Raw genomic sequence first — 64874 nt, forward strand, 5'->3', positions numbered from 1 at the left:
ACCATTGTATGACCGCTGTCCCGTACCGCTGAGAGGGGTTATAAAAGACGAAGGGTCCGGGTACCTGCTCCCGGATTCCGAGGGTAAATCCTAAAACCCGCAGGGTTGGATCCCGAGACAAAGACGACGTAAACCCGTGACCGTCCTAAAAGGGGGAGAGCTAGAAAATGTACATATATGGCTTTCGTTCTCATGGCCAGGAAAATCTCACACATATATATACGGCCGTCGTCTCCCGGGTCAGGAAACGTCCACAAGTATATATATACGTGTATAGTAGGGAAAAGGTTAAGAATTTACTAAAATTAGTGGTCAAAAATGACTTGGGCAACCTTTAAAACCCATGGATCGACACCTTTGTTGGTAACCTATTTCCTATTCTTATTGACTGTGACCTTACTGTGTCAATGGTCTTAATTTTCGTGAATAAAAGTGTTATTTCCGGTTTCCTCATGTCCGAAAACCGTAACCGTGTCAGTTAATGGAACCACATTGTTGATTTCGTGACCTCCGAAAGGTTAAAATAACAAATTTACTAAATTGATTGTTTAAGGCCCAACTTGGTGAAAGCGATTCATTATTAAAATTAAAAAGAAGAACTCTGACAGTCTGCGTACTATTTGCTGTCGTCTGAAGTGTCAGATGATCGGTCCCCAACTCCCCCATCCCCTCCTCCGTGCTTCTTCTTCATGTGGTCCAGGTAGTAATCCTTTTTCACCGTTTTCAAGTTGCACTGCTTGCAGCTGAACGTCTCGCGATTGCCCGAGTGCAGCTTGCGGTGCGTGCTCAGGTTGCTCGCCGTATTGAAGGCCTTCCCGCAAACCTCACACGCAAAAGGCTTCAGATCCGTGTGCGTTATCTCGTGCGCCTTCAGGATCGAATTCAGGCGAAACGCCTTTGAACACAGGTGGCACTTAAACGGTCTCTCCTCCGCCCCGGATCTGTGGTCGTTGCGCACGTGGATCGTGAGGCACGCCTTCGTCTTGTACCGCTTGTCGCACTGAGCGCACGAAATCCCCTTGCCGCTCGTGTGCGTTTCCATGTGCTGTTGGAGGGAGGCCTTGGACTTGAAGGTCTTTGCGCACGTGTCGCAGCTGAAGGGCCGTTCTCCGGCGTGAACCCCCCTCATGTGATGGCCCAGGTTGGACGAGATCGAGAAACGCTTGCCGCACACCCGGCATTCGTGTGGTTTGACCCTGGTGTGGGATCGGGTGTGGAGTCGGAGGTCACTCTTCGTCTTGAACGCCTTGGGACACGAGGCACACTGGAACGCCCTCTCCCCCGTGTGGACCCGCACGTGACTGTCCCTCAGCATCTCCAGCGTGAACTCCTGTCAAAAAAAATATCCACAAGAATACTTGATTACACGACACTCCGTAAATTGGGGCGACACCAAAATGGTGAGACTGTTACGCAGAGCTGCATACTACAGCTGTAAAGTACACTCGCGTTAATACTAACAACGTTATTACGAATTCCTCGTTATTACGAGGTTCTCGTTATTTCGAAGTGGCTACTTATGACGGTGATTGGAACAATACAAATCGGAATTGATAATTTGGTAGAGAAATAGGGCAATCATCACGTGACGGTTCCTCAGCCTCTCCAGCATAAACTCCTGTAGAATAAAAATCCACAAGAATACTTGATTACACGACACTCCGTAAATTGGGACGACACGAAAATGGTGAGACTGTTACGCAGAGCTGCATACTACAGCTGTACAGTAGACTCTCATTACTAATATAAACGCTATAACGAATGCCTCGTTATTACAAAATCCTCGTTATTACGAAGTCGCTTCTAATGATGAAAGGAAAGAAAAAAAAACATTTCAAGATACAGAAATAATATGCCATGCCAACAATTAGTGGGACCGTGTCGTAAAGGAGGCAGTGGAAATCAGACTTGAGAAGAGAAAAATGAACAGAGATGCCGGCTTCCAACTGAGCAATGCGTGGGAACCAGCCCTGAAAATAAACTGCAGGGGGAGAGGACACGCATTGGCCCGACCGTCGACCAATCAGAGCCCACCTGAACCCAATGCGAAGGTATATAACAAGGACACAACTTGGCTAATCCATTCACCCTGAAGACGATGGCAGACTTAGCCTTCGAAACGTCGGTGCAGTAAAACCCTTGGGCCCGGCTGGAAACCCCAGAACTCTTCCTCCAGTATAATTAGGAATTGATCACTTGGTAGAGGAATAGGGCATTGTTGGAGGATCGTCTGTCGTACAAGGGTGTTCAAATTTACAAGGGATAGAAGATATGGTGTGTTATGAAGGAAATCGTTGGTCCCTACATAGGTTTATCAACTTACGAACAATGTCTGGGAACGCATCTAGTTCGTATCTCGAAGAATTATTGCATTCGGGATGTTATCAACCCTCGATTGCATCATTTCATCATTGCATCATCACGGTCCCAGTAATTGTTGGCATGGCATATAATTTCTGAATCTTGAAATTATATGCCCTCTCGACCCTTTCCTATTGTCCGTGTGGGGATTACCGCGGCCCATTCCGGCTCTCAGTGTCCCACTCAGGGAAGGTGCTCATGGTCACTTATTTGTTTATAAGGTGGAATAACTAAAAACGTTTATGTTGCATTTTTTGAAAATCAATGCGAGTTATTACATTCTGTATGTTCTGCTGATTGGTTCCAAATTTTAAACGGAATTCTAGCGTTCATATTAACGGAGTTGATCATCACCTAGAACAAGTTTTGGAGACGCTAAGGTTAGATGTTTAATTGTTATTTTTATAACTTACTAGCAAGGAGCGATATTGTAATGATTTACATCTAAAAATATACGTTACTCTGTTAGCTACATTCTAAGTGTACATTTGCGGTGAAATTCGATAGAATATCCGATTTAACTTCTATGAAAAAAAGCCCTCATAATGTAATAAAATTTGATTCTCTCAGTTCTTTGTCGTGAGCCAAAATTACAGCGGCTATTTTTAATAACCTCTTACCAACCTTTGAATACAAAGGTATTATAAACGAATTTTGCTATAAATACTGATTAATGCATATCCTAAAAATTCGTAAATTTAATGTACCAATAGGGAATGTTTTACGTAGACACATGTTGTGAGAATCATTCCATACCATTGCAAGAATAAGAACTGCTCTACCCAGGTAATTACTCTCACATTGTAAGTACTCTCATTGGTGTAAGTATTCTCCTACTGAAATATGTACGTGGAAGATGATAACCTCACTCTTCTCTGAAAAGCTCATTTGGCTATGATATAGTGCTGTTTTGCTGAAAACCCTAAAAATAACCGTAGAACTTCGTTTAAAAGTTCTACAGGCATTGCAAAATGAAAGGAATACATTGATGAACTGACATTTAATGCAACAGTAACAATTAAAAAAATTAAAATTGCACTGGCAACAATAAACTGACCGCAAAAGTACGCCGGGATGGGCTGCCTTCGGGGAAAAGGGTCGAGGATTATATTTGCCCAGTTGCCTAGGAAAGGGTCCGGGACCCCGCTACGAAAGGCCATTAAGGGGAGGAAGCAACTACCTGGTCAGTCCCAAGCCGAAAAAAAAACTCCCTACGGGGCGAAAAAGAAAATCTCAAACCCTTCGTAGAGCCAAAAGCAACTTCCCGCGAAGGAGCTCGGCGCGAAAAGGTTAAGGGTCATAAAGCTCCGAATTCATGATTTAATTTATTATTACTAGCCATTAACATTCTTGCATTCATTCCACATATCTTTCTTCGACCGTGATTTATCCAAATGCATTTCTCAATTCTTATGACGTGATGAATAATAAAATGCTGCCATTTAACAGGAATGTCTGACTATGCAAAACTGCAGCCAATGAGAAGCCCCAATTTTCCCCACCCCGAGCTCCTCACCATTTGTTGCCTCTGGAGTGTCCACTGCGCACAAATTTCACGAGTGGGCAATTGTTGCTATTGCACGAGTTATCATGATGAAGAAATGAGTCTTATCCAAATCCCACTTTATCTAAAGCAGTATTGCACGACGTCAATGCTACGGAGTACGTGCGTATTTGACTACTGCTACGGGAGGTGACGATGCTCTAGATCTCCACGCGAAGCTTAGCTTAAAAATACTTGATCTCGGCACGAAAGCAGACGACATTAAACAAATTTTTAAAGTGAATTTCAACTGTAAAATATAAAATCTTCTTGTAATTACATCGTAATCTCATAATCTTTCGTATTATTATTCGAGATATCAATCGATATAACAATCGATATGGCTTTATTCCAGAAGCGAATGTGTACTGCTGTTGCCGTAATTTAAGGTTAATATAATTTTGTCCAATTTTTATGATGTTTTAAAACAACCCGTTGACATACTCAGGGTTGTTGCTATATTCTCCGAGTATGCTGTGACAAAAAAGAAATGACTTGTCTTCGCTTTTCCTCTTTCTATAAATACATATAGGATAAATCACGGGAGAGAGACACCGTTTTCATGTAATTGTCTTCGGGAAATCTATGAAACATTGTGATTTTCATTCACATGGTATTGTTTTTCAATGTAGCACCCATTTTCTTTATTTCCAAGGTGAAAAGAGTTCAGAAAGGCGATCCTACAAGAACTACCGATAGTAATTGTAATTATGACGACTTTTCCACAGATTGCAATTACCCCGACTCCTATTATTTACATTCCTCGTTAGCACGTTTTCCTGGTTAGTACGTTCATTTTTTGTGGTCCCTTCAGAAACGTACTAAACAAGTTCCACTGTATATTTAATAACTTAAGGCTAAGTAAGGTGGATAATAAAATGACTAATATTGTTACAATGCAAAGTAACTAAACGAGGTAGCGTAAACAAACAAAGGTGCTCAATCGGTGTGAAACTACGATATGGTGACAGCGTTGTCGAGCTGGTGGTGAGCAATTGTATATAAATTAATTTTTCAAATTAGGTTGAAATTAACAGAGCAAAAGCTCTCACAAGTTAACCTCTTTTTATTCATCACAAATGATACAGTTATAAAGCTTTACTGTATTTCCTGAGAAAGTATTTAAATTCCCCAGACACCCAAGAGTCAATATAACAGCCATCCTTCATATCACAGGATTATTCCATTTTTAGTAAATTTCATGCATTGTACAGCTATTTTGATCGATTTAACATTACTTTTCATTTTTATGAATGACAAATTTAGCCATTAAAACTTGTTTTTGTCGAGTTTATCTAACTAATGAAAGCAGTGTTTCGAAGCGCAGATTCCTCCTTAAATGTCAGTTTTCACACACGTCAGATAACCTGTACTTTATTTTGGCCTCCCCAATGCCTCGATTGGCATTTTTTGAGGAGGTATAAAAAAGTATACAGTAAAACCTCTTTACATCGCAATGGAGGGGACCAAAATTTGGGCAATTTGACGTATGGAAGTTCTCTATAGAGAGGTTTTAGTGATGGGCACCATTTTATCATATCCTTCACATATGAAAAGCCCTAATGTCTTTCAAACCATTACAGTGAGTCCTCATTCTACGTCACCCCGTTTAACATCATTTCGCGATAACGTCACGAAAATTTTACGACCGTGATTCGTTTATCGTCCCTTCGCTTCGCGATAACGTCACGTATTTTAAATTTCGCGCGAGAAAAAAGGCGAAGTGGCAGGCGTTACAGGTTGTTTGTTTCGTGGGCGGTAATACGGTTAGTCTATTCAAAGTGTAAAACCGTGTGTTTATTCTAAATTAGGATTACGGTTTTGGCAAATTTTAGCATCAGAGACATTTCCACGAAAATGTCCAAGAGAACAATGTTCAAAATAATTTTGGTTCCTGTTACTGCGACGATGCTTCAGCGATGATGATGCCCAGGCGACGCCCGCCCGCCTCAATTCGCAATTAAAACCATCTCTTCGATTTCATAATCCCAGTTTGCCCGCCCTCGCTCATTTCCACCATTTTGATTTCGCTCCTGACCGGTCCGAAAAGAAATTCTCGTAGCGAGGGTAGGGCCTATGGACCGGAGCACCGGATCCCCGGTCTGAAGCGTCTGGTAGCATTCATTAGACTGGCGAAGCCGAAAAGCAAATGCGGGAAGATACAAAAATGGAGAAGGAATTAAGTCACTGCTGCTATTGTCGTCGATGAAGACAGGAACTCGTATTTATGCCATAGCTTGGCATTCCCATCGTGAAAAATGCCCCAGATATGATAAGCTAAAATTTTTTCGCATAGGAATTGTGAGGTCTAGGAACCGATACTCAATTTTTACATTGTTTTTATGGGATATTATGCTTCGATTAACGTCATCTTGTTTAACATCAAATTTTTCAGGAACGGTAGGTGACGTTAAACGAGGACTCACTGTATATTTATGAGTTTAAAAAGACATGCATGCACCAATGAACATATACATATTTATTATTGAATAATTACAGAAAGCGAGTGCTATCTCATGATTTTAACCATGATTCGAGTGAAAACGATGTGATCTCTTTTCATTCAACAGTCACTTAAAATGATTAGTATAGTTGGATGCGTTTTTCCTTATTTACTGTTAGGCATGCTCTCATATTGAACAAAATGGCCACAACTAATGATTAACGTGAAAATTACAGCATAATAAGGTATATAAGAAAAAAAGAGTGAAGCATTTATTGCTGAAAATATCATTCCAGAGGGGTTAGGTGGAAGAGGGGACTTTTTAGTCTCAACCTCGCACAAATAAAGGCATTTTATTATTATTATTCCATGTACGTAATCACGGAGTGCTGCATTAATGGTCTCTAGTTGTCTCAGTACGATTTGCGGAGGTAGTTAACGTGTCTCGGGGGTGTTTCCTTGGTAGTGGAGGATTTTACGAGATAAAGAGGTTCACCACAGAGAGGTTTGCCTATAAATTTGCATGTAAATCCGACGGGACTGTACAGGACTCGAACTTCATCTGAGAAAATGCATGGCAGTACGTTTCTTGCTGAATTTGTCAAACTCATACCGTTTACTCAGTGGATGGTATTAACATAAAGACAACAGACAAAGTGAAATACCTGGGAGTTACAATAACCTCTAACCTCACGTGGGGAACACCTATAAAGAATATTTGCGGCACAGCCCTGAAGAAATTAGGATTCGTCAAGCGTATTGTGGGAAGATTTTCGGATGAGAAAGTGAAAGAAAGGTGCTATTTTGCTCTCGTCTGACCGCACCTTGAATATGCAGTGAGCTTATGGGATCCGGTGCAGAAAGACTTAATCCACGAACTGAATAAAATACAAAGGAAGGCTGCGCATTTCGTCAAAAACTGCTACGGGCGTACAGACAGTGTTATTCAGATGTTAAGCGAATTAGGCTGGGAGCCGTTGGAGACTCGGAGGCTGCGCGCTAGGCTTAGATTGCTTGAACAATTGAGAATGGATATCTTTAAGAGCGATACAGAGAACATAATATTAGAGCCACACTACATTTCCAGATCCGATAGAAGCGATAAATTAAGAGAGATGTTTTGCCCAACGGATAGATATGGGAATTTGTTTTTCCCCCGAACCATAAAGGACTTCAATAAACGCTACTACCAACCTCGTTAGAGTACAGGCGGTCCCTGAGTTTCGTACACAATGTGTTCCCAAAAGCTTGTACGAAAGTCGAATGTACGAAAGTCGAACCAATGACTTCCATATTAATTAGAGGTTACGTTCCAAAAGAGCGGAATATACTTACTAAAACCTTTTTTTTCTCAGAATTCATTTCAATTGACTTAATTTTAATAATATGTTAATAAAACTCCTCAAATCATCTAATTTCTTTCGAAAATATGCAGAAAATGCAAATAAAAGTTTAAAAAACAAGAACTCCGTTGGCTATCGAGTGAAACTTACTTACTTATCGAGTGAAGTAAAGTGTGGAATAAAACGTAGTTATTTTATTTCATTCAAGTTTGAATTACTCTAATTTATAGGAAATATACAATTAGAAGAAGTAAAAAATTTACAATATGCTGACATTTCAATAACATGATAAAATTCTCAAAAAGATGATGCGATGAGTCCAAGAGACTCACCTTGCCCGCATTAGGGTTAAGATATCCAAGACATTGAAGATATTTTCTAGTTATCCAGAAGATATTTTGTGCTATGTGGGCTGGTGATGTGTCAAATAGTACCTTAGTAATACATGATCATCTCGAATACGTACTCCAGGAATAATACGATATCGTATTACTCACAATAAGCAGAAATAAGAACATTTGAATCCCAGCGCCGCCAGATTTATTAATAGAAGCACAAATAGTAATTAATAAACACGGACAACTTTGCTAATCTTACAACAAAACAGAGTAGCCAGAGGCAAATACGTACTGAATGAATTAATAATTTAGCAAATAGTTTGAACTATCACTAATCAAAACTGAATAGTTGTCAACTAATAAAATAAAATGTGTGACTCCTTTCGTTCGTATTAGGGTTAATGAACAAGCATTGCGCTTACCTTTGGGCAATGGGGACACTTGTACGTGACTCCACTGTGTAGCTTCATGTGGATACGCAGGGCATTCATCGTGTTGTACTCCTTCCCGCAGTCTGCGCACTTGAAGTCGCGCAGGTCTTCGTGCGTTGCGCGGTGACACTTGAGGTGGTCCGCCCGCTTGAACTTCTGCGCGCAAACATCGCAGCTGAAATTCCTCTCCTCCGAGTGAACGGACAGCACGTGGCCACGCAAGTAGTCCTTGCGCGAGAACCGTTCCTGACAATGGGCACACGCAAAGGGCCTCAATCCCTTGTGGACAGCATCAACGTGCATCCGCATCGTACGCTTGCGGGTAAACCTTTGAAGCAAGCGAAACATCAAATGAGTTAGGGCATTAACGAAAGAGACTTAATACAGGGTGGTTTCCTATAATGTATTTTTTATTGCCTAGATCGAAAGATTATTACTCCTACAGTACTCATTTCATGATCTTAGATTTTTAAATGATGATATCTATTTTTCGCGATTAAATGAAAAGTGAAAATTTTCAAGCGCACGAAAACGCAAAGGCTAAGTATGAATGCTGGGAAAAGACCGTGTGAAATCATTCATATTCAGGCTGCTGCCATGCAAGGCCACCTTGGTGCAAGGCTATGAGCATCGATACGACGCAGGCTGCTAGCAGGTAGCAGAGTACACTGCTAGCAGGTAGTGTATGGCTTAAATACCCTATCAAACCCTATACCCTATCAAACCCTATTAAATACCCTATTTGTTTGATAGGGTATTAATACCCTATCAAACAAAGGAAACTTTCCGACCTTAGCCAGTTTTAATAGGAGATTATTAAGAGACGTTTCCCTGAGCTCTGTGCCTCATGCATGCATTGGTAACCTCAGACGATGTAAAACTCCTATTCACTCGTGTAGAAACTAGGTCCCTGTGACGTCACGTGGAGTGGATTCGCATGGGTGCCAATCTGGCCTTTTTCTAATGAGGTTAAAATTGACCATTTAACATTCGTCCAAACTGGGATTTCTAAAACCAAATAATTTGTACATTATGAATGCACTAATGGTGGGAAACGAAGCGAAATCAATGCCTTTCGTTTTCTTTGATGAAGGAAACTGCCCTATTAACTTCTTTTCCGTTCTTTTCTCGATAACCCATGATTCTGCTCCATAAATAAGGATAGGTCTTGTTATGGTCTTATAAATTCTCAGTTTGGTTCCGATGGATAACATATTTGATGTTAGCAGTTTGTCATGGTCAATAGCAAAGGAGAAAATGAGTCCTATCGATATAAATTCATATCGATATATGTATTTTCATTAGGAATCGTTACCCTCCAAAATTATTTACATGTGTGCATTGAGCTTTTCTTTCTTACCAAATTATTAAAATTTATATTCTCGTAACTAAATAAATAAGTCAGAAAAAGGGCTGTGTATCGAATGCACACTTGGATCGATAATAACTTCGGCTGTAATAATTGTGACCTCTGTGATAAGGATAAAATTCTTAAATTTCATATAAAGAAAGTATCAGCGCTCATTGCCTCGCCCCAAGGTCACCTAACTTGCAGCAGCGGGAACCAGAACGACGTCACATGGAGATTTCCCGGCATTCACGCTTACCCGTTGCGTTTTCGCGCGCTTGACAATTTTCACTTTTCATTTAATCGCGAAAAACAGATAAGGTCATTTGAAAATCTGAAAGTGTGAAATACGTACTCCAGGAGTAATAATCTTTGTATTTAGGCAATAAAAAAATAATAGGAAACCACCCTAATGTTAGAGAGGTCATTCTGGAACCTTTGTAAGTGAGATACCTCTTAGAGCAAGAAAAAAGTGACGGTCCCTTGAACTATGAATTATCAAGGTTTGACTGTAGATGGTTTAACACATTTAACTTCGACATTCGACAAAAAAAGACATTCATTCAGCGTCGCCGGAGGCTGTGAAAAATATTTTAAACTAAATTGTTATAACTCTTAAAAATGATAATAAATTAACTAAACTCACTGATTTATTAATCAAATTAATATTTCAAAAAACTGGTGTTGCATTGTAAATATTCTTTAGTCTTCTTTCTACCATTACAAAGTTTTTTATGCCAAGAGAGTTCGCCTAATTGGGGCAGCCGCTTAGTTGGGGCAAAGTGCACAAGTTCCAATATGTCCCAATTAACCGGAATCTACTGTATTATCTAAATAAACAATTACATTAGAGAACTTAGGTAGGACTTGCACATATGCATTTAATCCATGTAGGTGGCGGAGGATGTTATCAGGAAGTGTTAATCGTCGTTGAGAATAAGGCACCTGAATGGGATCCCCTTTGGAGTGCATGGATGATCGCATCTGTTCACCTCGAGAACGTCTTCGACTCCCAACATCTTCACGAATGTCTTACACAATGATTGTTATACCCTTTTTCTGAACTGACGGCGGGTGACGATGCTTTGGATATCTCTACGCGATGCTTGAGGCAAAAATACTCGGATCTCGGAACAAGTAATAGAAAGCAGACTACATTAAACTAATTTTTTAAAGAGAATTCCAACTTTAGAATATAAAAATCTGCTTGTAATAAACTTTAACACTAGAACCGCCGAACTTTCCAAGCCCACCAAAACTGTGGCGTGGGATGTTTTTGTCCCATTGACAAAATACGTTGATCCTCTCATGTTTAAGTATAATTGACGGCTTTTTTGTGGCTTGTGTGAACAAAGCACGTGTTCAGGTAATGTTTAAAACGTTTTATTAAGTACAACTAGGAATACAGTAAACTTATTCTGAAGCGTGTTGGTTGCTAGCTCAGACCTGCAGACGTGCCGGGCAGAGGTGACGCGGCCGGCGCAGTGCACAGATTATTCCCTTCTGCGCTTCTAACTGGCAGAATAACGATATCTGTGCATCGATCCACTTCGTAATAAACTGTAATTACGCTGAATACAAAATAAGTGTAAAAAAAACTGAAATTGTATGTTTTCCCCACATGGAACAAAAAAGTCCCATCCTGCGGTTCAAGGTAAATCGTCGTTTTTCTCGCAAACCAAACATCACACAATATTTTCGATACAGTTCGAAAGAGCATAAAAAAAGAGTAAAATCCAGTTACTTTCAAAGGGATCAAACCAGTAGTGCATGAATGGGAAACATTTGCAAAGGGCGATGGGACAAAAAAGTGCCGTCCGCGGTTCTAATGTTAATAAATAAATAAAAAGAAAGGAAAGTGACTTGGAGAGACCTCTTACCGTTTTCCGCACTCTTCGCATTCGAAGGGACTCTCCTTTGCGCCTTTTGCATGCACATGCTTCGCGTGGAGCCTCACCTCGCATGCCGTGCTGAACTTGCGTCCACACTCGGAGCACGCAAAGTTGCGCAGGTTGAGGTGTAACCGCATGATGTGCGATTTGAGGTTAGCTTTCTGCTTGAAGACCCTCTTGCAGTGATCGCAAATGAACCTCAGGTGCGTCTTGTATACGTGCTTGGTCAAATCCTTGCGGCTAGAGAACACGCAGTCACAATCTGCGCAAGGGAAGCTGCCAACACCTCCTGGGCCACCTGCTGAATGAATAGATTGTCATTTGTTAGTAACAAAAAAACTGTTGGATTTTAACAGTTACTGTTGGATTTTAACGGTTACTGTTGTATTTTCCACTGTTACTGTTAGATTTTAACAGTTACTGTTGGATTTTAACAATTACTATTGGATTGCCTACAATTACTGTTGAATTTTAACAATTACTGATGAATTTTAACAATTACTGTTGGATTTTAACAGTTACTGTTGGATTTTAACAATTGCCATAGGACTTTCTACAGTTACTGCTGAATTTTAATAGTTACAGTTGGATTTTAATAGTTACTGTTAGATTTTAACAGTTACTGTTGGATTTTAACAATTACTGTTGGATTGTCTACAGTTACTGTTGAATTTTAAAAGTTACTGTTGGATTTTCTACAGTTCCTGTTGAATTTTAACAATTACTGTTTAATTTTAACAGTTACTGTTGGATTTTAACAATTACTGTTGGAATGTCTACAGCTACTGTTGGATTTCAACAAATTCTGTTGGACTTCAGCCGTTACTGCTGGGTTTCATCAGTCACTTTTGGATTTTCCACATTTACTGTTGGATTCAACAGTTGCCCCACTTAACTGTAGAAATTTTCAACAGTTTTTAAACAGTTTTTTCGCTAAGGGTAATTAGGGATGCGTTGAATCTGCAATTTTCACGAATACAATCCAAAATCAAGTCTTTGAGGGATTTGAATCAAGTCTTTGACTCCATATTCACAGAATTCTTAAAATTTTAAAAATTCACTGGGAGCATGAATGTACAAGGGCATATTGAAAATCAAGTTAAATCGAAACTAGAAGCTTTTACGTGGCGGAAGGGCTCCATATTAATAATGAAAAACACTTTGTTACTTCCACAAAATTCACAGAGATTCCATTTTATTACCGGTTTCAGCTATTACACCATTTTCAAATACCTAAAATAAAATTTTATACATTTAGTGAGTCCTCGTCTATTTGTCACTTACCATTCCTGAAAAATGTGACGATAAACGAAATGACGTTAATCGAAGCATAATATCCCATAAGAAACAATGTAAAAAGTGAATATCGGCTCCTAGAACGCACAATTCCTACGCGAAAAAAATGGTAGCCTTTCATATCTGGGGCATTTTTTACGGTGGGAATGCCGAACTATTGCATAAATACGAGTTCCTGTCTTCATCGATGGCAATAGCAGCGGTGACGTAAATCCTTCTCCATTTTTGTATCTTCCCGCATTTGCTTTTTGGCTTCGCTATGGTGGTCGCCCGGGCGAGCGTCGCCTGGGCATCATCATCGCTGAAACATCGTCGCAGTTAAAGGAACCAAAATTATTTTGAGCTCGGCGAAAAAAGTGACGACAAAAACTCAGAGTTCTACTCGGAAAAATTCCTTGAAATCACTTTTTAGGTTCCTAAAAACCATTATGTCAAGTAAAATCTTGCGTACCTACCTAAGAATTTATTCTGCAGAAATTTTTGCTAAAACCGTAATCGCAATTAAGAATAAGCACACCGTTTTACACTTTATTTAGACTGACTGTATTACCACACACAAAACGAACAACCTGCAATGCCCGCCGCTTCGCCTTTTTTTTCGCGCGAAATTTAAAAGACTTGACGTTATCGCGAAGCGAAGGTGCGATACACGAGTGACGGTATCAAAATTTTCGTGACGTTATCGCGAAGTAACGTTAAACGGGGTGACATAGAACGAGGACTTACTGTATGTAGCTATGAAGAGATTAGTGGATAGGAGAGAGAAATGGAGAGCTGCGTCAAGCCAATCTAAGGATTGTTGACTAATGATGATGATGATAATAACATATTGTTTGTTGTAGGTAAATTATGAACACTGCAAGACATATTAGTGAAAGTTTGGATTATCCGTGATTTTCCGATTATCCGTCTCTCCCCACCATTAGCCCGGATAATCCAGAGTTTACTGTAGTTTTATCTGCACAGTAAAACCTCTTTACAACGTAATGGAAGGACCAAAGTTTGGGCAACTTGATGTATGGAGGTTCACTATAGAGAGGTTTTAGTTATAGGCACCATTTTTTCATATCCTTTGAATATGAATATATGAAAGGCACTACTGTCTTTGAAACCATTATATTTATGTGATTAAACACACATGCATGCATCAGTGAACGTATGCATACATATATATTGTGACGGGTGGTCACGATATTTTTTTCTTTTCGTCCCATGTCAGCGCGCCTCACGCGGCTACGATCTTCCCCGTGGAAGATTACGTGGATCGGGCGAAGTGACTCTGACCTTCATGTAGTATAAGACGGTAAAATACCATGGTTTTAGTTCCCATTCAATTGTACCCATAGGATGTAAGGCGATCACGCCACTTGTGCAGTGACGTGATTGGCTAAAATTCAAAGTGAGTGACGTGTGTCAGCTTTCCGTAACGGAAAAATCGGGAATAGCGAGGTTACGTGGTAGGAGGAGAAGTGGGGATGAAGTCAGTTGGTGAACGGACACGGTACTGGTCTGTTGGTCAAGAGGGAGACAAGCCTGTCTCGAGGTACCAGCAGAGAGAGAGCACATAATTGGGAGCTGGCAGTCAATGCTCAGCTGTGAGAGGGAAGGAGACCCAAGAAAGGCAACGGCTGTGATTGCAGAGGTGTGTGACGGAGAGCGACCGGGGGAAGTGGAGCAGTTTCTGATTCCGGAGCACGGATAAAGGTGCCGGCCCAGGCGTTTGAGAAGGCGACATCTGTGCCGAAAGTGAGGCCGTCGCTGCGCTTGTGGGCCGTTTTCATCCGGAGCAGCCAAAAAGCTCCCCGAATCGCTGGCGACGGAGTCGTCGGGAACCACAGACTGCCATGCCCATAAGTATCAATCTCCAGTAATTATTCCCGTATTATCACATTCCCAAGTGCTTCAAGCAGTACCAAGAGGGTAAAGATTACCACTCTAAAGTCCGTCTACTTCATCCAAATACCGGTGATTCATGTAAAGACCAATCAAGTCACTTTCGCAAGAGTTCATGCGAGACTGCAAAAAGTCAATAACTGCACCGAGTTTTTAAATAGTTAATTGAACAGAAAAGGACTATTGATTGCACGTCTTACGCCCGTAAATAAGGGCAATTTAATGTATCATAATTTCCCGTCTTTCCAGGAGGCAGACGAGGAACATGTAATGGCTTTTCAATTCTTATTTCTTTGTGTCATCAAGGGTATTTCATCTTTTTGCTTGTGTTCATTCATCCATCATTAGTTTGTAGATTAGGCTTAGTATTGTTCAAGGGTGATTTTTCATCAGTGCGTTGATGGTTTTTCGTTGTTTTCGCCAAAGTCTCAATAATAAATGGTGATTTTTGTGCATAATGTAAAAGGTCAGTGTTCATTCGTCGGATCCTCAAACCCTTGTCCGTGCGTGAGTCAAACAACCAGTGTCCGCATTGTCATATTGTCCACCCGTATTAACAATTATTTAATCCTGGGAGTTTGGAACGTCCTTGCTTCTACCGGCAAAGCTAGTTCGTGGGCCGCGGTTTTGGGTGGCGCCCTAATAAACGATCTAAGATCGTATTCTTCTGCAATATTTTTCCCAAAATCACATTCTACCGAAACCAGATTTCGGAGTGGCGAGCTGTCGGGGAAGGAAAGAAGGAGAGGGTAACACTCGGGGGCGTGAGGGCTGAGACGGGTCGACGGGCTGGCAGGGAAACGGGCCTGTTCCGTCACAATATATTTGAATAATTAAAGAAAGCGAGTGCTATCGCTTGATTTTTACCATGATTCGAGAGAAAACGATGTGATCTCTCTCAATTCAACAGTCAATTAAAATGATTTGGACAGTTGGATGTGTTTTTTCTTATTTACTGTTAGATATGGTCTCATATTGAACAAAATGGCCACAACTACTGATTAACGTGAAAATTACAGCATAATAAGGTATATAAGAAAAAAGAGTGAAACATTTATCGCTGAAAATATCATTCCATGCACGTAATCACGGCTGCATTAATTTGTTGTCTTGGCATGATTTGTGGAGGTAGTTAGGCCGTCTCGGAGGTATCTCCTCGGTATGATAAGTGGAGGTTTTACTGTATTTGTTAACATTGTACAAGATTCAATATGTATTTTTTGTATTTGGGTGCTATTTTTGTCTCTATATGTGCTGCCCCCTTGTGGATGTATCTGTAAGCGGTGTTTGTGGCGCCTCCATGCGGTGGCATCAGTGCATTAAGTGCAGTTCAGTTTGTGGTGTAAAATCTGACGTGTGCAGTTGTTGTTTCAAGCGTTCCTTAAGATTCCCTGCAATTGGCGCAGTATTCAAAAAGTTGATTTTATATAAGAGGCATTAAATTCAACAGTATTTTGTTGGGATGGTACTGGGACCACACAAAGACGTTTCACTGTACCCAAAAACAAAAAGGAGTTCATAAGTGACATTCCAGCGTTCAGAGTGCAGTAGACTCAAAAGTTAGATACATACGTGTGGTTTTTTTGAAACCAGGCCTTACATGGAGTATTAATAATATGAGTAAAACCATGTTATCGCCGCTAAAAAGATCCCTTACTGGCTAATAAAGCTCTCATTGAGTCTGGGAAGCACTCTAAAATAACAGAATAACTGCATAAATAATAATATATTGTTTGTTTTACATAAATTAAGAACATTACAAGACATTTAAGTGAAAGATGGGGTTATCTATGTTTTCAAATTATTTGCGCTGTCTCTCCCCATCTTTAGATAATATATGTATATTATCCATGCATCTATTTGTTGCCCTACATAGTCCTAAATTTCTTAAGTCTGATGACGACCTAAACTCGCCATTGTGTGATTTGGCATCAGAAGTTCATGACAAGATAGACTCGTCATTGCAGTGCAAGGGCAGCTATAATTTTGTTATAATGAATACTTCATTATTCCGAATATTTCGTTATACTGGCGTTCGTTATAAAGACATTTCACTGTACCAAAAAAAAAAAAAAAAAAAAGGAGTTCATGAGTGACATTCCAGCGTTCTGAGTTCAGAGTGCAGTAGACTCAAAGATACCTTTTGATTTCTGGTTGGTAGGCCTCGCCACTCCAGTTTTTCTCCGACCAGTCCCCTCATCAATCCTCCCCTCCCCTCCCAACGGAGACTTCTCGCGTTTCCTCTTCGCTCCACGCTGCGCCTCTTCCTTAGATGGCAGCACTGCTTTGCCGCCTGCACCCGCATCGCCTTTAGAACGAGATCGCAACGCTATGCTGGGAGAGGGAGTGGCCGCGTAAGCGTCTGCGAACGAAAAGAAAACGGACATCACGCTCAACAATTTCATTCACACACTCAATCACAAGTATTTCACCCTGTCGCATTTACTCGACCAACTTAGAATTACAACCCATTTCAGCAATGAAAAAACTTTGGGACTTTCACCATTTGTTTAAAAAAATTACTCCAGCTATCAAGCCATTAGTACAAGTACATAAACATAGTTGCGAATTGTCTGTATGTTAACGGCGGTTTGCAACGAGTGAATCTTTTGTATTTCTTTTAATTTTTTCTTTTCTTTTATGAATGTAATGTCACGCTGAACTTGTATAAGTTGTACAATAATCTTCTCAAACATATTCTTGGATCAAACATATTGTTGCAGAAAATTGAGTTTAAAATTGTGTTAAATCAGAGTGTTATACCATTCTGTCATTTATCTTTTTAGAAAATATTTTTTGTGTGACACTATTGTCATAATAAATTGTCGCCTTAATTTCTTGTAATAATTAGTCAGTTATATATCGCAGTATGATATTTTTCCTTTCGTTAATATTGTTTTGCCGAATGGTCTGTAAGTTAATGGCGGTCTGCAATGAGTGAATCTTTTGTATTTCTTTTCATTTTTTCTTTTCTTTTATGAATGCAATGTCATGCTGAACTTGTAAAAGTTGTACAATAATTTTCTCATGGGCCACGAGGCCCACAAAATAAACGGATTTATTATTATTATTATTATTATAAATACCAATGAAAAATAAAATGCGGACAGGTTAATATGCATATACGCTTGGGTGGACGTTGACAGCAGCAGAGAAGTCAAGAGTGGAAGCAACCGGAATATGGTGATAATGAAGAATGAAGGCAATATAAGCGGTAGGTGCGAGATTAATGAATTGAGAAAATTTAAAGATAAATGTTTCAAAATGGTGAGTTTTAAGGATTTCTGAGGGATATTTTATTAATCCTTACACTATTCAATTAGTAATATCAATCCAATTGAGTAAAATGAATTCAACTTAAAAATTTCTCTGAGCTCTGGGGGAGGTTTTATCCCCCAAAATCCCCCCCCCCTTGCTGCGCCACTGACAAATGGAGCATGTTTCTCTAGGAAAGCGAGGCTTCGACGTTGACAGCAGCAGATAAGTCCAGAGTGGAAGCATTTGAAATGCGGTGCTACCGAAGAATGATGAAGATAAAATGGATTGACAGTGTAAGTAACGAGAAAGTGCTAAGAAGAGTGGGACAAAAGAGAAGCCTCCTAAAAACCTTAAGTAGAAGACCTTAGTTGGTGGCATTATGAGACATGCCTGATGAAGACATTCGTTTAAGGACAGATGAAAGGGAAGAAAGGCAAGGGACGGCCCCGAATGAGTTACGTAGGACAGGTTATTATAAAGGATACGTAAAAGAAAAGAAATATTTAGCTATTCAATAATATTCAATAGTGCATCTATTCATCGGATACTACTTACTTGAATGAATTCATAATGATACTACTTACTTGAATCGGATACTACTTACTTGAACAGAACAATGAATAGGAAAGGGAAGTTGGAAAATGTGAAGAAAGAAATGGTGAGACACAACATCAGTATTCTAGGATTAAGTGAAGTAAGATGGGAAGGAGAAGGAGAATTTGATTCAGGAGATTATAAGATTATTTATAAGGGAGGGGAATCTAAGGAAAATGGAGTCGGGTTGATATACAGAAAGAATTTGGAGAGGAATATAACTAAAGTTATGCCAGTAAGCGATAGAGTAGTGGCTATCAAGATACTGAGTGAGCCAGTAGATACATTAATTATCCAAGTGTACTTGCCAACATCAGATGCAGAAGAAGAAGAGATTGAACGGATATATGAGCAAATAGAGGAAATATATGAAGAAAATGGAAAAGGCAAAGTAAGAACTATAATGATGGGAGATTGGAACAGTGTAGTGGGGAATGGAAGAAGGACGAATGTAGTTGGAGATTATGGACTTGGAAGTAGAAATGAAAGAGGAGAAAAATTGATAAATTTTTGTGAGCGCTTGGAGTTATGGATTGCAAATACTTGGTTTAAAAATCATAAAAGAAGGTTGTACACGTGGAAAGCACCTGGAGATATTTCAAGATATCAGATAGATTTTATTATTGTCAATCAAAGGTTTAAGAATAGTGTTAAAATGGCAAAAACCTACCCAGGAGCAGATGCTGACTCTGACCACAATCTTCTAGTTACTGATATAAGAACACGATTGAAGCTTGTTAAGAAAGGGAGGTTGATAAGGAAATGGGATGTAATAAAGCTGAAAAATGAGAAGAATGAAGCATATAATAAAAATGTTGAGAAAAAATTGGAAGATGTAAGACAAAGTAATGAGGTATCAGAGGAATGGAATAACATTAGGGATGTAATATGGGAAGTCTTAGAAGAGGAAGTTGGTGTTGTACAAAAGGAAAGAAATAGGAAGGAATGGATCACTCAGAGCATGATAGATAAAATGGAGGAAAGGAGAAAGTGGAAAAATGTTCACACTGAAGAAGGAAAAGGGCAATATAGGAAACTTAACAATGAACTACGAAGATTAACTGATGAGGCAAGAGAGGAGTGGATGGAGAGAGAATGCGAAAAGATGGAAGTCCTAGAAGAACAAGGGAGATTGGAAGAAATGTATAAAACAGCTAAAAAGTTCACAAAAAGAGAGCCAAAGAAAATAAGTAAACAAGGAATGTTAAATAAATACGGAAAGATAACAACAGGTGTTGAGGAAAACAAAAACATATGGAAAGAATATGTGAAAGAACTATATGATAGTAAAGACGATCATTCTGAGATGGAGCTGGAAGAGGAATGGGATTGTGAAGAGGTGAATAGAGGACCAAACATACTGAGAAGAGAAGTGGAAAAGGCAATCAAGGATCTCAAGGAAAGGAAAGCAATGGGATGCGATAGAATACCATCAGAAGCATTAAAGAACCTAGGTAACAGTGCAATGAGTCGACTAACAAATTTAATCAATAGGATATATGATACCGGGAGCTGGCCTGATGATCTACTTAAAACTATTCTAATACCAATACCAAAGAAATGTAATGCCAAAGAATGTAAAGACTATAGGACAATTAGTCTTATATGCCATGTTACCAAAGTAATTACAAGGATTATATTAAAAAGAATCGAAGGAAGAATTAAAGAAAATATGGGAGAAGATCAATTTGGATTTAGAAAGGGTAAAGGGACTCGTGATGCAATAGGATGCTTGAGGATGATAGGAGAAAGAATGATGGAAGTGAATAGAGATTTGTACATTTGCTTTATTGATTGGGAAAAGGCATTTGATAAGGTTAATTGGAATGTGTTATTGAAAATTTTGAAAGACATTGGCATTGATTGGAAAGATAGGAGATTAATAAAGGAGATGTATTGTAGGCAGGTAGTAGTTATAAAAATTGGAGATGATGAAACAGAAGAAATTGGCATAGGAAGAGGAGTGAGGCAAGGGTGCTGCCTTTCTCCAGAGCTCTTCAATGTTTATGCAGAAAAAATGATGGAGAAAGCTTTAGAAAAAGCTAGAGGAGTTGTAATAGGAGGAGAAAGAATAAAAACAATTAAATATGCAGATGATCAGGCAGTGCTGGCAGAAAGTGAAGAAGATTTACAACAAGTGATGGATGATATAATGGATGTGGGGAGGGAATTTGGAATGAACTTAAACATAAATAAAACCAAGGTGATGAGAATCAGCAGAAAAGAAGGTTGTGTTTGTATATCCTTAGAAGGAAATATCATACAGCAAGTACAGACTTTCCAATATTTGGGAAGTCTGGTAAGATGGAATGGAAGTTGTACTGAGGAAATAAGAAGAAGGATATCAATAGGTAAAGGAGCGTATGGAAAGGTAAAAGCATTGTTAACAGCAAAAAGAATTCCAATAGAGATGAGGAAGAGGTTTATGAAATGTTTTGTGTGGAGTGTAGTGTTGTACGGATGTGAATCATGGACTGTTAAAAAGAAGGAGGAGAGATATTTAGAAAGTTTTGAAATGTGGGTATGGAGACGAATGTTGAAAGTGAAGTGGACTGACAGAGTGAAGAATGAGGAAGTTCTAAGAAGAATAGGCGAGGAAAGAAAATTAATACATATGATTCATAAGAGGAAGGCAAGTTGGTTAGGGCATATATTAAGAAGGAATTGTTTGGAACGGAGAATAATAGAAGGGAAGATAGAAGGAAAGAGAGGAAGAGGAAGAAGGAGGATGGGAATGTTGGATGATATAAGAAGAGGAAGAAAATACAAAGACCTAAAGGAGGATGCTCAGGATAGAGAAAGATGGAGAGAAGTCCAGTGGAAACCTGTCTAAGGACAGTAATCACTGATGATGATGATGACTACTTACTATACTACACAGTTCATGAGTCCACTGCCATCATTCATTGAAATTCTTTCACGGCTCATTTACGGTTGAGTGGAAACCATGAAATACGTTATATGGAAAATTTCGTTATACGGGACGGAAAATAATTTCGATATAATGAATGCCTCATTATACTGAATAATTCGTTATACTGGAGTTCGTTATAAAGACATTTCACTATACCCAAATAAAAAAAGGAGTTCATTAGTGACATTCCAGGGTTCTGAGTTCAGAGACCATCATTCTTTGGTTGTACACACCGGTGGCTGAAGCGACACTGTTTTCCCCTCCAGTTGAGTCTGCGGGCTGAGTCTCTTCATCGGAGGCATCCCGTTGCGAAGAACTTTCATCCGCTGACTGAAAACAAAACAAACAACTAAGAGAAAGAACCTTTAGGCCCGTATTCTTGGTCGACCCTGTATGGCCAACCGACCCTGGATACGTCATCAGCCCCTTACATAAACTGATCTCGCCCTGCTTAAGTCACATCAAGCCCTACATTTGGCCGTTTTCGGAACTAAATGGGCCCTACTTGATGTAGGCTACCCGAACCAGCCCTACACCCAACAAAAACATGTCGGCCAAAGTTCATCCACTGATCACTTCGGCTGAAGAATCCACGTTACAATGGATATTACAGGAGACGAGCTCACACAAACCATTTTAAAGTGTACAGTTACACAATAGGGTAGTTTCCTTCATCAAAGAAAACGAAAGGCATTGATTGCGATTCGTTACCCACCATTAGTGCATTCATAATATACAAATTATTTCATTTTAGAAATACCAGTTCAGACGAATGGCAATGGTCCATTTCTATCCTCATTTGAAAAGGGCCAGATTGGCACCCATGCGATTCCACTACACGTGACGTTACAGGGACCTAGTTTCTACACGAGAGGATAGGAGTTATACAATGTCTGAGGTTACCAATGCATGCATGAGGCACAGAGCTCAGGGAAACATGTCTTAATAATCACCGATCGATCAAGGTCACCTCAAAAGGCGGGAGGGGGAACCAGAAATGCGTCGCATGGACTTTTTCCCATCATTCCTACTTACGCGTCGCGTTTTCGTGCGCTTGCAATTTTTCACTTTTCATTTAATCGCGAAAAATAGATATCGTCATTTAAAAATCTAAAAGCGTGAAATACGTATTCCAGGAGTAATAATCTTTTGATTTAGGCAATAAAAAAATAATAGGAAACCACCCTATTGAAAGGTACTACCACATTATACCCATCCAGTGAAATAAATAATAAAATTGGCAAAAGTATAATAAGTTAAATATATTGGTATACATCACCTTGTTTCTGTGGATATATACATTAATATTTTTCACCTTTCGCACTTGGTACGCTTTTGAGAAACCAATATCGTTTACGTACAACCATAAAAAACATATGTTGACGTAGACTTTCCCGGGGTGGTGCAGCATGCGTAGCAAGGTTTCCGGGTTAACCTCCGCATCGTTTCATCTTCATGACGACAGTGGATGTTATCGCCATTTCGATAGCTTCTCTTATGAGTCGGGGAAAGTAATGCTTTTCTCTGTCGATAATTTTTGCACTTTCAAAGTCCACATTCTGTGTTGGTCCTTCCCACTTTCAACAGGGAGGACAGCTACTCGCTCTCAAACACTTGGAAGAGATACTTACCCAAACGGACCAATCAGAACGCTCCTAGCCCAAACCCAGGTCTATATAAGACGGGCAAAAACCTGCATCAATTACTTTGTACCTGAAGACACTAGCTGCAAAGCCGGTGAAACTGTTGTCTTGAAGATGAATCGACGCGGAGGTCAACCCGAAAAACTTGCTACGCATAGAAAACACAGTTTCATGACAAGATGAGTCTACTTTTGGCTTGATATGAGAGTATTTGCAGTGATAATTAATGTACCGACACGACATGGCAGACAGCACCGATTGTTTGTTTACCTTGAACCGTTGCCCTAACAATGCACCCAAAAATTATTGGACGTCTTTTTTTTAGTTTCATAGTTAGGTCTCATTACGCAACCAGAATGGAAAACTGGTGCTATGCCATCATCTACATCATTTCAGAGAACTTGACTGTTTTTAACGGGAAAAAACATCTTTAAATGCATGCCTAATATCTTTAGAGATATTTTAAACTATAAATGTTCATATAAATAAGGTTTTCTAACAAGGAGACATCGCCAAAGTGATGTTCGGGATCTGGATGCGGATGTTATTTTCTTAAACTATATAGGTAAGGTAGAAAAAGTGTCACGGCTTTCTTCCACATAGGCCCGGGTTCGAGAGATATTCGCATGTAAAGATTTTGCGCAGCCTGACGTCCCTTGAGTAAGCGCTCCCTTCTAACTACGGCCGTGGCGGTGCGGTCTAGGGCGTTAGTCACCTAACCTGGAGTTGGTATCCCGGGTTCGAGTCCCATTGTCGGCAATATTTTTTCTCTCTTCTAATTTTTGAAATCACTGTTACATTTTATCCCCATTCGTTTTATTTAGTTACTTCGCAAATTTTTCAATTTAATATCAAATTATGGATTTTAAACGAAACTCCGAATTGTGCCTTACCACGCGAATTCACGTTCTTTCCAGGTTTCCACAGTATAAATGTCGTCAGATTCATGGGGTGTCGATTAAGCCATTTTTGGCAGAATATTGATCACTTAAACAACCACTGGCTGCAAACGTTTACCAAAATTTTATGAAACGTGACAGATGCTGTGAATGCAATTGCAGCAATGAAAGTGCTATCTCTCCTAATGTCCCATATTGTTCGCAAAATTCCAGGACGGCTAAAGGGTGTGTAGTGAGTGGGAAAATTAGAGGGACCAGGTTGCCCCAGAAGTTGAGACGTGTCTGAATTTTCGAATCACTTCTTAAAGAAAACAGCACACACTCCTATACATCTACATTCACTTCGCACTGCTCAAAAATTACAAAATACAAAAGGGTAGTTTCCTTCCTCAAAGTAAACGAAAGGCATTGATTGCGATTCGTTACCCACCATTAGTGCATTCATAATATACAAATTATTTCGTTTTAGAAATACCAGTTTAGACGAATAGCAAGGGTCAAATTTTATCCTCATTTAAAAAGGGCCAGATTGGCGCCCATGCGATTCCACTCCACGTGACGTCACAGGGACCTAGTTTCTATACGAGTATACAGGAGTTATACATCGTCTGAGATTACCAATGCATGCATGAGGCGCAGAGCTCAGGGAAACATGTCTTAATAATCACCGATTAAAACTGGCTAAGGTCGGAAAGTTTTCCTCGTTTGATAAGGTGTTAATAATCCTTATTGAAGGCAAGCGCTACCAGCCAGCAGGGTACTCAGCTACCCGCTAGCAGCCTGCGTCGTATCAGCACTAAGCCTCGCGTCAAGGTCATCTCACAGGGCGGCAGCGGGAGCCAGACGGAGAGATTTCCCAGCATTCATACTTATGCGTCGCGTTTTCGCGCACTTGAAATTTTTCACTTTTCATTTAAATCGCAAAAAATAGATATCTTCATTTAAAAATCTAAAAGCGTGAAATACGTACTCCAGGAGTAATAATCTTTCGATTTAGGCAATAAAAAAATAATAGGAAACCACCCTTATAAATCAACAATTGAGACAAACATAGGGGAAAAAGAAACTCACGTTATCCTTTAAAATAAATAAATACTGGTGGTCCTTGACTTACGTACACTCGACTTTCGTACAATTCGCACTTTCGTACGTTCAAAATTGACACCTTTTACTTAACTTTCGTACGCTAAATTCGGACTTTCGGGCGTTGGTCTGTATTTTTTTTAAATTCCCGCGATGTTTATTGCGCATCCCAACATTCAATTGTTTCAAATGGCAGTATATGCGCACAATACGAACGTTTAAAATGAAGGGAATTGTTGGTAGATGACTCTAACCTGGGTGATTTATTTGGGAGAGAGACTGCCTGCTTTAGGCTCCTTCATCAAGAGAAGAAGAAAGCCTTCATTGGAGAGATTTTTCAAAAAAGTTGACTAGACATCATCAATTAGCTTTCAATAAAACTACTAAGATCTTCTTTCGAATTGTGTTTTTTCGTTTGAAGGCTGTTTAATTCCAGCATGCCTTCAGCAACGATATTGCGTAGTGCACGCAATATTGTAATGTGTAAAGTGCGTCCGGGAAGGTTGGAGGTCGAAGAGCAGGTGGGAGAAGATAATGTATAAAAAAAAAATGTATATATTATGTATGGAAATAATGTAAAGAGATTATTAATTGAAACTATGAATATGTATGTTCTTTTTGGGACTTCAATCCACTTTACTTTCATTATGTAATTAATCATTACACTTGTTTCTTTTGTTCTTCGGTATCGTCTTGCGTGTCCCAAAAGGGGGGAGCATTGAGGCCAGATAGCCACTTACGTTACGTGTGTGATGTGTGTTAATGTGTTTTCTTTGTTTTCTTTTATGTGTTTGTGGAGCATGAATGTTGAGAGGAGAGGGAGATAAATTGGAAGTTTAAAGGCATGCCGCAGGACTGCAGCGAAGAGATTGGTCCTCTCTGAGGGCAGTTTTGAAGTAGATCGCCACTTTACTTCCGCGGCTGACCACGGCGGAGTAACTTGGTCGACGGGCGGCCAGCGGTCCAACTGCGATGCCAGTTTAAAGACCCGCGCGTATGGAGAAGTGCGCGCGCGGGCCGAACAGATGACAAATTGTGTCGTCTGCTACGCGGTGTTGGGAAAAACGGCAACACTGTGGGTGCTAGGTAGTCAGCGTGGCGAAGGAAACCGTTCTCTCGGCCTGCAACCTTCCCGCTGGACGCACCTAACTTGAACTCTCCTGACTTGAGATAATTCTCAGTGATGAAGCATGGACTTCGGAGTATGTGGGTTGTATGATTGTGTGTGTGTTAGCGTAAGGTATGTGGCTGTTGGTTTCATTTTGGTTTAAGGGGAAAGATCAATTTATTGTTGTAATTTTGGGGGAACCCATATTTGGGACTATTCAGTGGACATTTGTCTCCAATTTATTTATTCATGTGTGTGAGGTTCGTCGAGTGCAGGGGTAATGGTGATGTCAGTGGATTGGAGTCGTTAGTGTGGATCAGGGAAAATCTTATTTTGTTTAATGCAATTGTCATTTTGTAGAAAACTCAAAAGGTGCAATTGTTAAATAAATGCCCAAGTTGTGGTACGATTTGTTTTATAGAAGTGATTCTCTTTTCTTTTGGTTTATTGATCCCTTGCGTGAGGTGTCCCGGACGAATCCTCGTGGTTCTCTTAGTTTTAATTAAATGATTTCTCCACTGTTAGCTAGTCCCGAGCAAATTTATGTAACGCGGTACTACCCTCGTCTTTTGGGTTCTGAGATTTAGCATTGGTAGTTGTAAGAGGGTTACATTATGGCGTTACAATATCACCCGAATTCCGTTTGGATTTTGTCTTTTATGAATAGCATGCGAGATAATGCAATGACGAATGTCACCTGCCGAATGTCGATTTTTGGTGTGAAAATTAAAAGGTATCCAGAGTGCGGGGTGGACGTAATAAGTAGAATGTCAACTCAAACGGCAAGAGAAAGTTTCACTCGATAGCCAACAGAGTTCTTGTTTTTTTTCAACTTTTATTTACAGTTTCCGCATATTTTCGAAATAAATCAGTTGATTTGAGGAATTTTATTAACATATTATTAAAATTTAGTGAATTGAAATAAAATGGAAAAAAAAGGTTTTAGTACGTATATCCCGCTATTATGGAATGCAACCCCTAATTAGTATTGAAGTCAATGGTTCGACTTTCGTACATTCAACTTTCCCACAAGTTCTCCGGAACGCATTATGTATGAAAGTCGGGGACCGCCTGTATTGCCATGAACTTAATTTATAGCAGACAAGCAACAACATGGCGGCGATCGCCACAAAACCTAAAGAGGCCTCGGAAACATGAAAATGTCAGCAAGAGCGACAAACCGACAAACCCTGAAATGGTGCGTGTTCATGAGCAACTCTCAGAGAAAAAAAATTGGAAACCATGAGATCGGGAAGCAATTTATGCATTTTTCATTCTTTTATAAACCGCTGGTCATGGCAAATCAAATTATTGCCATTACGAATCACCATCCGAGAATAGGGTGGTTTCCTATAATTTTTTTATTGCCTAAATCGAAAGATTATTACTCCTGGAGTACGTATTTCACGCTTTTAGATTTTAAAATGCCGGTATCTATTTTTCGCGATTACATGAAAAGTGGAAATTTTCAAGCGCGTGAAAACGCGACGCGTAAGTATGAATGTCGGGAAATCTCTCCGTCTGGCTCCCGCTGCCGCCCTGCGAGGTGACCTTGAAGCGAGGTGAAGCGCTGATACGATGCAGGCTGCTAGCGGGTAGCTGAGTACCCTGTTGGCTGGTAGCGCTTGGCTTAAATAAGGATTATTAATACCTTATCAAACGAGGAAAACTTTCCGACCTCAGCCAGTTTTAATAAGTGATTATTAAAACATGTTTCCCTGAGCTCTGTGCCTCATTCATGCATTGGTAACCTCAGACGATGTATAACTCCTATCTTCTCGTATAGACACTAGGTCACTGTGACATCACGTGGAGTGGAATCGCATGGGCGCCAATCTGGCCTTTTTCAAATGAGGATAAAATTTGACCCTTGCCATTCGTCTAAACCAGTACTTCAAAAACCAAATAATTTGTGTATTATGAATGCACTAATGGTGGGTAACGAATCGCAATCAATGCCTTTTGTTTCCTTTGATGAAGGAAACTACCCTATTCTTAAATTTTAATGACGGCAATGCCTCAGATAAATCAATATCCCACCTGTTAGAAGGAATAAGAATCGATGGAATCTGAATCGAGAATCGGGAATTGATTTGAAGGAATTGGACTTGGAATCGGAATCGAAAAAAAGCGGAATCGACTCATCCCTTGCCCTGATACACATTTACCTCTGGTTCACTCTCCACAGCCTCGCTGCATTCCAAATCATCAGGCGTGGATTCTTCTCCAGACGACGGTTCCTCCTCTTTGATTCCCACGTCTGCTGCATTAGGCAACAATCCCACGTCACCCTTCTCTGTCTTCACACAAAACTGAAAAAGATTCCATCCATCGCACATTAGCGGGGAGCTAAAATAATTGAGTTTACTGCAATGCAAGCTATCAAGCACACAGACCAATTCAGGTGTGCAACCAAACAAAGCAAATAAATCCACACATGATTCCGCATTTTCGTGGGAAATTTCACAAAATTCCAGGTTAATCTTGCGTGATTATGGCATTGGATAAAAAATTTTAAAACACCCAAATGTTACTTCAAAATTTTAAAATGATATTTTACTCATGTATTTACCAGGACAAGGGATTTGTTAGTTAACACATATTGTCTATGAATATTGTGTGTTTACTGCAATGAATAAGGATATTAAAACATCGAAAATTACTTCAATATTTAAAAAATAATATTATACTTATGTATTTACCACGACAATGGATTGGTTAGTTAACACATATTGCATACAAATATTATGTATTTACTGTAAGTATCATGTGTTTAAGAATTTTAAAACACCCATATTTACTTCAATACTTTTTTTAAAAATTCATATTTATGTATCTACAAGGACAAGATATAGGTTTGTTAACACACAAACTGTATATATATCTTACATGATTACTGCAATGAACAAGAATTTTAAAATACCCATATTTACTTCAAAGCTTTTCAATAATGTTATATTTAAATGCATTTACAAGCACAAGAAATAGGTTAGTTAGCACACAGCGTATTTAAAATTTAAATTCATTCATTGCAAACCAAGAAACTGCTTTGCCCCTTAGCGAAAAAACTGTTGGATTTTAACAATTACTGTTGGATTTTAACAGTTACCGTTGCATTTCAACAGTTACCGTTGGATTTTAACATTTACTGTTGGATTTTCTACAGTTACTGTTGGATTTTAACAGTTACTGTTGGATTTTTTACAGTTGCTGTTCGATTTTAACAGTTACTGTTGGATTTTCTACAATTACTTTTGTATTTTCCACTGTTACTGTTGGATTTTAACAGTTACCGTTGGATTTTAACTGTAACTGTTGGATTTTAACAGTTACTGTTGGATTTTCTACAGTTACTGTTGAATTTTAACAGTTACTGTTGGATTATTAGAGTTACTTTTGGATTTTAACAGTTACTGTTAGATTTTTAGAGTTACTGTTGGATTTTTAGAGTTACTGTTGGATTTTTAGAGTTACTGTTGGATTTTCCACTGTTACTGTTGGATTTTCTACAGTTACTGTTGGATTTTCTACAGTTACTGTTGGATTTTCTACAGTTACTGTTGGATTTTAACAGTAAGTGTTGGATTTTCCACAGTTTTTTGTTGGATTTCAACAATTACTGTTAGACTTCAGCAGTCACTGTTGGGTTTCATTAGTCACTGTTGGATTTTCTATGGTTACTGTTGAGTTTCAACAGTTACTGTTCAGTTTCAACAGTTACTGTTGGATTCAACAGTGGTCCCAAATAACTGTTGAAAATTTCAACAGTTTTTTTTAAACAGTTTTTTCACTAAGGGTAATGTTAGAAATTTAATACCTCTGAAGGTTTCCTGGTTCTAACGCTAAAATCTGGAGAAATAAACGATAAGAATTTGAGGGAAAATAGAACGAGGATCACATTAAAATTTGTAGGATTCTTGTGAGCTGCATTTTTCTCACTGCCATTTCCAGGTAAAAGGCGTGTGGCTTCTACGGGTAAATAGGATAACTCATTCCTCATACCGCAGGGATGAAAAATTCATCCACAATTCCAGATTTCCCCAGTTGCCGGACACCCTAAGTGAATCTATTTCCCGATGAATAGGGATGAACGCAACAAAAAGCACCACTCACCTCACTCGGAACGCTTTCACTCAATTTCTGCCCATCAGTCTCATCTACATCAAACAGCATCACATCATCATCAAATGGTTCCTTGATCTGAAAGTATGCACAAATAATAATAATAACATTACATACCTTGAAAGCTTATAAAAATGATTCCCTATAACTAAAGTACAGTACACACTCGATTATCCTAGTGGGCTAGTGATGGGGAGAAATGGAACGAATATTTGGAAAACACGGATAACCCAAACATACACTTACATGTCTTGTAATGGTCATAATTTATGTTAAAGAAAAAATATTATATTATTTACGCAGTTATTCTGGTATTATAGATTGATTCCCAGACTCAATGAGAGCTTTCTTCGCCAGTTCGCGAACTTTTTGGCGGCGATTACACGGTTTTACTCGTGTTATTAATGCTCCAAGTAAGGCCTGGTTTCGAAAACCACGCAACCGTGGCTGCGTGATCACGGATATAGAAAAGTAGTCAGCACGAATGCTTAAAAACAACTGCTTGACGTCAGAAACTACACTGTCAGGCACCACGCCATGTAGTTGCATCTCACACAATTTGCCCGGGTTGCAACTGCTGCGGGACGTGTATCCGTGATCACGGAGCGCGGTCGTGCACTGAGGCTTGGAAAACAGGAACACAGTGCTCCCATGAATGCAGCTAGGGTGCAATCGCTTCCGTTTTACGAAGGGGATTCTAACAGAAATAAAAAGCCTGGTGTACCCTAGTATCAATGAAGTAATGCCAATGATTTTGTGTCTTGTTTAATTTTTTTTTATAGAGATTAGTAACGAGGAAGTCCTAAGAAGAGTGGGAGAGAAGAGAAGCCTCATGAAAACCTTAACGAGAAGACGGAACAACCTTATGGGCCACATCTTGAGACATGATGGCCTGATGAAGGCAATCGTCGAAGGGCAAGTGGAAGGCAAGAACGAAAAAGGAAGACCTCAAACGAAATATACGGAATAAGTAAAGAGAGATGTGAAAGAGAAGAAATACGTAGGTGTGAAAAGATTAGCTGATAGGAGAATAGAGTGGAGAGCTGCGTCAAACCAATCCTAGGATTGTTGACCAGTGATGATGATGATGATAGAGATTGTGGAAAATATTAAGTGAGAGTGAAATAAATGCACGGATAAACTGCAACACGGATAAAGCGCAGCCGGATATTCGGGAGTGTGCTGTATTCGGCTTTAGTCTCCCAGGTCAAGAACGTCCTGCCGAATATTCTCATCGTTAGCGGCAAAAGGGTTAAACACGTTATATTCCTATTAAGCGTCGGCTCAACGGAACATTTTACCCTTATCCATTGATGTGAAATATTTGTTACACTACCAGTGACGTGCGGTCTGGGAGACCGCAATAAAACAAAAATTCGTAAAACATTGCAAAGTCATTTTTATTGCTTAGTTTACTGTTTCTTAGACTTCTCAAGACTCGTATTCGAGTAATTCGCGTAAAGTTTCAGTCATTTGCCGAGGTCCCCAAGCGTCGCAAGACCATCTTCCGCTCGTTTGTGCAGCCCAGCCCAAGAAAATGTACAAGGTGAAAGGACAGGCATCTTCAGAAGCCAAGCTGACTGCATATGCTTCACTATGCAAGTACTGAGCACCAGTATTTACTGCAATGCTTGAGAAAAAACCGTGAGTATCAATACAACTTTTGAATCTGATGACTTCAGTAATTATAATTATTATCTTAAGAATTTTTTAGCATTCCCGAATGGTCAAAATTGTTAGATAAATCTTTTACTGTACATAGTGTGTGTTTTTAATTATAATTCTTTATAAAAATACAAAGACCTATTTTGAGCTATGCTGAATAATTAACTTTAACACTTTCAATGCTGACCATGTAAAACTCAAAATCGACCCCCGGTGCGGCTGTCGTTTTTTAATGCAAAACGCATGCATGGGTGCCAAAAGAGCTGGTAAAAATAATGAAAAAATTTTCTTGGCCCTAATTTGTTAGCTATGAATTTTTTTATTTATGACGTGATATCACGTCACCCGCACAGCGGGATATTAACGTGACGCGGGTTGCATACTGTCGGCTTCTTCCCCGCGCCACCGTTTTCTTTCAATTTTTTTTCTGCGCTATGTATCCAAAAAAATACGAGGAAAATGAATGTGTAATGTTCTACTGGTATCGCCATTGGTATTTTGCCACTGCCTTAGGGAAATTTTTGGCTTAGATGAATGTATTGCAAGTTATAAGTACAAGGAGTCGCCGTGAACAGCTGTTTGATTGTGATGGTAATTCTGGGTAAGATATTTCGGCGTATTTCTTGTGCTAGTAATCCTAAGTATCGGAGTAGGGTTCTATAATATTGAATAATTTTTACATTTTCTTCTGAAGCCACTATTCTCGTCACAAATTCCTTTACTCGTTTCTTCTTTTCAGCTCCAATTCCTTTCTTCACATACGACTACCGGTAAGCATCAGATATTTAACAAAAATGGTTTTCACATACCATTATGTAGTCCCTTCACTGCAGGTGCTTGAGATGGTTGGCACTCCGCTTTCGAGATTATTTTCCGTCGGTGTATTAGGGTGTCTCTTGACGTGCACCACTCCTGCCGGCTGTTCTAAGGTTGGAGGGGGTACGGAGATGAAGCGAGGGGTGATAGTAAAATTTAGTCGGCCCGCTTGTAAGAACTAGGAATAGCTTTTGTGGGAGTGCCATCGGCACATCAAAAAAATGAGGAAGGTGTGAGGAAAGATTTTGCTGACACGTGTCCTTTTTGGGTCGTTGGGGTGGAGATTCCGGTGCCGAAATAATAATGGATGTGGAAACAGAAATAATCAACCCATAACTCCCTCATTACTATCTTCTGAACTCAAGCAAATGACATATTTATGCAATATGATGTGACCGAGTTAAAAGTTAATACATAAAAACTGGAACTAACAGTACCTATTTGCAATATCTCACAAGTAATCTTCATTTAGGCCACGTATCGCGGTTCTAACTACGAATATTCTGCGAAAATCTGAAAATGATGTAAATTTTTACAGCTATAATATTTTTTCATTTGGTGCATAATAATATCAATTCGAGTAAACCATTCAATAATACGTATTGCTAGGAGTAGATTTGCAGCATCTATGCCCCTTATTACTTACCCGATTACCGAAAGCAACGTTTTCTTCTAATTACACGAGGGAAAACTAATTCCACCGTGCTTAGAAATCTCTAGTTACTTCTTATTTATGAAGCAGCCCTAGTCTATTGAAAAAATGAATCACATGACATGAAAAAAATATTATTTTTACCCAAAAAAAATTCAATACAATCGAAATGATGACCATTTTCAAATTATATATTATATACAACTACGTACAGTCATGTATGTTTTACCAATGTAGGAAATACCTCTCTCACAAATTTTATAACAATATATTTAACCTATAATGCTATTTCCAATATATGATACAAAAATATATAATACTATTTATGCCTTCTTATGAAAGAAAGAAAAAAACTCGGTACAGAGTAGAGAAGAATCCTTGCAGCCAGTGTAGATATCTGCGGTCTCTCCTACGCCCGAGAGTGCTTGCACCGCAATAGTGCAATACTTGCACCATCGATACTTCTTTCTGCCACCTTCCTCTTGGATGAGTTCAGGGAAGTGGGATTGAGATAATGATGGTAAAATTGGCTTGGGATAAGGAATGTAGGATGGAAGAATAAAGGATCTAATGACTGAAAGACGGAATTTATAAAGGGAAATGTTTTCGGCGGGTTCACGATATGAAAAATCGTGCATAGTTTCGAGAAGGAACTATTACGGAATCAATGGAGGAGTGAAATGAATCTAAATTGACGGATATTTTTTAGAGGAAACACTCAGGCTCTGAATCGTTTTGGCCGGTGTTCGGTGAAAAATGAAGGGCTTGAAGAATGCTAAAGAATCAATCACGACTCATGAAAGCAAACCAGGTCAAACAAGATAGCAATGCTCCATTAGTCGGATATATTGGTTATAGGAATATCTACCTTGTGAAATATTAGGCCTATGAAGGTAAATCTCTTCATAGGTCATTGTGTCCAATTCCTAACCTATTCTTTCGGAGATTACTAGAAAGTATGTATGTATACGGAGGAGGGTGTCTGGGAAAAGGAGACGCAAAAACACTTGGGTCGTTGGTAGGGGGTGGAATGGTGAGAGCTGGGTTTTCTATGAAAGTGATATTTTGAGGGGTCAATGAACTACGGGTCCACCGCAAAGGACGTTGGGATGGAGAAGGACTGACGGTATTGTTAGAGGGTTCAGGAAAATAATAGGACAAAGGGGATGGGCCAGGGATTGACATAAAGGGATCGGGCGTAGAAGGAGGCAACGGAGTATCTGACTGTGAGGGTTCAACCTCCTCTCCACCCTCCTCCTCTCTAAACTTCTAGCTCAGAGTCTTCAGATAATGCCTGATCCCCATCTCTTCCAGGAGCTCCCGCTATTCCTTCTTCGTGTAAATTCGCCTAGAGAAGGCAGAGAGCTAAAAAAAGGAAGGATGGAAAAAATATCTATATTTTCGCTAAATATTATAAAAACGTAATAAACAATTAATAAACACACATAATTAAGTTCCAGATGGTAAATACATATTATGTGTAAAATAAAACTCAAATAAAATTTGTCATACTCACGCATTAATAGAAAGAAATAAAAATAATAGCATAAAATACAGGGGGAATATGAATGGAAATTGGCTTACCTTAAGATAAAAGAAAAAATTTCTCCCGATCCTCCCAGGAAAGGTTGCTTGAAACGGCGTTCACAAATGCGCTGCTAGATCCCTGCTGAGCAACTTAGAGGCGAAAAAAGTCATAATAGAACTGAACCGAGCTCTTACAGAGGGCCGGAACCCTCGGGGTATGCATGACGTGATATCACGTCATCAGCACCAGGGGATAGCGCACCATGACGTGATATCACGTCATGCCGCACTCAAGGTGTAAAAAGTAATTCTCAAAATAATTTATCTTTCTCATTAATTTTCAAGATATCATCGGACAAAAAGTCACATGTGAAACAGCACATTGACAGCTCATCGCATCTATCTCAAGTGAAATTAAAGGAGACCGTGATCTTGCAGAGTTTACAACAGAGCCAACTATCGTTTGCAGCCACCGGCGATGAGTTTGCTTTGGACTTGTGCGAGCTATTTGTGGGTACCCAACCGTTTTCCCAAATCGTTTATTCCGATGACCTCTTTCCCGAAAGCTTTTTTCCCGAAACCCTTTTCTACGAAACATTTTTTACCGAACACCTTATTTCCCGATTGTATAAAAATGAGTTCATATTTTTCATAACCAAATATATTCATACACAAGATACATCATTTTTTTAGAAAATTATATTGTGCGCGATAGCTCTTAGAAATTCAAGAAAATTCCTATCACTCTTGTAATCTTCATATTCTTCTACAACCGATTTCAGCCTCTCGTGCATGTCGTACCATTACTTTTTTGACGTCCGGGTGGTTTTTCCCGACTTGTAACCTAAAGCGGTTATTCCAACCTTCAGATGCATTATTTGTTGTTGCATAACCTGCTTTTGTAGCTTGAAAGTTGTTTCAACGTCTTTAACTGGAACAAATGTTAAAGCTGCCAACATTTCAACGTCTTCAACTGGAACAAACGTTAAAGCTGCCAACATATGAACTGTCGTTTTGAGGGTTCTATCTGTTGGGTCATTGTAAGGGACTTGGAGTCCCACTTGTTGAATTTTACGATAAATAGCTTGTTTTTTATACGATCGGGAAATAAGGTGTTCAGTAAAAAATGTTTTGGAGAAAGGGGTTTCGAGAAATAAGCTTTCGGGAAAAAGGTTATTCGGGAAAAATGGATTCGGAAAAAAAATTCGGGAAAAAGGTAGGGAATCCTATTTGTGGCATTGAACATTGCTACTCAAAAATCAAAACACCCTCTATTCACAGCGTTTATGGATAAATCGAAGGACAGTTCCATCTGAGAGTTCTCTTCAGAAAAACTTACTTGCCGAGACTCTACGAAAAGGTATGAGTTTCTAAATACTTTTACGTAGTAAATGCTGTAAAAATCTTTGCAAAAAATCGAATATATTGACTCTTCCATCCTGAGCCTCAGTGATTTGGTGTCGACAATAATGGATGTGAACAAGAAACTTGAATAAAACCAACTGATTTGGGCATTACTTGGTGGAACGATGAAGTATTCATGGTGAAAAAAAACACATTACTATTCCACAAACTTTTAGCTGTCAACTAGTTTCGACGTTTACACCGTCATTACACCCCTGTAATTTTTTTAGCTGATCAATATCTATCTTCATTTTGAAATAGGGAAATTAAAGTCAAATTACAGGTTATGGACGACAGATTTTATTTATTAATTGCATGATATAAAATAAAGGAAAAAAAACGTATTTTCATTCACTTTGAGTCACCGTCATTTTCAAGACTCAAAGATAAGAGCTCAGTCAGTCTTGATAATGACAGTGTAAACGTCAAAACCAGTTGACAGCTAAAATTAAAAGTTTGTGGAATAGTACTGTGTTTTGTTTCACCATGAAGAAACTTGAATGTGTGAAGGGTGAACAAGCCGCAAGTGTTTATGGCAAGTAGGGTAGTTTCCTTCATCAAAAAAAACGAAAGGCATTGATTGCGATTCGTTACCCGCCATTAGTGTATTCATAATACACAAATTATTTGGTTTTTGAAATACCAGTTTAGGCGAATGGCAATGGTCAAATTTTATCCTCATTTGAAAAAGGCCAGATTGGCACCCATGCGATTCCACTCCACGCGACGTCACAGGGAACTAGTTTCTACACGAGAGGATAGGAGTTATACATCGTCTGAGGTTACCAATGCATGCATGTGGCGCAGAGCTCAGGGAAACATGTCTTAATAATCACTTATTAAAACTGGCTAAGGTCGGAAAGTTTTCTTCGATAAGGTATTAATAAACCTTTTTTAAGCCAAGCGCTACCAGCCAGCAAGGTACTCAGCTACCCGCTAGCATCCTATCAGCGCTCAGAGCCTCCATCAAGGTCACCTTACAAGGCGGTAGGGGGAACCAGAAATGCGTCGCACAGACTTTTTCCCATCATTCCTACGTATGCGTCGCGTTTTCGCGCGCTTGAAATTTTTCACTTTTCATTCAATCGCGAAAAATAGATATCGTCATTAAAAAATCTAAAAGCGTGAAATTCGTACTCCAGGAGTAATAATCTTTCGATTTAGGCAATAAAAAAATAATAGGAAACCACCCTATTGCTGATCATCAAAGAAAGTGTTATTCAGAATTTTAAAAATATTTTGTAAATTATGGTGATCTCCTGTCTTTAAAGTCCATAAAATAACTCGTATACCCACGAATCCGCATCTCGACCCTCTTTTCTCCATCAATTCAGTTAAATTCAGCCACTTTCTCATGGAAATAACTCAGACTTTTAAAGAGACTTTTTCAAAAATATTGATGACTTTTTAGGCGACTTTTTTTGAAAATTTGGAGACTTTTTTCCGCGCTCTAATTATAACCACCAGCCGCCACTGGTAATAATACAGTGGAGGACGTCAAATCCGGACGAAGTCTCGACGGGTAGATAAAAAGTTGAGCTCTACGGCCTCAAGGTCAACTGAGGAAAGAAACACTCCAACGGCCGTAACAAGGGATCTCGTCACAGGTATAAACAAAACACTGTGTGGTATGCTGGAAGGGGAAAATTCGCAGCAGTGACCAACCCCAGCCTCTCAACCGGAGACCCTTCACTAACACACGATCAACAGTGTAGAAACCTTCGCGAGGGTTTTGTGGGACCTCGCTAAGGCTGCTCACGTCGAAACCAATCACTCGCTTAACTACGAAGGAACCTTCGCGAGGGTTTTGGGGGGCCTTGCTAAGGTTGCTCAAGTTAAGAAACACACACACACACAACCACACAAACAACACTTACTCCGTGGGTTATACTCCGGGAGAATATGCTCAAAACTGAGCGATGGAACTGCCACCTGGACGGGATAAGCGTTCCATCGCAGTTCCATCGCTCAGTTTTAAGCATATTCTCCCGGAGTATAACCCACGGAGTAAGTGTTGTTTGTGTGGTTGTGTGTGACATGCACTCACAATCAGCCCAACGTTCATCTGCAACTGCAGCAGCTTGATGCGTGAGATGATGCACGTTTTCTTGAATGTCTTGAAGTCGGCCAGTTTCTCCATGCACGCTCCACATATCCGAGAGGGTAATCCATCGTGGGGACTGCACTGAAAAGGCAATTGAAAAAAACAACAATAAGCCCAACCGTACACTGTATCATACTGTATACTAGGGCGGATCGGAAAAAATCCATTTTTTTTCAAATCCATCTGGCCCAATGAAAAAAAGTTGTGGGACCGATCAAAAATAAGGCCTTAAAAATTTGAGACCTCTGGGTGAATCCTCGACCCTAGCTCAAATGCAATTTAGGGGGGGAGGGTCAAAATTCGAAAAATATAGTATTTTATGGTCATTTCCTATAGATTTTGCCAAGTTACTGCCCTTCCAGTAAAAAAATTTCGTGCATTATGACGTATCTGCCACCGTTTAGCCACAAAATACCAAATTAGAGTCCATGTCCGCGAAGAAAATATTCCAACGCCCATGCAGCGTCGCAGATACAAGAGTCGCAGGCTGATCCCTTCCCCTCCCCACTCGCTTCTCCCCTTCCCAAGCCTCGAATGCAGCAAAATTCATCCCGAGCATGCTGCTAGGAGGGCGTTCATCTTTGATAATACAGTAGATTCCGGTTTATTGGGACATACAGTGAGTCCTCGTTTTACGTCACTTACCGTTCCTGAAAAATGTGACGATAAACGAAATGACGTAAATCGAAACATAATGTCCCATATGAAACAATGTAAAAAGTGAATATCGGCTCCTAAACCTCACAATTCCTAAGCGAAAAAATTTTAGCGTATCATATCTGGGGCATTTTTTACGATGGGAATGCCAGACTATGGCATAAATACGAGTTGCTGTCTTCATCGACGACAATAGCAGCACTGATGTAAATCCTTCTCCATTTTTTGTATCTTCCCGCATTTGCTTTTCGGCTTCGCTATGGTGGTCGCCCGGGCGAGCGTCGCCTGGGCATCATCATCCCTGAAACATCGTCGCAGTTAGGGCCCCCGCGCACAGGCAACTTTTCAAAGCAACTATTTAGTTGCTGTGGATGTTCAAATGAAACACACGGAATTGACTGTGGCCCCGCGCACAGGCGACTTTTTAGGGCGTAGTCCAGTACACGCTCCCAATGCTCCCAAGTGCTCCCGCTACAGACGCTACAGATTCGTGGTCCACTTTCGCTCCTATCGCTCCCAGTGCTACCCTACTGGATCACGGCTGGAGCGATTGTAGCATTTGTTAGTCGTTTGTTTTACTAGTATCGTCTGCTCGGATATTAGATCGTCTGAATTAGGGATTGTTATAGCCCCTTGTACTTTACTTAGCTTGTTAGAGAGGTCAGTAATATAAATGACAAAAAGAATATGACCATGGGGTACACCACAAGAAATCTATTTAATATTAGATCTTCATTGGATACCATGATCGGGCACCACAGCAGACCGATGCTTGTCCTGAAGATTTTACCCACTGGTTTGCAAATCCTCTAACAACAAGGTGATAAACTTAAACTATAAAGAGCAGATCATATGATACATATTAAAGAAGATAAGACTGATTAAATACCTTATTAGAGAAATTTCAATTAAACGAAAAATAAGCCTAATTGGACGCGTAACTCGCATATTGGTTGCTAGCTCTCACCTGTCCATCCGCCAACAATTGGGACAGAGGGTTTACTATTCTCCACAATATGCACACTTTTCTTTGCCACCTATCTGGTAGAGCACGATGTGCATGGAGTAGACCTACTGGGGAAACTACGCTTAAAAAATGCGCCTCGTGCACTACCACATAGGTGGCGAGGAAACGTGTGCATATTATGGAGAATTATAAACCCTTTGTCCCAATCGTTGGCGGATGGACAGGTGAGAGCTAGCAACCAATATGAGAGTTACGCATATTGGTTGTCAATGTCATTGTTGTTGTTTTAGTCATTGGGTTATCAAGCCATAAATTAAAATTCATAAATGTTAAATTGTGTTGACCTTGAATAATTTCAGTTTTTCATGCACATGCCAAACAAGTTTTTCTACATATTTGGCTTTTAAACTGGTAACTACACCAGCTCTTTCATTGGCTGTCGTGGTGTAGTGGTTTGAGTATAAAACGTCAGATACAAAGGTTGTACGTTCGATTCTCCATGATGTTTCTTTTTTTTATCTTTCCGCCGCAAGGATAAAGTACTTGTATTATGCTTTATATCTTCACTAGCCAGTCGCTTGCAGCTATTAATTTTTTTCTATTTATGGGAAAATCTGTTATCAGTTGTTAAGCCCTTATAAAGACTCGCTTAATTTCACCATTAGCCTTTAAATTCATGTTGTGATGAGCCGGGTAGCATGTGTAGAACGCTATTCAGCCACCTTTGGCACTCCAACATAAGCGACTCACGTTGCCTGAGGATATTTGACAGCATTCCTTACCTATTCTTCCATAAAATTTAACCATTGCCATATGTAAGCCCCTTAGCTTACGATAAGCTGCTTATCAATTTTTTCCGTAAGAAAACCATAAGAAGCGGTTAACTCTCTTACTTTGTGCTATCTGGATTATGTACTCATTCATGTAAATATCATTCATTCATAGCCCTGATATGACGTTTAAATACATTGGCAAAAACTTGCAGGAAAAATTCTTCAAGGCCTATATTGCAAGACACTGAATCAAAATTCATTGATAATGTTGCAGACTACAGGGTTGATAAAAATCATGATTTTTTTCTAAAAAATCATTTTTGGTGATTTTTTTATTTAAATCGGATTTTATTGATTTAAATGAGATTTTTATGATTCTCCATTCATCAAAAATTCAGTTATTTGCAAAACAAGCTATTTGGGCAGCATATTGGAGAATGATCATTTGCAGAAACAACAAGAGGAAACATACTCTAAACTCAATACAACATTTAGTCAATCAGGGGAGAGAACTATGGAAATGCCAATGGTATCAAATTAAAAATTACACCAGCATAATATAAAATTGGCATTGGAAGTACCAAATGTGATATATTTTGCGTATCTAAAGCATATGAAGTTCAGAAAAATTCTGTAATTGCAACTTTGTATGGTGCCTACGCTTAGAAGTTAAATCAGAAAACATTTTTTTTCAACGGTCACACTAGTATTCTAACCAAAGCCATTTTTTTTTATTTTCATGTTACATGCATTCCTACAGTATCATTTCTATTTAAGAGCCACCATTGTGCTGATAACTGTCGATTCATTGTACTAATTAAGAAATAAAAATCAAAATTATACACTTACAGCTTCCTTTTCTTGACTCTTTAAAAATCAAAAATATAGATCACATTATGATTTAAATCACCTGATTTTAAAAAATAAAAATCAAGTGATTTAAATCGCGATTTAAATCATGATTTAAATCACAGTAATTTAAATCAATCAACCCTGGCAGACTCCTTTGAGAAATCTAAAAGGAAATTATAAGCTGCTTCGGTAACTTCAAATTTGGAATCGGAGGAGAAAGCCCCAATTAGAAAGAAGCGAGAGGTTCCAATATTCATGAAAAATTCCCAGAAGACATCCTACCATCACCTCCTTCTCCACCAGCAGGCTGTCACCCACATAGCAGAAATACGTCTCTGAGACGTCTCAAATATCGCATGTTACCTCTCAGAGACATTCTGAGAGCTTCAGAGACATCTCTGAGACTTATCTGAGATGTCACTATGTCCAAAAAATGGTCTCTGAGATGTCTCATGGGAGGTCACATATAAGTCTCTGAGATGTCTTATGAGAGTTTGTACTGTGGTGTGTTTTAAAATTAAGGCAAAAAAATAATTGAATGCAAATTATACAGTTATGGCCTACTTATCTCGATCATTTTTGGCGACAAATTTTTGACGGATGACCTTTCGAAAATAAGAAATCCGTATTAAATGTCGTGATTTTAATAATCACAACTGCATAATTGCTCAAAAAAATATATGTATGGAAAACATTGATGGCGTTTAAATGCGTTTTTTTTTGTTTTAGATTCCTGAACGTCTCACGATTACATCTCTGAGACATCTCTGAAACATTCGCAATATTCGAGACCATAGTGACGATGTCTCTGAGAGGTTCGTTGCTATGTGGGCAGTAGAAAAAAAAACTTATGTTATACTGAAAAATATTATATTTTAGTCATTTATCCTGAATTTTCCCAATGGATCCAATTTGAATATGAATGCCAAGAAAATGTCTCCTCAAAGATATCTTGTAGATATCAGAAAAGCGGACATTCAGATACCTACAAAATATCTAGAAGATATTACAAGATATTTTCCAGACATTAGCTGAAGACATTCTAGATATTTTGTTGACATCAAGAAGATATTTTGTGCTATGTGGGACACATCCCGGGTCTATAGATGCACTTTAAAACTCCCCACGCCTTAATTCCTTGCTGCGCCCCTGGTGTTGAGTGAGTAAAATACCTTACAAACTATTGTAAACAGCGACGTGTCATCGTAATGTGTTTGCAGTTGCCACACCGTTGCCTAGGTAAGCACATCGAGAATCCATCCTCTTCCAAGCATTCGCGATACTTTCTTCGCCTGTTTTATTACACTTCCATGGCACTTTCCTCACATTTTACATTACCCTAGGTACTTCCCCACATTTAAGAAAACCGACCAGTTCAAATACTAGAACATCCACACCTCACAAATTAGAGTTACAGGTATGCTTTCATATTCAATGGCGCACTTCTTACCTGAATTTCGACGAGTTCACCCATGATACTCCAAACGAGAAATCCATTAGTTCCTCGAGGATTGAATACGTCGATGGTCCAATCGCCTGGATTGAGGCATAGTCTGCAGAGATGAGCCAGATCATCTTTAAGCATCTTGCTGCGATCTTCGGGGGTAATTCCGGTTTGCTCGACACGGCTAAATAAAAAAAAACGGAAAAAATATCAGCAACTCATTACGGACGCGAGTGAAACAAAATGTACATTGATGAAATCTTCGCGGGAAATCAGCCGGGTGATGATGGCCATTGCTGCCAACGTTTCGATGGCCTTCTCTGCCATCGTCTTCAGGGCGAATCCCTGACCCTTCGCCCTGAAGACGATGGCAGAGAAGGCCATCGAAACGTTGGCAGCAATGGCCATCATCACCCGGCTGATTTCCCGAGAAGATTTCATCAACAGCATTCGCCGGGAAAGAACCAAATCCTTCTTCAAAATGTACATTTATACAACGGCTAAAAAAGATACGAAGCCAATGTCTTGGTAGAGCTGTCAACTGGACAATTGCGTACACCGAAATGAATTGGGTCATGAAACCTTACTATTCTCCTCAAGACAAGAACAATTTTTAGAATAATCCAGTCAACAGTCGAAGAAAATATTATATCACCATAATGTTCATTATACTCACCGTGGCTGCCAGCTTTCCGTTCTCGAGTTTTATTCAGGGTGAACTGTACATCAACAGGTTGCCAGGCAGATCCATGTGTGAGCGAATTATATGGCAAAATAATAACATCTAACAACTATCATGGTTGCGAACACGACATATATTCGCTTAAATATTATATATTGGTGGTGATTGAGCTTCCACTGATTCGAGAACAACGTTAAATGCTTGCAACAACCAGCAACACATGCGAAATATTATTTTTAAACCTCCACCGACTTTACGTTTGTCATGTTTTTGTGCATATCGTGCAGTCCAGAAGTTAGCGCTGCATACAATGCCCGGGAGTATATAAATCTGCGTGTTGCTTCAAAACCAACGCAAATGATCGTTGCAACGCAAACTCTTTCCCATTGCAGAAATGAGACGCGCTCATAAAATACCCAAAATACACGAGTTCATTAAGTCACAACCTGTGAAACGTCAGGACTCCTTTTCACGTACGTAACCCGCTTACAAAGACACTATGGGATTACCCTGTACAATTTAAACGCTTCAAAAGCTATACAGACTTCCAAAAGAAATATTAATTCGCTAATTCCTAATTCTTTCCTGTGTCGCTTTTATTTCAAATCAGTATTATTGTTATTGTCAAACGTGTTTATCGTGAATTAGACCATATAAGAACTAACCCTCCATTCCCCACCCCTACCCATGTCTCGCCGTGTGGCCAACATCTCCCCACCGCTCCCTTCCTTCCCTGCCCACTTTTTAAGCGGCGTGACGTCACGGTTGGGACGCTCATCGTCGTAGCGCATGGCTACGAATGGGGATTCACTGTAACACTGCGGTATTTTGACCATTTTCTTCGCGATTTTTCAATTAAAAGTACTAATATTTATTGCGTTATGTACGAGAAGTATTCCCTCAGCCATGGTTGGATTGGTGAACTTACAATTAATGAACAATGGCATTTTTCGGCATTGGCAGCGACGAAAAAATATTGTGGCAGTAAAATGAAGACAAAGCCCTTTTTTAACTTCCGCAGATTTTTTTCTTATCTCGTTAGCGATCTAGCATCATTCGGAGCATCGTTATAAAAACATGAAATCTTGCACAAAAGTTGTAAACGGGGGGAATTTTAGAGAGGAAAAGGGTCATGGTGTAAAGAATTTGCCGGTCGTCCACGAAGTAATGCGGCAACGCCTTTGCATATAGTAATTTTTAAACGGTCAATTATGCGATGCAAATTGAACTGCGCGCTAGCGCTACTAAAAAGGGATGTCAACAAATCAGCATTCATATTACTTAGTTATTTCATAAATGCATAATTTTTTACTTAGCAGACAGCTCTCGTGTTATTTATATTTTGCGATGGTGGGAAAAGGTCTAGCGCCGGCTTTGCAAGTGTCACCTAAGATTTACGTACGCTACGGAAAATTCTGGGAATAAATAATACCTATTAACATATGTATAATTAGAAAGAAAGAGAGGATTGGATTAAAATAATTTTAAAGATAAATTTGCTTTAAAACAATCAATTATATTTAATTCATTGAATAACTTAATAAATATATTCTTGTAATTTTGTACGTATGCACTTACCGAGTTTTCAATGAAATTTTTTAAAACTATTTATGACATGATTTAATTTTTTTTATTTTTGTCATAATGCGTAACAAAAGAGGATGCAAATTCAAAGATCATCTAAGAAGTGAATCTCATTCATTAAAAAAATCCAGGAGCGATTACTTTGTCTAATGTGTGAAATGTAACGGGTAATTTTCTATTTTTCACGGCAGAAGGAATGATATTTCGAAGCACTTGGAGACGCAGGAGCATAAAAGATATTTAAATACTTCTGCATCTTCCTCCAAAATACAGAAATTCATGATAAAAACGAAGAAAAGAAACTAGCATCAGCAGAAGGATGTCTTTCCATGCCATTTTTCATAGTCATTCCTTCAGATCTAAGGCCTGTATATCACAAATTATCAAATCGGTTTTGCAGCGCACATGATACATAACGCCGTTCAAACAGCTGCTGTTTTGTTGCCCGTAGATGTGGAAAATATTGTCATTAAAACATATATCTATTTCTACATTACACTGTGCGTCTTCAAATGCTGAAAGAATTTTGTGAAACTGCGGAAGTCGCATGTATAAGAAAATACTTGGTTACTGTAAAACGCGCTAGTTACCTCTTTCGTCAGCTGTAGATAGAATTTTTAAATTATATCACACCATGAATTCCTAGTTTCTATATCAGGCTTAATGTCCTAGAATTGTAGAAGAGAGTTTTGAAAAAGAATCCTCAAATTAAGCTAGAGTTTAAAAACAATCAATCACCTTTTTTTAAAATGCTATTGAAATTATTGAGGGTGATAAAAGTTTGGTAATCGGAGAAGCGAATGAAGTTTAAAATATCTGCATCAAAAGCGGTCAGAAAGTCAAAGCGGTCGATTAAAATCTCTATGACCTTTTACCCCCATTATGACTTTCGGAGGTCAAAATAAATTGTTGTACGGATGAATGAACTGCGTAACCGACTTTGGGACCCTTCAAAACCTATGGTTTGACACGTTGATTGTCATGATGGCCAGACATTTAACTCTATGGCCTTTGACCCCCATTGAGACCTCGGTGGTAAAAAAATAAACAATACGGACCTATTAACTGAAAATCGACTTTGGCACCCTTCAAAACATATGGTTCGAAACCTGGGTGTCACGATGGCCGGACGTTTACCTCTATGGCCTTTGACCTCCGTATTAACCTTGGAGGTCAATTAGTGAATAATACGGGTATTTGGACAATACCAATGACTTGGGTGCCCTATAAAATCCATGGATCGATACCTTTGTTGGTATGCTATTCTTTTTGCCACCCTTATGACCTTGACGGTGACCTTACTGGGTCAACGGTTGAATTTTCGTAAATGAAAGTCTTTTTTTCGGGTTTCTTGCGTCCGAAAACCCAAGAATTGACATTTTGGTCAATGAAATTCAGATATTTTTCAATCTCGATTTTTTTAACATTGAAACCCCATAAGGCAAATTAAAATTTTTGGTTTGGACCCACATTGTGAGGTCAAAAGGTCAAAATTGTAAAATTTTGCTTAAACTCAACAAAACTTTCCCCATAAGTGTGCCATTTTTCATGAATATTGCTCGATGCAAAGTTACTAAAATTACGGGTTAAAAATGACACACGACCGTTGGGACAGTCTTAATATTCATTTTCTAGGAATGTCACGGTTAGGTTAATCTACTAATAATAAGTAATATTTCTAAAATAATTTTGCCTTTTTATGGACCCCTCCCTTCATCCTTTGTGACATATCGTGGGATTTTGCTCCACGCCTTCTTTCTAATCTCACATAGGATTTTACAAAATGCGTATTTTCAGTGTAAATACGTTAATCTAGACTTCATTGTGTTGGGTTTATAAATAAAACGATTTGTTTAATTATTTTTGTTGGAGATTACCGAGATCGCAATATACTGGTTTTTGCGGAAAAAAATACGTGATACTTGCCAGAACCCCTTCTTTTTACCAAGAGGGGGTGAAGCCATGGTCTAGGGGGAGGAAAGCCATGGTCTAGGGGGGGAAGCCATGATCTAGGAGGGGGGGGGGGCAAGCCAAGTTGTGACATTTTAGCATGGAAAAGATGAATGAAACCAACATTATAAGAACATTATACCAGCGCTTTATTAGTTTATGAGATTATTTCATTGAAAAAATAGTTTTATTTCAGTTACTTAACTTAGACTAATACATATCATTTTTCGTTGGTTTGAAGAAAATTTGTTGAATACTTTCAATACTTTCAATTCAGTACTGATTTTGCTTAAAGACTTTTGCGATTTTTGCTTCTAGGGGGACAACTGCTCCTCCTGCCCTTTGCTGGGTACGCCCATGTTTACATATGACATTCTTAATCAATTTATTTAATACGATCGCTTCTCACTTTATCTTGATTTATTTAGCTTTTTGCGCAGAGTCAAGGCAGAGAGGAGAAGAGAGGGCCAGCCTTTATGGGGAAAAGGATATACATTTGTTGTTGTGAATTTCTGTCGAGAGAGGGCAGTGGCGTACTCTCGCACGGGTAAGCTGACCTTGGGTCCTCTCCCTCCCTTCTTTCCCCTCACTGTTTGACGGGGGGACACTCGCGACATTCGACACCTCGGTCCGACTGGAGACGAAATCAGATCGGGCTGTGTGAGGGAGAGAGCTATTGGGACAAAAGAAGCATGGATAGGAGGGATTTTTTTATCGCCTGGCGAGCTGCGTCTTCCACAAATCCTTCCCTCATCTCTCTGCTTGGCTCCTCCAGTTACTACTGAAAACACTTTTACAACATGCAGCTGTGAATAACTGTTGAAACAGTCTCATACAGTTCAAAGAATGCGGTCCGAGAGAAAAGGCAAGAGAGAAAAAAATTTCAGGGCACCGGGACCCCCGGTTTGATGGTTATAAGTGAAAAATGAAGCATCCTTCATTATTGAAAACTCAAAATTATGTAATCTAACCTTGAATTAATCATCGCTTCCGCAAAAATATTATCCATCAGTCCGAAAGAACAGATTCTTAAATTCTGAATGCATCTCCATTCCGGGTCATATTCCTTTAGGGTATTTTGTTCTATATTGATAAACTAAACGAATAAGCTATCAGTGAGAAAACTTCAGGGAAGTATCCACTCGACCTCCAGGGATTTTTATGAAATTTTGAGAGGAGATATGCACGAATATCGAATGGACGTTCAGAGGGTTTCAATATAAGACAAGGTCTCAGGCGTTATTTTATGGAATTGCTTCATGTTCAATGAAATAAAACATAGTTATTTTATTTCATTTAACAGAGGATTTTATATTCAGCAATGTGAGACTCAATGAGTCCTTTGACGAAGTTCTGCAGCCTTCCGCAATACGGTACTGGCACGAAGGCAAATTTGAAAGATAATAACGTTTATAGTATTTTGTCGGAAGAGATAAGCCACTTTGTGAAACTTATTGGGCTCCATTAAATGAGGCAATTAAATATTATCCGCTGATAAGTTGACGCAAAAGTGGAGACAAATTTATGAAAGTAGCAGTGGCGGTTTGCCCATAAGGACTCTCGGACGCCGCCCCTCCCAAATATTTGAAAAAGTAAAAAAAAAAATATCCATTAATTTATAATTATACATCTGATTAATCAATGCGTTTTTTCAGTCCCATACATCGAAAGTGTTGGAAAAACACAAAAAGAAATAGCGCGAGAAGTTCGTATTTGTAGCCGTGGGGCGCTGGCCAGAACGTCCCAATCCATCCCCATGCAGTTATATGGAGAGAGGTAGTGGTGGGGGCCGCTGGTGCTATGACGCGTCTAACCTTGTGTCTTATGGAAGTCTTGGGACGTCGTCCGAGAATGCGCAGAGCGACGTGTGAGTTGACATCGCTACGCAGGACGGCGGGCGTATAATCTGGCGTCTACTTGGTGCTGCCACAGAAAAGGGACCTACGGAATCAGAATGGTCACTGTACTGGGTGTAGTTATACGGTTTTAATTTTTAATTACTTGTAGGTATTGCTACAGTAAATAAATTATTCCATTATGCTTGCGTTTTTTGGTATTTGAATTCCGGAACACGTAAAATCCAACCAGTTAAAGGCCGTACTGACGAAGGAAAACTATTCTCGAGTATTTGACACAGTTCTGTTATGATTACGAATTTCAAGAACCTTGGGGAAATTAATATTATAATATTTAGGCCTTAACAATGTATTCATATCTTCCCGATGATTAGAAATGCGGTACCTATTTTTCAGATAAATTTATCAAAAGACCTGCAGTATTAGGAAAAATCAGTTAACATTCCCCACTGATTTATAATTTAAGAAATAGTTGCGTGCGTGATAGGGTGAAGGATTAAATATGATTTAAATCGTTAAGCGCGACTTTAAATAGAGTCATTCAATTAATGTCATGAAGTGCCGCGTACAATGCACCTTTTGTGTGTAGGTTCATCATTTTTCTAGCCGTCCTTGTTGTATTAGTTCATGTTCACCTAATTCCCCAGCGGCAGAGCGGTAGCTGTCTGATGGAAAATGCCCACTTCTGTCTGATTTAAGTGGCCTCGAAGAGTTCATATCAGTGCGGAAATCCTTACAGCTCCCATCTGTGGCTCAGTCGAGTCGTCTTCTTTTACGATCTAGAACTTATTTTCTATTATATCATGGCAATGATTTCGAAGACACAGTTAATCCAAATGCGACCCGTTGGCGTCTCGTGTGTTTACCACATATGAATCTTCGACTCAAGGAGATGGTCCGTGACGTCCTTTGTTTGCTTGAATGCCTTTGCTGACCTTAAATTCGTCCCTCAGCTGAATCAGCATTAGTGGACCACGACTTCTATCTCCCTTGAGTCGTCCTGATAGTAACGGCAAGACTCTCGGAAAGAACGGAGTGAAATGAGTTCAGACATCATTTTCGAGGAGTTAATTGTGCGCAATTGCCGATTACGAAGTTTCTTAGTGCTGTGTGTACATTCAAGAAGACAAATTTGAATTAATCAACAGTGCTCTTTTTTTTAAGGGAAATATAGGGAAAAATTGTCCCAATTCTGTGTCCAGGCACCTTGTTCTTTTTGGTCGTATTTTTCGTCGGCCTATTTTGTGTCGTCCCTTGTTTATTTATAGACTAGTGCCCATGCCATGTGTTCAATCAGAAAGAAATTGTTGTCCAGCGCTGATTTCAACGAACGTGTAATTGATCACTTCGCTGGACAAAATGAAAGAAGGATGGACTTTTGCAATATAACTAAAGGCCTGTGAGTATTTCATATTTTGTTAAAAATGTGTAAGAAATGTTTAATTGTTGATTTTAAATCATACTGTATTCAAGAAGCAACGCGAACACCGCCATCAAAGTTTACATCTGCAATAGCAAAGCGCGCGCATTCTAGTAGTGTTTGTTGCCTAGTGGAAGTCAGTGACACTCTCCTCCCCTCCTCAGGTGTTACAAGTGTCATTGCTACCTAAATCATTGCAAATGTTGTATAGATTTGACAAATAACGCATTATGATTGCAAAACGAACAACAGAAGTGTATTGCGGGCATATCCGCACGAAGAATGTAGACGCTAAAACCTAAAGTTACGTGTTTTCGTTTGTATTTGCAAAATATCGCAGCAAATATATTTTTATTCTTCAAGATCATTGATCAGTATCATCGAGAGTCCGGACTAAGCCGATCCGTATGACCGAGAGTCTACTGCATTTAGTATTTATTAATCAAGCTTTATTAGGAAAACTAGGTATTTTTGTTGAAAAAAACGGAACGTATGGCATCAAGGAATTTAATTCCTAGATTGCCGTAAAAACTTAATAAAATACACGAAATATTAAAAAATTATGACCCCCCCCCCCCCCCGGTGGAGTGCGCCCCCCCTAGCATTTGACTCACGAGCCGCCACTGGAAAGTAGGAATCTTTAGTTCGGAGTTTCTTATTTCAGGAATGAAGAGCATATAAAACGTAAAAGTTGGCGCACAACAACATGCGAAAAGAATTACACAAAATAGTTCACTATCTCAATCCTTTTGATTAACTCAAACATTCTCCTGCGAACAGATGTTTTTTATACACGCTGAAAATAGGGTATTTTCGGACAAATTCTAAATTAAACGATCACACACACACTCCTACAAAATATTTTTCCTCTGTTGGAAGTATTTTTTAATGTCTGAAAACATTTTACTAGTTTTCAATCGTCGGGAAAATAGTCCCTAACAATTGAGGAAATTGAGGGCTTTACTTCGGGAAAATTATTTATAGAATACATGTCAGTGAAAGTATCTCCGGAGGGGCTCGTCAACAGGTCGTTTGCAGCTAGATCTTTGAACTTTATGTTGCACACTGGGAACAAATACTGTACTAACATTGAAAATCAATATTGTATTGAATAATTTGTTATCTAAGACAAACAATTAGTTTTGGCTCGTTACATTCTTTGCAAAAAGTCAATAAATATCTAAAGTACAGAACATCAAATATTTTGTAGCCTTCAATGAATGGATAACTCAAAATACTTACGCGATGGCGGTTTAAGGTTTTGGACGTTGGATTAAGTCCACAAAGTTTTATTTGTGATCAGGGAAGCTGAAACAGAAAAGCTCTAAAAGACTTGGTCGTCTCGTTTGAAAATCCTTATTTCGAGGTAAAAAATAGAAAAATTTATTGCATATTAGTTGTGCCTCATCTAGTCAAATCTTTAAGAAATAACTTACTTACTAGTGACTTTGTAACGGATGGAAAAATAATTTCATTCGAAAATATCCGCAGTGTCCATAAGAGCGACACTTCGAGCCCAACCAAAAGAGCGATGTGGAAATTAACGCCGGCTCATTTGTGGCCAAATGCCTTTCAGAAGATGTCAGTGAAGCTGGCTACTCAAATATTCAGTTTGTCCGTCGCCGCCGCAATCCGTGCGAGCTGCTCCACAGAAGAGCTGATACTATCATCAGCCACCTCTACTGCGGACTTCATTGAGATGATAAACAACATTTTTTATTTGCTCAACTGTAAATTAAATGTCCGCCTTTGTGATAGCAATATTAAAACCAAGGACCTGCTGCATGAAGGGTATCGGATAATGAGTGGGATAACAAAAGTAGACTGAAGTCGACCTCCGTGTTTCGACGGCTTTCTTTTGTCGATTAAGTCAATTATGGCACTCTTAGAATCTAGTGAAGAGGGAGTTGCGACAGCAAAACTAAACCAAGACGCCCTGGAAAAATTTTTATCCGTGATGAGGCAGAAGGGGAGATTTAATCGCAATCCCACAGTAAAGGGATTCAGAACGAGCTACAGGCAAGTTTCAGTGCTGAAAGAAGTTTGCTGAAACCTCCTAGATCTTCAAGCTACGACTTGGATGATAGCTACATGCTGGACATACAGAATGAGGAATGGATTAGATCCATGGAGCCATGCTCTTCAACTTTGCCTACCGATATGGAAGAAGGTGAAGAAGACACTTCAACAAACTCCTTCGAGGAGCATGTTGACGTCAACTCTGATATCGGAACGGATGTGATCACCCTCCAGGATTGCTCCGACGTATACTTCTCAGGGTACTTGGTAAGAAGAAAGATTTTCCTGTCCCCAAGTGCGAGGAAATGTTTGTACACAAGGAGGACATGAGCGATAAGTCTCAACTCCTAATTTTATATAAGACCTTTCCTGGCCTGAAGAATGCATCTTCTGGTCTTCATTACCCATCCAGTGACTTTTTTGTTTTTACTAAAGCTGCCTTGAAAGTTTCCAAAAGAATTTTCAAAAAAATTCACATAAACAAAATGTAAGAAAAAATTTAATTTCTAAGTTGAAAAGAAATCTGAAATAAAAACTAGAGGGCCACACCGACGCGAGCATTCCATTTGAATGCAAATTGCATCTATTCTATGCATTTGACCTGCTTTTTACGTGCCCAATTTAAAAAATTGCAAATGGATGTCAGTCAGTAAACGCAATAGCAGAGATAAGATAAGAATTTTGTCTCATAAATAAAAAAAAAGTGGTAAATATGTGTTTGTAGTAAAAAACTGAAGTTAGTACACTCTTCTTTACACAAATCATGCTATTTTATTCTCTCCATCAAAAAACTCATTTTTTATAAAATTACTCTTTACTGAAAATATTCTCTGGAAATCTCTTGAACGACTATAAAAACTATATCGAAGGTCATCGGATTTATTTATACCAAAATAGAAAGTAATTTTCAATGATTACAAGCTTGAACGTTTTGAGATAAGTTAGAAGACAAATTACCTTAACATGGCAATTAATTATATTAAATAAATACTATATTAATTTCTTAATTAGTAAATCATGGCTCCAAAATACTTGGAATTAATCATAAGCTGAAACAGTAAAGTTAACGGTTCACTTTCTAGGATATTTGTCTTCGAATGAGGTAAAAATTCTTTGGCGCCGAAAAAATTCAAGAATTAAGAATTGAGTTCGACTTATTACGTGATAGACGGATAGATTCAGGGTGTAACTTGATGTAACTGTATTGCACTACACAAAAAACTACAGTAGCAGAGAAAAAGCTTCAAATGGTAACTCAGGTGAATAGTGGCAACAGCTTTCTGAAATATTATATACTATCAAAATATATATGGACTTTCTTGAAATATTTAATGCCCACATTGCACTAAAGAATTTTATAAAGATGTTTTAAACGGCCTACGTAAAATTGACAAAATTCAATGCGGTCAAGTAATTTTAATGTTGTTTTGAAAAAATGCAGACTAATCGAAAATGATGGGAAGTATATGTGAGCGTGTATATGGAGTTTCTATCGGGAAAAATAGAAACCTAGTCGCAAAAATGGTTTCCTCATCTATGAAATATTAATTTTCGGATTTTTGTAGAAGTGAATGTTGTGAAAACTTATAAAGCATCCCACACTGGTGTTATTAAAAAACAATACGATTTAATTACCACAATAGGGATACCAGAAGATCTTCTCCATACAAAGACAGAAATTCAAGATTCTTGACGCGGTAAACGCAGAAGTAAAATGATAGTAAATGGAGCCTAGAACCTTGAGCACTGAAAATTGTGTTATAAATTATGATACAGCAACCGATGTTTTTAGAGTATATGTATACAAGGGCCGACAAGCCCTTCTACAGCAGACAAGTCTTCCTACAACTAAAATTGGTAAACTTTCTTAAAAATGAAAAATAAACCTTTGCTATTCTCTCGAAAAACCCACTACTCATCCTCCGAAAAAATTGTCTTTGGTCACAATAACTCCCCAAATTAGTGAAAATAAACTTTATGTTGGGTAGCAAGGCCCCAGAATTCAAAACCACCTCATCATAAAGACCCAAGGCGAAATTGGTCGTTCCAAGCCGTCAAAATTTGCTTTATTTCCTGAATAAGTAAGTAAGTATTGAAGTTACAGCGAATCAGTATTCTCCTTTAGGGATATGTAACGAAGGAGTACATATTTGTGAAAACTTATAAAGCATCCCACACTGGTGTTATTAAAAAACAATACGATTTAATTACCACAATAGGGATACCAGAAGATCTTCTCCATACAAAGACAGAAATTCAAGATTCTTGACGCGGTAAACGCAGAAGTAAAATGATAGTAAATGGAGCCTAGAACCTTGAGCACTGAAAATTGTGTTATAAATTATGATACAGAAACCGATGTTTTTTTAGAGTATATGTATACAAGGGCCGACAAGCCCTTTGCATTGACAAAAATATCCTTTCCCGCTCGAGAATTTTCTCTCCGCGCGCATGGAGGTTGCGAGAAGCTCGGCTCAGTGGCGCCGTAATATTTTTTCGTAATATCAAAACCTTGTAACTCCCTTCCAAATTGAGATAGGTAAATGATTTTTTCACTAAAAATAGCTATATAGTTTTCTTCAAATTTGATTCACAGCATATAGGGACCTATGATGTAAGAAACGTAAGTTAGTAGGCGACTACTTTTTACCTTACAAAAATCCCAATTTTCTTGTCCTGGTGGGTGTAACATCGATATAACAATTTTTTTCCCAATAACTTTAAAAAAAGGTGAAAACCTTCAAAGAGAAAATAGTATGAAGAAATTTATGCAGAAGATTCAATTCAATACACTCAACGGTTAGGCGGCAATTGCGAGAAGAAGGCAAAGTAAAAAAATACACGTTTCTAACGGAAAGTTAAGGAAATGTTTTTTATAGCTTTTGTTATAACTTTTATTGAAAAACTAATGGTACCAGTAAATGAAGCGTCTTATTCTACATTAGAATGCATTTTTTAACTAATGCAGGGCGCAATCTTAATTTTCATGCTGTAATTGACGACTTGGAACCGCGCTCCCAGCCTTATGGAGAATAACATGGGAAACGAATCTCCATAAGAAACCATACTGTCAACTGAATGTGGAGCGCTTTATACGACGAGAGTCAAATAGCCCGCGCGATTGGAGCTGTGAGCCTTAGAGCCATCTGAGCCACAGCTCCAGAACTACGTCAAAAACGCATACGCTCTGATAACATGGGCTTGGTCCTCCTCTCCTCGGTCAAGGCTATAAAATGCCTTAGTTCATCGTAAAAATATATTTATTAAGTGTATCATCATTTTGCGTGCCCAATATCGTCACTTTTCAGCGACTTTGCAGCGGATGAGCGTTAAAATATCTCAAGCGCGCAACCGGAATATCATCCGCAGTCCCAACCGTGACGTCACGATCCCTCATCCCACTCACTTCCCCGCCGTGCGATCTTGGCCACAGCGTTCTGCCCGAACGGCAGGTCTACTTACTTAAATGGTCTAAGGTTCGGAGCAATAGCGAAGGCGGAATTTTGAAATGGAAGGGGGAGGGGGCAGAGGCGGATTTAGGGGGCGTCCGGCGGCACCCCCCCCCCCCCAGACGCTTAAAAATGGTCAAGATTTTTAATACGGTTGTCATGGCATTCGTTTTGTCATGCATATTACGGAGCCTTAATCATTCAATTTCATGTTAACAACGTCCATATTGATAGAGAGAATATCTCGTAAAGTAATTGTCGTATGCTGTTTTAAATCTCAAATATAAGAATACCCTTTGCCTGCCAGGTCCTTGTCCCCCCTGAGAAATTCTGGATCCGGCCTTGGAGGGGGGGTTTCTGGAAGATTACGGGGCCTTTCCGGGGTGCGTGGAAAACAACCCATGACAATGGGGGGTCCGGGGATTTTTGATGCTGACAACGTGATTTTTAGGTCTCAAAAAACAGTAATTTTGCACGAGTATTTGTTAAAATAAAGTATTCCTGGCTACGCCACTGAATGTCTGAATGAAGAGAGCTCTTCCTTCGCCGTCACATATCTTTCCCGATCATCTTTCCATTCTCTTTGCTTACTGATTACTAACACGGGTCTGAGGGAGAGACCCCAATCAAGGTGCATGCACAAATACCTGAGCTCAGCGCGCCGAAAATAACCTTACCTTTCGCATTTACTTGAGACCTCTCACTCATACCTCTCATGACACGAACTTGGGAGAAGCAAAGAAGAACTAGTGTCTGGGACTTTCCGTCTATTGTAAAAGATTAGCTAGTTGTATACAGTGAAGTTTACGACCTTAGCGATAGATTAGCCTTAGATTAGATAGAAATGATAAATATGATGAAATGATAAATTAGTAAGTAGATAGATTAGATAGAAATTTCATTTTTTTCCACGATCAATAAGAGATTATAACGGCAGCAATAGAACTCGTAAATAGATTGCATGACTTGTAGTGTAGCCTACTAACCTATGTAAAACTTAATGCATGTTTCTTAATTCAATTATTATTTCTAACAGCCTATAGTAGTATAGTTTGTTATTGTACGGGACGTTTTTTGGACGGTTTGGTGTGCATGTGGGAGTCCAAATGCATGCTGGCGATTGATCACCCCTGCTGAACACCCTAGAGGTGGCTCGCAGGGTATTATGTAGATGAAGATTAGAATTACAAAAGGACCTCGTTGCCGTAAATGACTGGTGCAGTACTTGGGAGTTAGAATTAAATCTTGAAAAGAGTATGGTGATGAATTTTTGGGAAAAGGATATATCTTCAAGAAGGAGCAACACCGCTAACGGGATTCCACTACCAAATACCGAATTCGTTAAATACTTGGGGGTCACCATTACCCGGGATCTTTCGTGGGGTAAGCACATACGTGAAGTATGCGGGAAAGCTAACCGTAAACTTGGATTTGTAAAAAGAATTCTCGGTAAATTCCCAAAAAAGGTGAAAGAAATAAGCTACCTGACTCTATTGAGGCCTCACTTGGAATATGCTGCTAGCGTGTGGGACCCTTACGAGGTAGGACTAATAGGTGAAATCAATCGAGTACAGCGCAAGGCGGTCAGATTTGTGATGAGTTGTTACGACAAAAAGTGCAGCGTTTCAAGTATGTTACACGAGTTAGGATGGGAATCTTTACAGGAGCGTAGATCGAAGTATACGCTTAACTTACTTAAGAAACTCGAAGAGGATATTTTCTCAGACGACGTGAAGCATATCCTTCGTTTACCATCGTACCATAGTAGACGCGATCATGACAAAAAATAAAAGAAATAGACTGCAAAACAGAGAGATTTAAAATGTCATTCTTCCCTCGTACTATTGAGGATAGCAAGGTTGTCTCAATTGATAGGATTAATGGCGTCGCTCGCTAGGATCACTCATTGCATGTTTTTTCGTAGTTCTAACCTTGCATGTATTTGATCTAAGAATTACTAACCATTAGCAATTTTTGTGTGGATAAGCATGTATATTTTTCTAGTGTGAGTAATATTTCTATGACCGTGTGGTGTGCATGTGGCGGTCCTCTTGCATGCTGCTTGTTGGTGATTGGTCACCCCCTGCCAAACACCCTAGAGGTGGCTCGCAGGGTATTATGTAGATGTAGATGTGTAATACGAAATGATCATCCATGTATTACATCAGAGCAGCCTAACACTTTGAGTGCCGGCTGCTAAATTTAAAGCCCTACAGAAAAAATCCAGCCATTTTTTCTATATTCCTAAATTTTTTTAAAACATTAGCATCAAAAATATATGTATATCGATGTGCATTTCAATAAAAATGAACTTTGCTCTTCTTTATGAATGAGTTGAATAACCTTTATTGCTAATTTTTAAATACGTAATTCAACAATGAAAACATACTGTTTTTGAAAAATAAAAAAGTTGCAACATATGATGTACCGCCATAACATGCATAACAATTTTTTAATACGCTCAATTTGAACTATTTAAAGCATGGAAAAAATAAAAAAGCATTGTTCCAAGCAAAGCATTATAAATCCTGGATGACAAAAAGGGTCAATGCACCCTCTACGAACGGCCCAAAGAATTTTCACACAAAGTGGCCCAAGATGAGAATGCCGGTTGCTACAGAGGACTTTTCGTCCTCAAGTAAACATTAAAGGAACTCTATACAAGAATTGCCATGAGAAAAAATTCCCCTGGACCGGGAATCGAACCACGGACCTTTGGCTTTCCGGGCCACTGCGCAGACCACTACGCTATCCAGGTTCCTTAATTCTCATGGCAATTATACCGAGGCTCATGGTACTAGGTTCGATTCCCGGTCCAGGGGAATTTTTTCTCATGGCAATTCTTGTATATTTCACCGCCGTTCACGCGGCAGGTTTAAAAATATTTCACATTAAATGAACTCTTTTTCCATCGAGCAGTTGATTTTTGAAAAAAAAAAAAAACAGAACCCCTAAGCAGTAAACTGGAAAAGTATCACGGGCGAAATATTACGGCTTCACGCATACAAAGCCAATTAAATGGAAAGACGTAATATTACGTCCATGGCAATCCTCAGAAGGATTAGCAGGATGTAATATTACGTCCATGGCACGCAAAGTGTTAAGGAAGTCGGACGCAGTTGAGTCGAAGTATTCGCCTCGCTCTTTCGAGCGTCCATGCCTGGATACATTCGACTCTGGTACTTGTGAGAGCACCTCCCTACTTCCACAGACGCACGCTGGTTGGGGTCGTCTCGAAGGGCGGTCTACCTTAACCTTACCTTATTCTCATCGTAAGGCGGCTCATAATCTAGCAAAATAAATTATACGTAGGTGAAATTCACTTCCTCTCTGTCATTTCGATAGCAATAACAACCCTCATAAAATTCGACAATGTGTATTGTGCTCATCAAATTAAATCTATTCATAGCAAAGTGACCAACTACAGTATGTGTAAATCTTTTAGGGTTGACTTAGCAGGCTAACTTGGAATTGTGCGTTTGGCACAGTTAATGTTATGAAGTATGTTAGGATTTCCCATAATATATAGACTGTCAGAATGGGCCTTAATTTATAAATTGGCCGCAAAGCTGTAAGTCATATGTTTACCTTTTGCATTTTCGTCTGATGTGCACCATTCAGTGTTTTGTAATTGAATTAATTTCTAATTATTACATTTATGTGAATTTTCTTTAATTAGGGAAAGTTTAAAAGACGTCGGAGGTATTTCTAATTGTAATTTTAAAAATTATGGGTACATATTTAGGACTTCTATCACTTGTATCAATACTTGTACTTGCACGCTGGTTGGGGTCGTCTCGAAGGGCGGTCCATGGGATGGGCTTTGCTAGGGGAGGTGGGAAAGGATTCGAGTTGCCTCGTCTTGCAAGAGCACGGCCGAGATGACGATCGGAGGTGTTCGGAAAACATCGGCATAGTTCGCATTAACGTCATCTCTTCTCTCTCTCTCTCTCCTGCTGCCTCCCTCACCCCCCTATGACTCTCCAATGCGGTGACGCAGCAAGTGGGGGTGGGGTTTGGGGGGGATAAACCCCCTCCCCCTCACAGAGCTCAGAGAAATTATTAAGTTGAATCCATTTTATTCAATTGGATTGATATTACCAATAAAATAGTGTTTGGATTAATAAAAAAAATATCCCTCAGAAAGCCGTAAAAATCACCATTTTGGAATCAATTATCCTGAAATTCCGCAAATTTCTAATTGCTACTAAACATAGAAGAACCACAATTATAACTTTTTTATATCATAAGATGGCATTGTCTTGCATGTGCGTGTAATAAATTTAATTAAAAATTTCTTAAACTCTGCGTGTGACTTTTATAACTATTTTTACTAGTATTAGATGGGTACTATTTTTTATCAGGATAAAAGTAAAGGTAATTAAATGTTTCTTTTGCGCGCCCTCCTCGAGTGTTTTCTGCATCCGCTACTGCCTGTGAATGTCATTTGTTATTTTTCGTAAATTCCGAGTAAGGAAACACAATTTAAAGGTCATAATGCATTGGCAAGGGCCATCGCTACGTACGTGGTCATCAACTTTATGGTCGCCACATTAACTTCGAATGCTATTTTTAGTTAAGAAGAATATTTTAAGAATTTAAATTGCGTAAAAGTGCACAAAACAACATATTTATTGTGCGTTTGACTCGAGATCATAAGATTGTATGCTTCCCTCAGAGGAAATATATGAAGAGCGCTTGTTTTAGCTGCGCAGTAGCCGGGATGTGAGGACAAGATTGAAACCACGTGACTCCGGGGAAAAGTGCGGGAAATTTGAATACGCTAGAGCTACTTATAACACTACTACGTACGAATATGCATACGATTTAAAATTAAAATATGACGTCAAGTTAGCTCCACGATATTTTAAATGAATGTAGGGTTAAGATATTACGGTGTCCAACGTTTTTTTAACGTAAGATTCTTATCATTAGCATGATTGCTGAAGGATTTTTTCCCAAATGGAAATAAATATTACAGCAATGAAGTCGACGTACGATTGGACAACTCATCCACTCAGAGATATTTATAATTGCAATTTAAGGAACATCGAAAATATCATCACGGTCTTAAGAAGCTGGTATAGTTTTAAAGATGTAAGGTTGTCATGAAATTAAAGGTATTTAACATTTGACACAAGATTAACCCTAATCCGAAAAATATTACATTCAACTCGAAGCATTCAGCCGTTTAAGGACCAGGAAATTTTTAATAAAAATTATTAATTACAAATGAATTACATTAACTACATTAAAGAGAGGAAAAATAATTTCTGCATTGGTAAAAATTAATACGAAAAAGGTCAAGATTGATTTAGATGAATGTAGAAATTGAATAACTATAAGGAAACATTGCAGGGAAAGTGCAATTAACTATTCACAGAAACCTTGTTAAGTTAATCTAGGGAGGCATAATTTTGAAAGAGAACACCAATTAAAACTCATTAAATCATTTATTAAATAGCAATCAATCATCAGAATATAAAACATTAAGCAAGCTATGACCATTTCTTACAGCCACAGAAGCTCAAAAGTAATTTATTCACAGAAAGAATTTCAACTTCATAACTTCATTGACAGCAGCCCTGAAAGCGAACAAATTGAAATATTAAACGAAGTTCGTCATGGATAATCATATGAAGATTATGTTATAAGGATTTTAGAGTATGATGCTGAAGGTTTTATTATTCAAAGCCATTATGATTCATGGCACGTTTATGGAAATTATTCAGCATGGAAATTAAAATGATGAGTCAAAACATGAGCGAGGAAAAACATAACTGGTGAGTAAGTCAGGACAATATACTTGAAAATATATGCAAGAAATTATGCAATAAGCGAATAAATAATTGTCTGCGGTATTATATACCTTGTACGGAAGGTATTGAAGAAGAATAATGTACCAAAAAAGGTTCAATTAAAATAAGAAAAATGAAGTTAACAAAAAATGATACTTGATACAAATCATAAAACAATAAAAACACCAAATAAAACCGTTACCAGTCATTGTCCACAGAAATAATCCTCACAGGAATACTGCAATATAAGGAAAGGGATTGAAAACATGAGGACTTGAAACATTAAGCTCAATAACATTACTACAAGGCACCTTAAAATCAAGTGTTATGACCATCCCCAAAGACTCTCAGTACAAAATAAGTAAAAGAAATATGGAAGTAGGCACTTCAGGTTGGATACTAAAAAGTATTTCTATGAGCACTCAAAACAATATTGAAACGCACTTATAAAATCATGAAGCTTCAAAGAAGATATCATGAGCATCAACCAATAACCAGCACTGAAAGAAGCATACTTGTGTCTTCAAGATTTCTAAGCAATATTCACAGGCCCTTATGAATCATATTTAAAATAGAAGCAGGCCCTTAAGTATGGATGGTTAAAAAAGTGTCTTTTAGCACTCAAGAACAAGGGCTAAACACAAATTAAACGAGCAGCTTCAAGCAATTGTCATAATAATCCCCTAATAGCCAGCACTAAAAGAAGCTTATTAAAAATAAGCACTAAAAAACTAAGGCAAAAGCACAAAATAACAAGGCAGCTTCAAAGCAAATGTCATGAGCATACCCCAATGCTATGCACTAAAAGAAGCATATTTAAAATAGAAGCAGGCACTTCAGGATGGATACATAAAAGTGTGTCTCTTAGCACTCAAAAAGAAGGACAAAAGCACAAATTAATCAGATTCTTCAAAGCAAATGTCATGAGCTTCCCCCAATACTCAGCAGTAAAAGAAGCATATTAAAGATATGAACAAGCACTTCAGGATGGATATATAAGAGAAAATTTCTATCAGCACTCGAAAAAAATCCACAAGCAAGACATAATAAGGCAGCGTCAAAGCCAATGTCATGAGCACCCCAACTACTCAGCACTACAAGAAGCATGTTAAAAATAGAAGATGAACTTCTGGGTGGCTTTTTAGATTAAAAAAGTGTACAAGTATAAAATAATCAGGCAGCTTCAAAGCAAATGTCATGACCATCCACGATAATCAGAGCTAAAATAAGCATATTTAAAATAGAAGAAGGCACTTGAGGATGGATGTATAAGTGTGTCTCTCAGCAGTCAAAAACAAGAGCACAAGCACAAAATAATCAAGTCTCTTCAAAGCAAATGTCATGAGTATCCCCTAATGCTGAGCACAAAAAGAAGCATGTTGAAAATATAAGCAGGCACTCCAGGATGGAGACATAAGTGTCTTTTAGTCCTCAAAAACAAGGTCAAAAAGCAATAATTAATCCATCAGCTTCAAGCAAATGTCATGAGCATCCCCAATTCTAAACACAAAAAAAAGAATGTTGAAAATAGAAGCAGGACTACAGGATGTACATTAAAAGAATGTCTTTTAGCACTATAAAAAAGGAACATTCAAAAAATAATCCCGGCAGCTTCAAAGCAAATGTCATGAGCAACCTCCCATGATCAGCAGTAAAAGTAGCATATTAAAAATAGAAACAAGCAATAAAGAATGCAAATTTAGGAGAGACAATGTCCATCAGCACTCGGAAACAAATCCACAAGCAAGATATAATAAGGCAGCTTCAAAGCCAATGTCATGAGCAACCCCTAATGCTCATCACTAAAAGAAGCATATTTAAAATAGGAACGGGCATTTTAGCATGGATATTTAAGAAAGAGAATGTCTATTAACACTTAAAAACATAGGCATAAGCAAGATGAGGATCCCCCAATATAAGAGTGTCTCTTAGAACTCAAAAACAAGGGCACGAGCACAAATTAATAGAGCTTCTTCAAAGCAAATGTCATGAGCATGCCCAATTACTCAGCAAAAAAAGAGCATCTATGAGCTCTCAAAAATTTTTTCATATGAACTAATAAAATCATGAAGGTTCAAAGCAAATGCCATGAGCATCCCTCAATACCCAACACTAATAGAAGCAAATGAAAAATAAGCATTCATAAACAAAGGCACAAGAACAATATAATAATGCAGCTTCAAAGCAAATGCCATGAGCATCCTCCAATTCTCAACACTAAAAGAAGTTCGAAGAAATATGGAAGCAGGCACTTCAAGTTGGATATTAAAAAGAGAGCCTATGAGCACTCTAAACAATTTTCACAAGCACAATCATGAACCTTGAAAGCAAAAGTCATTAGCATCCCCCAATACTCAGCAAAAAAAGAAGCAAAAGAGCGTCTATGAGCACTCCAAAAAATTTTCATATGAACTAATAAAATCATGAAGGTTCAAAGCAAATGCCATTAGCATCCCCCAATACCCAGCACTAATAGAAGCAAATGAAAAATGAGCATTCATAAACAAATGCACAAGAACAATATAATATTGCATCTTCAAAGCGATTATGTCATGAGCATCCTCCAATGCTCAGCACTAATAGAACCATGTGAAATAGAAGCACTCAAAAGAAAGGCACAAGAACAATATAATAATGCAGCTTCAAAGCAAATGTCATGGGCATCTCACCCATTTCCAACGTTTCTCACCCACTCCTTCCGTCGCTCCTCATTAGCTGGGAATCTGAAGATAGTGAAAGAGATACA

General features: G+C 38.8%; 1 protein-coding gene across 3 annotated transcripts; it reads right to left on the bottom strand.

Moving 5' to 3' along the window:
• Nucleotides 1-397: 397 nt before the first annotated feature.
• On the bottom strand, nt 398-44327 carry LOC124170114 (oocyte zinc finger protein XlCOF6-like). Of its 3 annotated transcripts, XM_046548795.1 has the most exons (10): nt 44047-44327; nt 43377-43554; nt 38621-38758; nt 30501-30587; nt 28556-28699; nt 21888-21984; nt 17029-17250; nt 11688-12000; nt 8451-8787; nt 399-1330 (listed from the first exon to the last, which is right to left on the bottom strand). In XM_046548795.1, the coding sequence occupies exons 2-10, from the start codon at nt 43509-43511 to the stop codon at nt 617-619; spliced, it is 2187 nt and encodes a 728-aa protein (XP_046404751.1). In that variant the 5' UTR covers nt 43512-43554; nt 44047-44327; the 3' UTR covers nt 399-616. The 3 variants fall into 3 exon arrangements, with proteins under 3 accessions (XP_046404754.1, XP_046404753.1, XP_046404751.1); XM_046548798.1 differs by lacking the exon at nt 38621-38758 and having other exon boundaries at nt 398-1330; XM_046548797.1 differs by lacking the exon at nt 30501-30587 and having other exon boundaries at nt 398-1330.
• Between the last annotated feature and the right edge of the window lie 20547 nt (nt 44328-64874).

The sequence above is a fragment of the Ischnura elegans genome, chromosome 13 (assembly GCF_921293095.1).
Source record: "Ischnura elegans chromosome 13, ioIscEleg1.1, whole genome shotgun sequence".
NCBI classification, from domain to species: domain Eukaryota; kingdom Metazoa; phylum Arthropoda; class Insecta; order Odonata; family Coenagrionidae; genus Ischnura; species Ischnura elegans.

Excerpts from the sequence above, each read along its gene's own strand:
- LOC124170114 (XM_046548795.1), bottom strand. The coding sequence starts at position 43,511 with ATGCTTAAAGATGATCTGGCTCATCTCTGCAGACTATGCCTCAATCCA. Across the intron at positions 8,788-11,687 it reads TGCGAAGAGTGCGGAAAACG|GTTTACCCGCAAGCGTACGA; the intron begins GTAAGAGGTCTC and ends CTTGCTTCAAAG. Across the intron at positions 1,331-8,450 it reads AGTGTCCCCATTGCCCAAAG|GAGTTCACGCTGGAGATGCT; the intron begins GTAAGCGCAATG and ends TTTTTTTGACAG.